The following is a 72,089-nucleotide window of genomic DNA, read 5'->3' as shown; positions in this document are numbered from 1 at the left end:
CAAATTGAAGAACTCATGCTCTTGCGATAATACCATACAACATCATGCTCTCATAACAATTTTGCTTAAGATCATGCTCTAGCAATGCCCAGATCAGCACTTAATGCCAAGAGAAATGACATGCTAAATTTTCAAACAAAAGCAACATACCAAGTGAAACTCATACACAAGCTTTTCAACCATTCTAGCTGAAACATCTAACCTTTAGAAAATCACTAGAAATCAAGCTTACAACCAACAAACCCCAAACTTTCCATATTAGAACTAGACATATCAAGCTTTATTTTTCCAAAATTTAGTTGCATTTAGAACTAGGGAAGCATGTAAAACAGATTCCTGAAACATGCTATGCAGTAGAAACTGCCCAATTCTAGCAGCTTAGCCCTTTGAAATTGCACCAAAAATTCATTTTTTTCTTCAAATGGCAAAAGACTAGTTCCAACACAACCATGGAGAAGTCTATTTTCATGCATCAAAATCTCAAACTCAGATTCCAAGAGAAACATTTCGAAAGTACAAAGAACAGCCCAGAAGCTATTGTGAGACATTTCCACAAACACTTGGCATGCATTACCCAAGTAAGCTTGTATGAGTCTTGTTTATCACCAAGCTAGAATCCTAAATCGAAAGCTCAACCTCAAAGTTCAGTACCTAACTCACCAGTTTTGAGAAGTGCAATGGAATTCAAGCTTCAAGCATAGAAAACAAGCATGCAACAAAAGCATCAACATTAACTCATGAACATGCTTCAGAAAAATGAAGGCAGATAGCAGTACAATGGGTGGATGATCCTCAATTTTGGAAATGTTATAAACAACATAATTTCAAGCAAATTTTGTGAGGCAAGGGCAATCATCAAAGAATCAGAAGTTAAAGACACATGAAGGAGCAGAATCTGCAGAAACTCACCAGCCATGGATGAACACAGAGGTTTCAGACCAGCTTTGAGGCATCAGAAAAATTCAAAGAATTCTACAAATTTTGCAGGCTATAGTACTCAAGCAGATGAACAACTTTTATCAAGGAAGTTTTCTTATCCGAGCTTCCAAAATATAACTTATGTACTGATACACAGTACCCACGTGTTTGAATCTTGAAGAGAGAAGAAAGAGTTGAATGAGGGTCATGCTATAGATACAATGCAAATTCAGTCCACAACCACACCAATGCCAAAACCCAAAACATTCAAGCACATCCACCATGCTAAATATCCCAAAAACTATATTAAACCATACTACCTTAGCCAAAATCAAGCGTACATGCTAATGCCAAGCATCCAAGCCAAATACTAAGCGTGCAAGTCAATACCAAGCATACAAGCCAAAATCAAGCGTACACGCCAATGCCAAGCATCCAAGCCAAATACCAAGCATACATGCCAACATCAAGCATACATGCCAATACTAAATATACACATCAAAACTGAGCGTTCGATCCAATATCAAGCATACAAAACTAATATTAGACACACAAGTCAATGCAACTCTTACAAACCACAATCATGCAAAATCAAGCATCTCTAGTCACTCAAGCAATAAATCATGCAAGCTAAGTTCTTTTGAGCTAATCCACCAAGCATTTTCTTCTATGTCATGCCACAAAATAGGTCAACTCTTGGTGTTTAAGAAGGATTGGGTTTTAAGCGGGACGCAACCCCTCCAACCTTCCGAAAAAAACCTGGCCATAATTTCAGAGACACTTAACTAGTCATCATTGAGTTGTTCCTAAACCCATGTCATGTCATGCCACTGCCATTTATTTTGGGTTGAAAATTGATTATTTGGACCATTTCAATATACATTCATGGCCCAAATAATCAAGGGGGCTAATATTGAGGCCCAAAAAATCCAAGGATGAGCCCAAATATATTTATAGCCCAGTACAACACCTAACTTGGGAAGAAACCCAATTGGGTATGCAAGAGTTCATCATATGCATTTACGCACGTGCCACCCCAAGTAAATAAGCAACACGCCACGCTACAAGCTTAAGTGGGCTCAAGCCACACAAATGCTCGAGGCTTGCTGAGTGGGTTGTAGTATGGATGGTAACGAGCATTCATGAGGCCTATTGATGAGTTGATAAATGAAAGTTTTGGGCTGCTTGTGAGCCCCAAAACTCAAGCCCATTTCTTGAGTCCAAATATGTGGGTAAGCATAAAGGAGAGAAAAATGGAGCCCACCACTTTAGAAATTGACCCATCACTTTAATAAAATAGTCCATCACTTTGTGAAGTTGGCTCATTCCCTATTAGACAAACCCATTACCGTAGGAAGGCCCAAATGACCAAGAAAAATATCTAAAAGTCTCCAGCACATGGCTGGAGACAAAACACGACAAAAGCTAAGGAATGACTCACATATGTAGGCTTTTGGGAGGCTCCAGCATGTGACCAAAGGCAAACCTCAAACAAACCATTCAAAAGACCAAAGGGTATTAGTGCACGCAGGTTACTAGGAGAAAATGCATCATTCAGACCAACACTGCTATCTATTTCCTTTCCTTACCAGCTCTTGCCATGAAATAGAGAAGGAAAGAAGAAGAAGTGATAACCAGAGATAGGAGGTTACCACGGGAATGGCTACGGAAAGGCTTTTAAGCTCCCAAAAATCTTGTCACTGTGTGTTTGGACAGAGGGTGATTTCACAAATTGGGATGAATCAAAGGAAGGGAAGAGAAATGAAAGCGAAGACTTGGCAAAATTGGAGAGAGCCCATTAAGGTTTCTTGGGAAGAAGGAGCTTACAACGGCTATAAAAGGGGGTATCCCCTACCCATTATCTCAACACACATCCAGAAAGACAAGCATCACCTCTCATCCTTGGAACCTTCAATTTCAAGCCTTATTCCTCCATCTCTTCCCATCTTCTCTTTGGCAAGCCATTCTAGAGCCTGACGAAGCTTTCGTCAAGCTGCCGGAAAATTACCCAAAGCGCCCATTCTTCCACCCTAATCTCTATCTCTCTCTCTTTAGAAAATTCCCACGAAATCCTTTGCTTTAAACCTCTGTTTCTTGTAGAAAATCTAGTCTCTCTCTCTCTCTCTCTCTCTCTCTCTCATGCTAAACTCATGAATGCTTAGCTTCCATGCCACAAGGTTCTCAAGCCAAGCCAAATATTTATTTGTAAGCAACTGTTGGTTTCATTGGTGAAGAAGACCAAGGTGCTTCCTAAGGCTCAGCTACCCTTTCGAAGCACTCTTGGAGTCTGATTATTGAACTCAGACCCAGGGGCAATTTCACACATTTGGCTCTTTACAGCAGCCCAAGCCCATCTGTAGCCGTCGGAACGAAAAAGCCCCACTATCCTCATTAGATGAATGCATAAATTGGCTACTGCATAGGCAATATCAGGACGTGTTAGTGATAAATAGATCAATCTCCCAACCAATTTCGGTATCTTTCTTTGTTAGTTGGGACCTAATCCATATAAACCTCAAGTTTATGATTATCAATAATAGGTGTATCAGCTGGTTTACAGGCAAGCATCCCAGTATTTGCTAGCAGGTCAATGACATACTTCCTTTGTGAAAGAAATAGGCCATGTTTAGATCGAGTGACTTCCACTCCTAGAAAATATTGGTTTGTGAATGTACTTGTTTCATTTGTGACGAAGGTTCGAAGCTAGATAATGCGCATCAAAGGTTTTATTTTTAACTTGTTCTTTTTTTGTTATGTAACCAAAAATAATAATATCATATTGTTTGAACTCTCATATGGCCATTTAGATTTATTTATTTATTTATTTTTCTTTTCTTTTTCTTTTAAGTCTTGGGATTTCTTTTTCTTTCTTAAAGTGATTATATAGAGAAGTGATTTTCCATAAAAGTGCTTGTTGGCCTATCCAGAATCACTCCCAAACAAGCCCTTAGTTGCCTAGCAAACTTCTTTTCTACATTTGTTGTATATATGAATAATCTAACAAAGGAGAGAGGGGACTTACGAAATATTTGTGCAAAATTGTTATAGCAAATCCGATTGTAAAGGTGATCCCCAATATGTGGTGTGTGTTGTGTTTGTTTACTTCAATTTTATACTCGTTAGGGCATGTTCAATGGTAGGCTTTAAATGAAGCTCTAAAAATGGTGGATGTAGCCTCATTTAGAGCTCCAGTGGAATCTTTCGAACTCTAAAAGAATATTTCTCACAATGAAGGTTCTATATTTTTCATGTTGTAATTTATGTGTTAAATTTTTTTATTGTGAACTTTGTTTGTTTGTTTGTTTGTTTTTTTTTGTTAATGTATATTTATGTTATATTAGTTTTTTTTTATATGAACATTTATAGACCTGGCATTTGTGCCGTGTTTGCAGTATTCGTGTCATGTTCGTGTCAACCCGTTTTTCTTAACTGGCTGGCACGACACGAAACAATAAGAAGATGGGTTGGAAATGTCAAACACAAACACGACCCGTTACAATTCGCGAATCACTAGACACGACACAATAACCAGTTAAGAATTAAAAAAATAAATAATAATAATAATAAATTTACAAAAAGACGAAAGAGAATAAAGAGAAGAAAGAGAAGAAAAAAAGAGAGAAATTTACAAAAAACTGCCCTTGAGCTTAACGGGTTAACGGGTATTCGCGATAGCTTAACAGGTCAACACGATATCAACACGACACGATAACTCAAACCCGAATACTGAATTTTTCGTGCGAATTCGTGTCGTGTTAATGGGTCGTGCACAATATTGCCATCTCTAAACATTTCAAGTAAAAAAAAATTAAAATTTGGATGAGATTATGAAAACAACAATTTATTTCATAAAAGTAGCCGTTGTTATTTATAAAAACTTGCCGTTGTTTAACATAAAAGTTGCCATTGTTACTTATTAAACAAATAATCAGACGGTTGAAAAAAAAAAAAACCGAATAGTATTGACATTGTTTGTGACTGTTACAACTTTTTATTGCATTCAAATTGAACCATTGATCAGCAATGGTAATAACAAGATGTGGTACGATGCAGAGAGTAAGAATTACCAGCGCGCTGGGCAAGTGGCTTCCTAGTTGCAAGTGGGCTGGGCCTTTTCCTCACGTGGGGCTCAATTGAGTTTCAGTGGCTTCAATCATGGCGCTCAGATTAGGTGAAACAACTATATGGGAACATTAAGTGCGAACTTGTATTTAGACCGTTGAATAATCTTGGACAGTTGAAATTAAAAGATGGTTTTAAAAGGTTTCACATAGAAACGGGTCAAACAAAACCCATGTATCTAACCGAGACCCCATCCTCTCCAACTTCTCTATCAGGACCCCACTGGAACAACTAGTTTTTTCTCAAACAAACAAGAGACTTTGAATCAGGAGTTAATCAAAACCCACCAACCCCATCCTATCATCATCCCTCTGTTTCTTCTCCCTCCACCCATCCTCCTCTTTCCATCTCCCTCTTTATCTTTGCCCATTCTCTGTTCGACATCCACCAAACCCAAGTTCCATATCTGAATTTCTTTTTGAAGCATATTGATTCTACAAATTTTTTTTTTTATAAAAAAATAAAGGACTTGAGATGGTTGTGGGATTCTTAGGAGAGATATGAGAGGTGAGCAGTGGAGGATGAGGGTTGGGTTTCGGTTGGGTGTTGGGTGGGTCTAGGTATGGTTTTGGGTGGGAAGGGGTGGACCATGTAGTTGTGATGGTTGGGGGGGGGGGGGGGTGGATGGGGAGGGCATCAGGTCTAGATCGATGCCCTTTGTTTTGATATTACTTACTGGAATGATTTATATAGCATCGGCTGCTCAACTCCATTTTTGCTTTTTTTTTTTTATATGGATTTCTTGGATTTTGGTATCTTATTTTGTATTTTGGGTTGTTGATTTGTATGCCGTCTTTCTCAACTTCCTTAACAAGTTGGGCATGCGTGACATCTTTGTTCCAACTTGAGGGGGAGTGTTGGCGAGATCCTAATTCTATTAGAAGATTTATTTCCTACTCTATTAGGATTTTATTTCTCTCTCCTTTGTAACAAATCAAGTGTAATTTGTTTTCTTGTATAACTTTACTAGAGTTTACACACTTGTATTATAAATACCTCTATGGGGGTCTTTCCCTTAATAAGGCTCGTCCGGACTTGTTGATTATTGGATCGCCATAGAGTGATGAATCAAGCATTCGTTGCCTCTTTTTATGAGTTAGCAAGAACTAGACCCAAAACATCCCGAGGGAGAAGCAAGTCCGAGGAGAGTACTTTTGTCTTCTTCCAAAGGCTGCGTGTTTTGTGCTGATATTTCCTGTAGCTAGACAAAGAGTTGGAGATGGTGCATTGATGTTGAACCGAGATTATGTGAGCTTGGAGTGTGGGAGCTAAAGACCCACAAGTTTAGCAAATGAGAATGCTCGTGCTTGGCTTGATGTTGGATATGCTTGAGGTTGAGTGTTGATAATTTGTTGTTTGTGGCTATAGCTATGTGGATTTAAGAGTTTCAAGAGAAGGAGGATGAAAGGAAAAGCTTGAGATTTGAAGGCTATAGTATTTACAGCTTGGAAGGAAGGAAAAGCTTGAAGTTATGCTTGGTAAGACTTTATGGATTTAAGAGTTTCAAGAGAAGGATGATGGGAAGAAAAGCTTGAGGCTTGAAGACTATGATGTTTATAGCTTGAACGGCATGAGGAGGAAAGAAAAGCTTGAAGTGCTTGGTGAGGCTTTATAGAGAGAATGGTTTCAAGGAGAGGAGGTTATGGCTGGGGTGCTTGCAACAGCTAGGAAGGAGGTGTGATGATTGAAGAAGAGGGTTGATGGCTGCTGAGATCCTTGTAGCAGCCAAAGCAAGAAGTTGTTGTGCTACTCCATCAGCTAAAGGAATGGCCTGATGGCTGAAGAAGGGGGTTGATGGCTGCTGCGTTGCTTGCAGCAGCCGAATGAAGGGGCTTGATGGCTGAAGAAAAATTGGTCCATTTGCCTGAGCCATGAATGCCAATTTATAGAGTGTGAGAGTTTTCCTTTATTTCTAATAGGTAAAGGGAGGTGCTTGAACCAGCCTATTTTCAATGGTTAAAAGGGAGCACTAGGGCATGCTATTTTCTAGTAGGTGAAGCTAGGTACCATAAACTGATTATTTCCTATGGGTAAAAAGAAGTGCTGGAAACGGCTTGTTTCCAGCAGGTAATAGGGAGTGCTGGAAAATGCTTGTTTCCAACGAGTAAAGCCATGCATTTGGAAAATGACTATTTCCCATGGGTAAAAGGAAGTGCTTGAAAAATATCTTATTTGCTCACCCACATTGGAGAACTCTAAGTAGTGGGCTTGGACTTTAGTGCTCCTAAGTAGCTAGCCCAAAGTCTCCATTATCCAAGAGCTTCCATAACCTTCCACACCACAATCCCTCGTGCAAACCCCGTAATCCACATGACTTGGGTTCATATAAGTTTGGTAGGTGATTGTCATATGAAAAATGTATTATTGGTGTGGCATGACATGTACAATATTTCTATATTTATTTAATAAATTAATTCCTAAAATTACAGTTTGGATTAACGCATAATCAACATTATATATTATATTGAGCTTTAAATGTCTTTGGATTTCCAATGACTTTTCTGGGCCTCAACAACCTCCTTTTGAAGAATGAAAATATATAAAAAATTATTTTACCCCATATTGTTTGACTGTTTGCACTCTGACTCACCCTTTTATTTCTTTTGTATGTTATTTTTTTAATTGAGGTGAGAATGCATGCTAAACTGGCAAAAGAGGATGAAATTGATATTGCCGAAATAGTCTTACATAAACATAAAGGAAAGTGTGTGTGAGTCATACTTCATCTCCAGTCCAGCTGTTCTTCATCTTGGGACCTGTAGGGCCTTCTTCCCCTAATACTTCATTTGGTAGACTCTTTACGAATTTATCAAAAGCGGATTTGAGCTTTCCAGGCAAAAGTTTCTCCACCGTTTTGATTTCGTCCGCAATGTCATAACTAATGTTTGGACCCCATTTCCTAGAGTAGTTAAGCCATGGTGGCTCAGTCACAGCTGACCCCAAATACTCAGCTGAGACTAACAAAAGGCTTCGTCCAGTGTCCAATACCTTCTTACTCTTGGCTGTATCATTCCTTATTCCTATTCCGCCACTCCCTTGCAAAACAAGCCCTGCCTTCGGATACAAGGCATGCCCATGCAATGACGCATAGCCCACTGCTTTGTTTCCATTTTCAAACTCAAGCTGGGAAGCGTCCACCCACGTGCCCCCGCTGTGCTGCGAGAAGAAGACCCTCCATAGTTCCCCTGTGAAATTGCTGACTCGTAAGGTCAAATGCTCCCAGTCACCAACATGCTCGCCTATCTTCCCTAATGAGATGTTGAAAAACTCAACTTTGGCCCTCGCCGGCCCATTGAAAGGGTAGAAGACCCATATGGCTATATCCGTAAAGGTTGAGCCCATCATGGGCTTTATGTGTAAATACACCTGACAGTCGGGTAGATCTCCCTTTTTCACTCTTTCACTGGCGCCTTTATCCACGGGTAGGTCCAGCCAATAGGAGCCATCATTTGAGCCACCTTGGGGAAGGTTGGAGCCCGTTGGTTCGATGGCAACTGCATCACCTTGTTTCTTGTATAGAAGGGCCCCATTGCTAAAAAACCAGCCCACCGAAGAAGGGAGGTATACTTCGTCAGGATGCAAGTATATGAGTGGCGAGTAAACTTCAAGTAATGCCTCAATTTGAGTCAGGTTGGGCATGTAAATATGAGAATTAGATAGAGATAGCGTGTTCTTCAAACAAGCCATCGCAATAGTAGACGAAGGAGTTCCATTTAGGGCTACGAATGTGCCAGCGGGTACGCCCATAGCTTGGGTCCCCCTATTGCTTGGTCTGAGGCTAAACACATTAAAACCATTGGCATCACCAGCGGTACCTGGTCCCCAAATCCACGAGTCAGCCTCGCAGTGGTCAGTGAGGTCAGATCGAACGCACCTGATTTGATCAAGAGATGGCTTCTCCGGAGAGCTGGTGACCACATGGCCGATGGCTTCATAACCATGTGGGGGAGTGGGTAACCAGACGTAGCCATCGCCATCTTTCTTTAGATTCTTCAAGGACTCGCTGTTCCACACGAGAGTGTAATCAAGTGGTTTCTTGAGTAAAGGGTGGTCATCTTCATCTTCGTCTTTATCTTTTGTTGACTTTGCAGCAAGGGCCCATCCCGAAAGAGGTTTGTTGTTGGGTTGGCTATAGCAACCAAGCATATAGAAACCTTTGGGTAAGGGAGAAGGTTCAAAGAAGCTTGCCCCAAGGTTGTCTGGTCCCCCCTCATGGGTAGACCAGACTTTGCTGAAAGATGATATCTGGTATACTTGTAATCCACCTAGATCGATGCTTTCACTTGCGAACCCATCACCTGAAACATGGATAAATCATATGATTAAGTTAATTGGCACATATAAACTATGTACCCAAAGAGAAAGTATATCATCGTCAAACACACACACACACACAAACATATATATATGGCTAGTGTGTGTCTAAATTAGAGACGGTAGTGCGTACCAGGTGGCCAGCTGGGTAATGGAGCCGGAAGCTTGAATGTGGTTTCGATAGGTAAAGCCTTGCTTTTCTTGAAAACACCCCTTGCTGAAGCTGAGAGGGCAGCGCAATTTCCCATTGTTGATGTCTTCAAATATTGAATTTCTATACAGAAATGATATGTAAAATCTATATGGAAGTTAGAAGCAGAATAAAGCAGACGGAACAAGAAGCATATTCTGTTTCAATTGAAGGGCTTGAAAAACAATGTAAAGGACGATTGGCATAAAAAGGACCGGCCCTTGGGTGTGTCGTGCAAGCAAGCCAATTTTGGCTATTTAATGCTTCCAAACATTGTTCAACTTGTCTTGAAAACCCAAATTGCTTTCTTAGGGGGAAATTGTGTGTTGTCCAACTTCTCATGACCGTTGGCCCTTTTTTTTTTTGTCGAACATGTCCGTTGGCATTATAAGTGGCAATCATACCATATATATATATATATATATATATATATATATATATATATATTGATACTCACCAAACAGGATAAACTATCCCGGCCGGAAATAAAAAAGAAGATAAACCCATGTGGTAAGGAAAGAATAGTGGCCATTGGCAAAATATAAAGCTTTAAACATTATGATTACTGAAGACCTTGATCATTGGTTTTAGTACTCTCCTTTTTTTCTACTGGTTTTTTTTTTCTTTTCAAATGAAAGTAATTTTTTTTTTTGGGGAAATAAATAGCTAGTATTAATAAGTTAACAAAATACAAAAATATCATATAAATCAAATTAGAGCCCCGAATATAGAGCATCCCATTATGAGAGAGATGCCTTCAAAGCCACAAAAATTTCATCGGAGCTCTAAATAGGGTTCTATCAACCTCTTTTAGAGCCCCAATCATTGAGGATGGCTTGAAAATAGTGGATAGAGCCTAATTTAGAGCCCATAAGAAATCTTCCGAGCTCTATGTTTCATACAATGGGGGCTCGAAATTTAGAGCTCTAATTTGTTTTATGATGTCATATAGGTAAGAGTTAATCTCAACTAGTTCGATTTAGGTGAAGTGATAGTTTGGCTTCTCAAACTGTGAATCGTCAACAGCATTTCAATCCAGTTTATAATATGAAAAAATTATAAATAAATAATAAAAAATGACCAATCAGTCAAGTTCGATCAGTTTGGCTGGTTTTTGGTCTCATTTGCCCAGCTATACTTGCAGTTACCCTCCTCAAGGCATGTTTGTCTTTAGTACACTTTCAGTTTTAACAATAAAGTACTCTATGTTTATAAATTTTTTGCAATATGACTGTCGTTAGACTAACTGTTAGAATCACTGTTAAGTGATGAAGTGGCATATATGAGACCTATTTTTCAAAAACATAAATGAATAAAAACCCAATTTAAAAATAATTGAGGTTCTTAAATATAGATCCATTTTAGTCGGTGAACATTCAATGCAGTCTACATCTTCCTTTGATTAGTTTTAGTCCAGTTGTGAGTCAGTTGCCTAGCCATATAGGCAAATATAGAATCCATCCCTTTAAAAAGATTTACAGTTCATGCCATTATCATAAAAGGCAAATAAACCAAGAATTCACTCTATTTATGTTTTATGAAGAAAATCTTGGCTAAATATACGTGTCATTCATCCAAAAATTTTGAACGTTGAAAGAGTTTGCAGGCTAAATATGTTATATTATTCTTATTTTACCTTGTTCATAGGTTTTTAGGGTTTTGTCTTTTTTTGGGTAGAATTATTATTGTTGTTAAGATATATTAGTGTGTGGGTTGTTTGTCTATCATGATTGTGGTTGGTCATTCGGTTTGCAGATGTGTATAAAAGCATTTTTTTTCGGTGAACTAATATAGCTTACGTGGGAAAATTAGTTTCTCTAATCAACTGAAAAAACAAAAGGGAAATAGCTCTAAATGACAATATTTTTATAATTTTTTTCTGAAAACATCACCTCTTCCTAATTTTTTTGCAACTATCACCTATAAATATATATTTGTTGTCCACTTATTGCACACATATCACTTTTCTCTGAAATTTAGTTCTCTCTCTCTCTCTCTCTCTCTCTCTCTCTCTCTCCATCTAGCTAACTACGCATCTTCTCACAGCTTTGCCCTAAACCCTGAAGAAGAAGATCAAGAACAACCTACAAAACCCACAGCTTTGCCCTCAAAACCCAGTTCTTCCTCTTCCTCTTTGTTTTCTTTTCTACCCAAATCCAAACCCCAATTTCGTCTCTCTTCGAATCCCTTTTGCAACCGAAACAAACCGAAACAAAACAAAACCAAACAAAACCATCTTTTCTGAATATGACAACATGTGTTGGCATTAGGTGGCCATTGTTTGAGCATTTTGGTCCAATTTTGGGGGGTTTTGAAGTCTGGGTTTACATACCCTCTTCAAGAACAACAATCATATTGTGATTTTATTGCGGTTGTATTGTAGTCGTATTGCTTTTGTATTGCCATGGTATTGTTGTTATATTGATTTTTTTTGGTGTTTTATTGATATGTTACTGTAGTTTAATAGGAATATATGTTGATATTATTTTTCTTTATCTGCTTGTGATTTGAGTAGGAGTTGAGATTATTCTTGGCTGAAGTATTATTTACGATCACTCTCTTTCTCTCTCTCTCTCTCTCTGCTGTTTGTATTTTTCTCAACATTTATGTGTTAATTTAATGTCTGGCATTGTTTTGGAACCATAATCATTGTCAATCTCATTGTTTCTTTAAAAGATTGCTGTGAAATTGTTACTTCATTTTCTTCTTTCCTTTGTTTTAAGATATTTTTGTTTGAAGAAAAAGAACTCTGTTTTTGTAATCTAAAAGACTAGGTACTCATGGTGAGGGTTTTCTGATCAACAAGATCCAGACTTTATGTATGTCAGTTTACTACTTTTGCACTTAAACTTTGGCTGTCTAAAATTTGAAAAGTCTTGTATGCCAGCAGTGCATCTATGTCACACATCTTGGGTAAGGGGTATTCTTCAATTGTGATAGTTTGCTCTGTTGTACGTATTCAAACTGCCTCAAAATGTTTTCATTGGTGTCTTGAGTTCAATACCAATAAAAGTTTTTAAATGACAAGAAATTATGAAGAGCTTATACATAACAGACATATAGTTGAACATAGCTAGAGTGTATATTTAGAAAATGTCATTGTGCTTCAAATTAGCAAATTTGTGGGGTGAAAACACAATGGTTGACATGTCATTCTGCATTTGATGAAAATAATTGATGACTTTGTATGGAAGTGTACTCATTAAATATCTTAGATTCTATCAATGAATGAAATATTTGCCTTCGAGAGCTTCATGTTTTTCGGTTTGTTTATCTTATATTCTATAAATGAATGAAATATTTTGGTAGATTGGAGAGACTAGTCAACTAGTGGATTTTGGATCATGACTTTTGAAGGGGGACTAGGCTTGAGCAGCTGCAAGAGTAAAAGGGATGATGCTTCATGTAAATTCAACAATTAAATAGGAGATTTTTGTTTTCAATTTGTTAACACTACTACAAAAAAGCAAAAAGACGACGGTAAATCACCGTCGTGTATTTGGTTTTTCAATGGTCGTGGAATCCACCGTCATCTTTTCCCTCATAAACCACGACGCTAAATAACCGTCGTTGTTAAACTATACAACGTCATCAAAAATACAAAACGACGTCTTTGTACTGCAAAAAGATCTAAAAAAAGCAATCGAGGATGATAATAGACGACCAATTCTCTAAAAAGACCGTCGTTAAAAAGGGAAAATATGACACATATTAAGAGAACAAGGCCGCAAGATAGACATACAACGACGACAATAAAAATACGCCGACGTTAAATATAATTTTCACGACAATAAAAAATATGACGTCTTTAAATACATTAGAAGACGACGTTATTGATACCTACTACGTCGCACATATAAACACAACCGTCGTACAATTAATTTTCCACTTCGATTTTTCGATAAAAGATGACGTGGAAATAGTTGTCAGTGTCATTATTTACGACGTATGTGTTTCTATAGTAGACGTTGAAAAACTAAACAACGTCAGTTACAAATATATGAGAGTCGTATTAAAAAATTTATACGTCCTATTTTCAGAAACAAACAACGACCATAAATATTAGACGTTGTTAAATACAACAACGTCGGAAAACAATAAAAACAGACGTGTTTAGTCTGCTAAAGTTCTACAACGTCTCTTATTTACAAAAAACCGTCGTGAAATAAATTTTCCACTTCGATTTTATCTAAAAAAGATGACGTGGAAATAGTTGTCAGTGTCATTATTTACGACGTATACATTTATATAGTCGACGTTGTATTTATATGTATTCATTACTCACGACGCACTTAATAATATAGACGACGTTGAACGTCTAAACAACGTCGGTTCCAAATAAATGAGAGCCGTATTACAGAACATATAGACGGCGTAGATTATGATGGGAGCCGTATTACAAATAACGTCGTTTAATTGTTATTAGACGGCGGTTATAATGAATTTCCGTCGGAATTAATTTCGTTCCTCTTCGTTTATAAAAGAACTTGCGACGTGGAAAATGTATGATGACGTCGTATTTTTTAACGTTCAGATTACATATCTCGTTTTTTAGACGTCGGTATTATGGGATTGGAGTCGTGTTATTTTGAATTACATGGCGGTTCTTTATCCTTCACCGACGTGATATCCTGAATAATTGCTTCACAATAGCGTCGTGGTTCTTCATTGTTACGTTGCTTTAAGACGTCGGTAAATATGCTGAATAACTGATTCACAATAACGTCGTGTTTTATTTGAACGTAGAAAGTGAAGAAATCACATTACAATATATTACAAAATTAATGTCATACACTGCCAATTACATAAGCATCATTCAATCCATATATCTTCACACCCATCTCGAATATTTTGACCGCCTAACTCACCTACCAGTTCATCAAATGTGTCAACATTTGGCATCCCTCTAGTAAATGGCTCACACTCAATTATCACATCACCTAATACTTCATCACCAATAACATCATTATATTCTCTACTAGGCATTGATAACACTACCGACCAACCACGATGCATCGGGTCGTCAACAAAAAATATTTGTTTGACTTGAGAAGCCAAAACAAATTGGTCATTCCTATGTCCAATTTTACTCAAATCTACAAGGGTAAATCCAAGTTCGTCGACTACAAGACCAGAACTATCTATCCAATCACACCTAAAGACTGGGATTGTAAACTTTTGGTAGTCAAGGTCCCAAATTTCTTGAATGACACCATAGAAACCCATATTTGAGAGAATTGGGTTTTTATCCTTGGCACTAGCAACTTGCATGGTATGTGCAAGTAAATAAACTCCACTATTTTGAGTTGTCCGCACATCATCTTGTGCCTTGATATTGAATTTAATACCTTTAATAAGATAGCTCCTATATAATGGCACTGACATGTTTGGACCAGCTGCTAGCCACCTTAAATTTTCTGATACGCCATGATTGTCTTCCTCAAGTTCACTTTGAACCTGCAAATTAATCATATCTTAATTCATCCTAACATATAAATAAGAAGAAAATTAAAAGAGAAATACGTTATTCAACAACATATACCTTGAAGCGTAGCCATTGAATGAAAGTGCTATTGTGCTTATCCTGCAGCCACTTTGTTCTCTTTCTAAATTTTGGATAAGCAGTCTTGATGTGGATCATATGTTGCCTACATGACACGAAAAATTCAAGCATTACGGTCCCAAATATATAAGATAAACATAAGAAATAATTTTAAATGGAAACTTAAAGAATAAAACTCATACGTACTCGATATAAGGTAGGACTTCCTCCGTATTCTCCAAGACATATAGATGTGCTTGATTCAACAGGTCCTGATCAACTACGCTCACTGTGCAACCTGATAATGGCTTTGAAACTCCCATCTTTTGGCTTGAAGGCACTCCAACTGTACTAACATCAGATAAATGCTGAGTACAAAACTCTACCGCTTCTTCAGCTATATACCGCTCAGCAATGCAACCTTCGGGACGAGTACGATTCTGAACATACCCCTTCAGCACTTTCATATATCTTTCAAACGGATACATCCACCTAAAATATACTGGCCCACATAGACGAACTTCTCTGACAAGATGTACTACTAGATGAACCATGATATCAAAGAATGAAGGGGGAAAGTACTTCTCAAGCAAACACAGAGTAACTACTACATCTTCTTCCAACTTATCTAGCTTGGAAACATCAACAGTCTTTGCACATATAGCATTGAAGAAGAAGCACAAACGAGTTATTGCATACCTTGCAGGCTTCTCCAAAACAGAACGAATTGCCACAGGGAGCAATTGTTGCATTAAGGTATGACAATCATGTGATTTAAGGCCAAGAAGTCTTGAATCTTGTACAGATACAAGATTTTTAATATTTGAAGAATAACCTTCAGGGACCTTCATACCATAGAAAGAATTGCAAACCTCTCTCTTCTCTGCTCTTGACAAATTCCAAGGCCCAGGAGGCAAACGAGTACGTCTTTCTCCATACTCGGGTTGCAAATCAGTTTTGACCCCCATGTTCAATAAATCTAATCGAGCAGCAATCCCATCTTTATTTTTTCCAGGGATCTCCAGCAATGTACCAATGATACTATCGCAAACATTCTTCTCAATGTGCATAACATCTAGGGCATGCCTCACAGGAAGGTATTTCCAATACTCGAGATCAAAGAATATTGATTTCTTCTTCCAACAAACTTTGTCACCATTTTCAACCATATGCAGCACTTCTTCTCCAGTTAATGGCTCTGGAGGTATGCCATATTCAGGTTTCCCATTAAAAGCTGCACGTTGCCTCCTATATGGATGATTGATTGGTAACCATTTTCTATGCCCAATGTAACAAATTTTGTGGCCATTTTTCAACCTGTGACTAGGTGTATCATCGCCGCATATTGGACAAGCTTTATATCCTTTAACAACACAACCAGATAAGTTTCCATAGGCGGGGAAATCATTAATTGTCCACATTAATGCAGCTCTGAGTGTAAAGTATTCTCCATTATGTGCATCATACACTCCTCTAATCCCAACCCACAAGGATTTTAAATCATCAATCAAAGGCTCCAAGTAGACGTCTATATCATTTCCGGGTTGTTTAGGACCGGAAATCAATAAGGTTAACATCATGAACTTTCGTTTCATGCACAGCCATGGAGGGAGATTATATGTAACTAAGATAACCGGCCAACAACTATATCTGCTACTTAGAGAACTGTGGGGATTGAATCCATCAGATGAAAGAGCCAATCTCAAGTTTCTCGGCTCATTACCAAACTCAGGCCATTTATCATCAAGAAGTTTCCAAGACGGGGAATCCGCCGGATGAGACATCTGACCGTCAATTGATTTTCTAGCAACATGCCACCAAGTCAAACTCTTAGCTGTCTCATGTGATTGAAACATCCTTTTAAACCTTGGAATTGGGGGAAAATACCACACCACCTTCGCTGGCACACCCTCTTTCAAGATTGCATCTTTGCCTTCCTTCCACCTTGAGATACCACAAGTAGGACAATTAGTTGAATCCTCATACTCCTTCCTATACAAGATGCAATCATTGGGGCATGCGTGCATTTTCTCATAACTCAGCCCCAATGCACACAAAGTCTTTTTAGCCTCATACATGGAGGTTGGTATTGTATTTCCTTCTGGAAGCAAATCGCCTTGAAGTATCAATAATTCTGTAAAACAGACATCACTCATCCCATGTTTTGCCTTCAAATTATACAACTTCACTAATGCCGATAACTTCGTGTACTTTCTACAACCAGGGTACACTGGTTGATCTCCATCCCCAATCACATTGGCAAACTCATACGGATCCGAACCAAAATCACCAAAATCATTATCATCCATATCAATTTCTTCAGACACAAAACTGTACCTACTATGGCCATCATCTTCTTCAACATTTCTGCTAGCATTAGTAGTTGCTTCCCAAGGTTCTCCGTGAAATGTCCAATTCTTATAGCTTTGGTCAATTCCATTAAAGTATAAGTGATCCCTTATAATTCCAACCCCAAACAACTTCAAATTAACACATTTAACACATGGACAACGGATATGTGTTGTAGTTAGAAGATTTTCTACAGCAAAGTTCAAAAATGCTTCCACCCCAAACTCATATGCCTTCGATCTTCTATCCGAGTGCATCCATGACTTATCCATCTCCGACACTATAACCTATTATCTATAATAAAGTGAAAATACAGGCAATGACCATCACTATAGCAGATTATACAATGATCTAATCGCAAGTAATAAACAACAGAGACGACGGGTTTTAATCAAAAACAGACGTATTTGGCATATATAGACGACGGATTTTCAACAGACGTCGTCTATTATAAGTAATACAAACGACGGTTTATGAAAAAACCGTCGTGTATAAGTAATACAACGACGGTAGTTTAAAAACACCGTCGTGTAATCGTCGTCGTACGCCTTAAAATTCGTCGTGTCTCAGTTTATTTACAAGAACACAAAACCCATTAAGAACACAACATATATATGAAACCAAGCAAGAAACCAACATATACATGAAACCAAGCATGAAAACAATAAATCCATTCCCAATTCAACATAACATAGGGTGATTAAAAGATACGACAAAATTAAATCCATTCCCAATTCAACATAACAGATAATGTAATCCATGAACCCATTAAACAGAAAATCCATGAACCCATATCTATAAGCATTGGTGTACTTTGCACCTTCTCTAGAGCGGAAAATGACAAGATCAAATAAAGGTGTCCTTTTGCTGGAAATCATTTGGAAGTTGGTGATCTGTGTCTTTTTGTGTTGATTTCCAGCAAAAGTACACCTTTATTTGATCTTGTCATGAACCCATTAAACAGAAAATCCATGAACCCATACCTATAAGCACATTATTAACAGATCGCAAAGCATATACCTAAAACCCTTTAACAAAACAACCTAATATCATTCAATGAATTTACAAGGGGAAGATAGGGTTTGTACTTACAGGTTGGACGAGCTCACAGATTCGACGAGCCTGGAGAGTGCAACTTTTAATTAGAGCAGAAGTGAGAGAGCGAAATGTTATGTCGCGTGAAATCTGAAATTTTAGGTTTCAGGGATCGAAGTATAAGACTAAGAGCCAAATCTAAAAAAATTTAGGTCGCGCGAAAATTTTTAGAGCGCGCGCGTTATAAAACGTCGAAAGAAAAACCAAGGCGAAAGTTCTACAAGTACCGACGTAAATTTAATATTCCACGACGGAAACTTCATTTTTCGGATTAAGAACGTAAGGCCGTTCATTTTTCGGATTAATTTTAAATTTATTTTGAATTTTTTATATAACGACGACTGAAAAACCACGTCGGTGTTAAGAAATTAAAGACGTTGTAAATTATATAAACCGACTTACATATTAAAATAACGTCGTTTAAAGCGTAAACCATGTCGTATGTTTTACTGTACGACGTAAAATATGTATTCCACGACTCAACCACCGTCGTTAAAAATTAATACACTAAACCCATAAAATTAAATTATACAATTTAAAAAATTAAGTTTATAAAAGGTTTTATGGTTTTAAAGCCTAACATATAACATAGACTACCCAAAAATTATACTTTAAAAATAAACCCCAATAAATAACAACACTAATCTCTAAACCCTAGACTCTAAACCCTAAACCATAAAAATAGAAGTGATTTTATGACTCATCAAAACAATTTTGTTTTGGATGGTCATTTTAAATTTTTGTTATTCAAAATGAATTTTTTTCAAGGTTTATGTGGAAGAAAATATATCAATGACTTCATAGGAGTTGACTTTTCAATTTTCTGATTTATTTTATATTTATTTTGAATATTTTGATATAAAAATAATAAAATATTCTTACCATACAACAAACCACGTCGGTGTTAAATAAATTGTAGACGTTGTAAATTGTAATAGACTACTAAGTCGTTAAAATGACGTCGTTAAAATGAGAAACCACGTCGGTGTTAAGAAATTAAAAACGTTGTAAATTATATAAACCGACTTACATATTAAAATGACGTCGTTTAAAGCGTAAACCATGTCGTATGTTTTACTGTACGACGTAAAATATGTATTCCACGACCCAAACACCGTCGTTAAAAATTAATACCCTAAACCCATAAAACTAAATTATACAATTTAAAAAATTAAGTTTATAAAAGGTTTTATGGTTTTAAAGCCTAACATATACCCTAGACTACCCAAAAATTATACTTTAAAAATAAACCCCAATAAATAACAACCCTAATCTCTAAACCCTAGACTCTAAACCCTAAACCATAAAACTAGAAGTGATTTTATGACTCATCAAAACAATTTTGTTTTGGATGGTCATTTTAAATTTTTATTATTCAAAATGAATTTTTTCAAGGTTTATGTGGAAGAAAATATATCAATGACTTCATAGGAGTTGACTTTTCAATTTTCTGATTTATTTTATATTTATTTTGAATATTTTGATATAAAAATAATAAAATATTCTTACCACAACAAGAAACCACGTCGTGGTTAATAAATTGTAGACGTTGTAAATTGTAATAGACTACTAAGTCGTTAAAATGACGTCGTTAAAATGAGAAACCATGGCGGCTATTTAACTATACGACGTAAAATATATATTTTACGACTTAACCGCAGTCGTTACATAAACGTCGTCGATTATACCCTGAACCCTTAAGAAATTGAAGATATTGTAAACCATTAACGACTCAATTGTTCAAAGAACGTCGTCTAACTATTTTTTTACGTCGTATTTGTTTAAAACACGCAACAACAAAATACGACGGTTATTGACTTTATTAGGTCGTTGGAAAAGTATTACACGTCGGTTAAGCAATTTGTATGTTTGTTTTTTTTTTAATTTAAGAAAACCTCAACAAATTTTTACATTACATATTATAGAGAAAATTGGTACATTATACATAAATATCAAGTGTTCAATAATTGCCCTGTTTAATAATTTGGAAAACAAACTCTGCCCATTCATTCCGGACTTCATCAATGGCTTCTTGGGGGTATGAAGCTTCCTGGTTTCCCTTGGCATACTGCATAAACAATGACTATTAGGGTTTATAAATAAAAAGAAATTCAATCACAGACGACGATATTTTTCATAACCGACGTAGTATATCCATTCAACGACGTTAATTTTACATGACCGTCGTTGATAATACAAAAAACGACGTGAAATGTATGAAGGTAATTTCTTCTTACCTTATTCTCAAACCCCAAGGAAGGATCCATGATGATGTCCCTCATGAAGCGCATTACATAATACCCGCATTCGACATTGCTGGGTTGCTTTGGTGTGCCTGAGAGAGTTTTCCAAATTACATTTTTACGTCCTGCTCGGGCTATGTGGGTATTATATATTTTTAAAGCACTGTTCACGATGTTTTTCGCCTCTTCGTCGACCACACGATTTCCTGGCAGAGGATCCAGAAAATAGACGGTTTCTCTCTTTGCTCTTACAATTAGCAAAATCCAATGACGGCTGCACAAAATTAATATAAAAACGACGGTTATTTACAAAAACGACGTATTATAGTATTTCACACGACGAAGTAAAGTAGCTAACGACGACATTATATATTTATCACGACGATAAATAAATACCGACGTGGTTAGTAGTTTCAAACGACTAAATAAAATAAAACACCGACGTGGTTAGTTTATAAGCTGTCATTTATTGAAAATCTTAAAAACAAAATCCTAAGGAGACTAACCCTGGATTGTAAGGCATCATGAAAATCTGTTCACCGTCTGTCTTCTGAAGTCGAGCTGCTACAAGTCGTGATCTTGCAGTTATTGTGCCAGAGTTGGCACTAACTGTAGCAGGGTCGATAAAGCCAACCATACTGCACATATTGGCTTTTTTCAAAACATCGTGTAAGTACCTAAACAAATAAAATAATATAAACAAGTCAGCACACAAAACACGACGGTTATGTATAAAAAAAACGACGTATTATAATATTTCAAACGACGTACTGAAATAGATGAGGACGTTATAATATATTTATCACGACGGTTGTTAGTTAAGACGACGTGGTTAGTTAGTTAAGACGACGCAATATATAAACCAACGAGTTATTATTTTAGAAGTACAAACCTCATATATACAGCCAATACAGTAGCTCCAATTTCTTCCATGCCTGCAAATTGTGTAATATCTTCAGGCAGGAGGAAGGTATCGCGCTCACCACCAAACACCTCCTTATCAATTGTAAATTGGACTGTCTTATCCTCAGGCAGGAGTGTCGTTTCCACAAAACGACAAAGGGTTTTTAAAGAAGATGGCGCCTCCATTTTTGAATAAGCACCAACTTCAATAACCTGTTTAAAGAAATAAAAAAAATGACGTGGTAATTCAATAAAGACGACGGTTTAAGGAATAAAACGTCGTTTTAAAAGTATTTAAACGACGGTGAAAAAATTGTCGTGGTAATTTAATAAAGACGACGGTTTTATGAATAAAGAGTCGTCTGAAACCATTTAAACGACGGTGAAAAAACCGTCGTTTAAATATTTTATTACGTCTTAAAAAAATTCCGCCGTCTAAGTTGTAAACAAACGACGGATTAAATAAAAATATCGACGTCTGAAATTTTGAAAAACAAATAAAAAAGTTATGTTAACATACCTTGTCGTCATGCTTTTCTTCATCTTCTTTCTCCTTTTCTTCTTCCTTCTCTTCATCTCTTTTTTCTTCTTCCTTCTCTTCATCTCTCTTTTCTTCTTCCTTCTCTTCATCTGGCTGATGTTTCCCCATTTTGGCAGTATCATCCTCCAAATGTAGGGATCTCACATCACCTCCAGAGCAGCTAGCTTTGTCAGACATTGGATTTTTGGGGCTTTGGCTAATTCTTGGTTTAAGCATGCTTGGATCAAAATTGGGAATTAATTGGGAAAGCTGACTCAGGAAATGCTCCCTCTCAGCCTCTACCAATTGTTTTGTCCTAGCCTCCATCCTTAAGGCCTCTTCCCTTGCCTTAGCCTCCATCTTTTTAGTCTCTTCTTGAAGGAGAACTCTTAAACTCTCCTTCAAACGGTCGTCAAAGCTCACCTTCTGTGGTTTGGGCAAATTGAAATATTGCCTTGGGGAAACACCAGCACCAACTCCCCTCACCCTGCCTGGATGCTCGGGGCCCAAAGCCATGGTCAGCACATCATTGCTGCCATCTACTCTGACTTTGCCTTCCGAGACTTGTTTCTGCAATTCATCCTAAAACAAAGATAAACAAAAAAACACACGACGGTTATTTATGTACAAACGACGTATTATATAATTTCACACGACGCAATAACGTATAAACCGACGTTATTATAACTTATCACGACGGTAGTTATACCGACGTGGTTATTTATTTAAAACGACGAAATGAATAAACAACCGACGTCTTATGCTATAATTAAAGATAACAGAGTAGTGATTCCTATTTAGACCGTTAACGACGTTTTTAAAAAATTTTCGACGTGGTAATATCCTTCACACGACGCGAAAATGAACCACCGACGTCTTATGCTATAATTACAGAAAACATAGTAGTGATTCCTATTTAGACCTTTAACGACGTTTTTAAAAACTTTTCGACGTGGTAATATCATTCACACGACGAAAAATATAACATACGACGTAATAAGAATAATTCACAGTTTAATAAAAATTTAAAACAGAGTGAGTAGGCTTACAATTAATTTTGCCTTCTCTGCCACCTTTGGATCAGGGATGTTACCATGTTTGTCCTGTCTAGCTCTCTTCCATAAGGTAGATCGATCAATTTCTACCCCAGGCATGGTTTCCTCCAATTGATCCTCCAATCTAGCATATCCTTTTCGAGACAATCGATGATTGTACTCGAGTTTCTCCCTAATCTGTGAATGTTGAGAATGCACAGACTGAAAATCTTTGGATAGCCTTGAAGCTACAAAGGCATCCCATTGTGCTTTCTCTATGAATTTATATGTTTCAGGGGGTTGGCTTAATTTCTCCCTCTCATTGGTGTATGGAAGGATATAATGCCTCGTTAGTGTAGACTTGAAATCCTTCCATTTTTTGGCAGCAGAAGATAAAACAGAGGTCTTGCCCCCTTGGCCTACGACAAAAGCCATGTCAACTGCTTCCCAAATCTGCTCCTTTATATCCTTTGGGATTTGGGACCATTTCTTGTCCACAAGTGGGATCCTGGAGCGTGCCAAGACACCAATATACGACTGCATCTCAATATGTGCTTGGCCAACACCTTTCCCCCTTTTATTGTACTCAACAATTGGCCTCAGTTTCTGAAGCTTTCTCTTCACAACACGAGGCATTGTGCTCATACCTCGACCAGTCTTTGAATCATCAGAGATTGTTGTCTGGCTGGTTGGTTCTGTCTCAGCAGATGATGAAGCAAACTTCATCTTCTTCGAAGACTTCATCTCCTTCGAAGACTTGTCTTGGGGAGCTACCACTCCAAGCTTCTTGGAGCCAGAATCCTTAGTTTGTTGTTGAGAAACCATTTTAACAGACAAAACTGCAAGTGAAAATATTTCAGGAAAACATTAAGAACACAAACGACGGTATTAAAAAAATACGACGTATGATATGATTTTAGACGACGCAATGAAATAATCTCAGACGTAATAAATGTTTAAAACCATTATTTATATAACGTCGTGGTATATATGTTCACACGACGTCAATAGTAATACACCGTCGTGGTAAACTATTATTTATATAACGTCGTGGTATTTATGTTCATACGACGTCAATAGTAATACACCGTCGTGGTATTAACATTCACACGACGTAAAACAATAAGATATTTTGTCGTCTATATTAGATACCAACCCTAGTTTCTTTTTCTTTATATTTTATCAAATAAGGGAAAAACAAAAACCATTGTTCAGCGAAATCAAACCTGCAATTAAACAAGCATATAAAAAAAGACTATTATTTTAAAAACAACTTTGTCAATTTTCAGACGACGCTAGAACAACTGACGAACCGTCGTGGTCTACCGTCGTCTTATTTAGTTGATGTAGTTGTCTTCAAAGTTGGAAACTTTCTCTCTTTGTCTGTATATTTTATCAAACTTGGAAAGAAGTAAAATGATTTTGGCCAGAAAAAAGGTAAAAAGATTTTTCAAACAAAAAACGTATGAGCATGCAAAACAATAACCAAAATAGTGAAAATGAAAGCTTACCTTTTGCGTGCAATGAAAGCAAGAGGAAGATGATCGATGTTTAAGTTCAGAGACGACGAAGAAGACGAGAGGAAGACGATGAGAAACTCTGACAATGCTCTGACAAGGAAAAAAGACTAAAAGGTTTCTCTGGGAGATTGAAATTTTTAATCGGGTTTGGAAACAGTGCATGTGTAAGTCGAAAAGTTGCTTACATATAAAACCATTTCAAAAAAATAATACGGCGGTTACATTTAACTACGTCGTTTTTAACTAAAACGACGCAATATTTTTCATTCGACGTGGAATCATTTAATTTAACGTCGCTAGGTTTAATATAACCGACGTGGATTTTAATTTTTAAATTATGAATAGAATTTTTTTTCCCGTGACCTTTCAGTTTATTTTTCAATTAGTGCGTTATAAATAGAGTTTTTTTTCCGGAGGAAATTTAAAACGAAGGAAATTAATATTCTGCAATATGTAAAGTTTCTTTTTTGGATGACAGATTTAAATAAAATAAGAATATAAAAATAACAAATGTGTAAGTCAAGTAGACGAAAAGTTGCTTACATATAAAACCATTTCAAAAAAATAATACGGCGTTACATATAACTACGACGTATAAATTACAAAATACGACGGTACATTTAACTTCGGACGTGGTAAATAAATACGACAGTAGTTTGTAGGTACCGTCGTAGTAAACTCAAAAATTAAAGTACATAAGTAATAACTCGCGTCATGGTATATTATTTAACACGTCGTTTTTATTAATTTACCGACGTGGATTTCTGTAATATACGTCGATCATACCGACGTTGATTTTACAATTTAAACGACGGTTTTTTTGTAAGGACCGCCGTTGGTTTTAAAAATTTATTCTATAAATTTGTCGCTTTCATTCATTTTCGGTTTACATTTAAGGTTCCAAGTTCTTCCTCTCTCAGTCTCTCATGTCTCAAAGACAATAATTTGGATGTTTTCTCAAAGAGAAATTGAGCTTACTCGCATCAAATATATGTCCACAAGAAGAAGCTTGTCAACTAGCCTTCTCACTTCCTTGATCAAGCCTGATAGGACACTTAGTGCTTCTGAATACTCCTTGCTTTCCATCAAAAGAGATGCAAGCCTGGCCTCCACTCGCTGTCGAAGGAAAGTTCGCTTCTCAGGGAAATCTGAAGATCAGATGTGCCTGATCCTCTGCTTGATTTTCTTGCCTAAGAAGATCGTCGGATTTATTGTGATAGCCTCTTCCTTTATCCGTAGAGCTTCAGAAGAAGAAGATGGGTTTCAAGAATGCGATAAAGAATAGAAATGGCTTCAGATGGCCTCTAAAGCATGAGCAATTGAATCAGTAGTTTCTGGGAGATATGATGAAGACATTGTCAATGCTTTGAACTACACAAGTCCTGCAGAAAGATATGTTAAAGAAACTGAAACAACGGCGGTTTTCTGTTCTACCGTCGTCTTTTCTCGTCGTCTATATTAAGTTAAGATGGCGGTAGATTTATAATTACCGACGTAGATTATTTTGTTAAACGTCGTTAAGTGTACTACAACCGACGTGGATTTTAATTTTAAATTATAAATAGAGTTTTTTTTCCCGTATTCTTTCAGTTTTAGTTTTCAATTCCAAAGCGTGATAAATAGATTTTTCTTTCCCGAGGAAATTTAAAATGAGGGAAATTAATGTTCTAGAATTTGTAAACTAACACGACGCAATATTTGCAAATCTGTGTCATCTGTTAAGATTATGATGTGGAACAGAGTTCCATCTAGTAAGATTTCGTAACCCTTGGGATCTCAGACAAAACTGATTATGTCGGCGGTGTTCTATTTAAACCGTCGTGGTTATTTCAATTCTTGTCATTAAGTAGATCCACCGACGTAGGATAAGAAAATCAAAGAAAAAAATTGTTAACAAAAATTCTTATTAAGACGACCGTTAAAATTAAAGGTACGACGTATAAAATGAATAAATACGACGATAAATTTTATTGTACGATTTAAAGATACCGTCGTAGAACTATACGAGAATGACGTCGATATATTTATATTTTCCGTCGTTGTAAATTAATTTAATACGGCGATATTTTGTATTTTAAAGCCGTGGATTTGTTTGTAATTATACGGCGTCTTATACGAAAACCTCGTCGTGTTATTTTATGAGTAAAAACGGCAGTTTTTATTGAAATCGTCGTCTTTACTTTCTACGTCGGTCGATTCATAACTTCTGCCGTTCTTTGTTGGCATTGATTTTACACTGCGGAAATCTGTTTCAAATAGACGTCGGTTGTTTAATTATGTACGTCGTTGTTTTTGAACAACCATTTGAAACTCCATTTTTTAGTTGTCTAAGGTTGTATTACACGACGGTGTTTTTAGAACCGTCGTCTTTTTATAAACCACGACGGTGTTCACTTAGACCGTCGTTGTTTTCTGGTCGTCTTTTTCACTTTTTGTAGTAGTGTAATTCTTGAGATACTTGGTCATTTTTTAAGATTACGTGAAATATTATTGTATAGGAGACCATGTAATTATTTTGATACCATTAAATGAAATTTTAATTCAATTTACTTGAAAACTTTGGGATCTTGAGCAAGATATGGCAGTGTTTGTCCTGTCTAGCTCTCTTCCATAAGGTAGATCGATCAATTTCTACCCCAGGCATGGTTTCCTCCAATTGATTATAATGTCATGTAGATTATAAAGTGGCAATATACATGCAATACAAAAGTAATATGAAAGCAATAAACAGTCAATAAAGCGGCAATAGACAACCAATGCAAAAGCAATAAAATGGCAATAAACAAGTACTGTATGGATGTCTTTGTACTCTCTTTCCCATATTATATATTGTTCTAATTGTTGAACTATTACAATATTCAGTTGCTACATATAATAAATAGTATATAAAAAATAATGACCATGTATGAAAATTTCATATCATTATAATAATGACCTCAAAAATAATATCAAGTATATTACACAAATATTAGAAACATACGGCTCCACAAGAAGAATACATTATATCTTATGTCCTTACTAATTATTGGGGCCTAATAACAAGTATAATCAATGATGTGTACAGTTTGCTGCAAGTTTGCTTAGCATTTTCATAATAGAAGCTTTGCTTTTCTCTTCAGAAAGCATCTCAAAGAACTCCTTGTCTACACATTACATTATGCACAAAATAGTCTCCAATGCTAGTGTATGACTTGCACATTAGTGTCTGCACAAACCAGCTAAAACACATTGTGTAATTGTTAACCTCAAATTTGTTCTTCTCAGGGAAACGAGTTGGGTGCAGCTTTTTCCTTGTGCTATTTGAAAAGAAAAAGAGAGAGAAACATAAATTGTCAAGACAAAACTGCAGCAAATTATAATTTGGTCAAGTACTCATCATCGGGAAACAATATGCTTTCAATGAATAAATAACATATTAATTTTCAACCAACACTACTGCACAACTCAGCTCAGAAACATGATTGAGATTTGACAAACATACAGGTAGAAGATCCAATCCATTAAAACACTCACATGCAAAAAACGAACCTAAATTATACGCCAACTCAAGCTACAAAATCCCAACTTGTTGAGCACTAGTCAACAAGTTTTATAGGCAAATTGAAATCAAATAGAAATTACTTCAGCAGTAACACCTTCATTTTTTCAACCAAAGATGCCAGCTTCCTTTCAATATCAACAAGAACATTCAATTAGTCCCAAGATGTGGGACATAGATACTTAGTCTTTTAGATTACAAAAACAGAGTTCTTTTTCTCCAAACAAAAATATCTTAAAATGAAGGAAAGAAGAAAATGAAGTGACAATTTCACAGCAATCTTTTAAAGAAACAATGAGATTGACAATGATTATGGTTCCAAAACAATGCCAGACATTAAATTAACACATAAATATTGAGAAAAATACAAAGAGCAGAGAGAGAGAGAGAAATAGAGAGATCGTAAATAACATTTCAGCCAAGAATAATCTCAACTCCTACTCAAATCACAAGCAGATAAAGAAAAATGATATCAACATATTACAGTAACATATCAATAAAACACCAAAAAAATCAATATAACAACAATACCATGGCAATACAAAAGCAATACGACTACAATACAACCGCAATAAAATCACAATACGATTGCTGTTCTTGAAGAGGGCATGTAAACCCAGACTTCAAAACCCCCCAAAATTGGACCAAAATGCTCAAACAATGGCCACCTAATGCCAACACATGCTGTCATATTCATAAAAGATAGTTTTGTATGGGTTTGTTTAGGTTGCAAAAGGAATTCGAAGAGAGACGAAATTGGGGTTTGGATTTGGGTAGAAAAGAAAACAAAGAGGAAGAGGAAGAACTGGGTTTTGAGGGCAAAGCTGTGGGTTTTGTAGGTTGCTCTTGATCTTCTTCTTCGTGAGAAGATGCGTAGTTAGTTTAATTTAACATCAAAACTTACATATTCCCAACAATTCATTTTTTGGAGAAGCTGTTCTTGAAGAGGGCATGTACACCCAGACTTCAAAACCCCCCAAAATTGGACCAAAATGCTCAAACAATGGCCACCTAATGCCAACACATGCTGTCATATTCATAAAAGATAGTTTTGTATGGGTTTGTTTAGGTTGCAAAAGGAATTCGAAGAGAGACGAAATTGGGGTTTGGATTTGGGTAGAAAAGAAAACAAAGAGGAAGAGGAAGAACTGGGTTTTGAGGGCAAAGCTGTGGGTTTTGTAGGTTGCTCTTGATCTTCTTCTTCGTGAGAAGATGCGTAGTTAGTTTAATTTAACATCAAAACTTACATATTCCCAACAATTCATTTTTTGGAGAAGCTGTTCTTGAAGAGGGCATGTACACCCAGACTTCAAAACCCCCCAAAATTGGACCAAAATGCTCAAACAATGGCCACCTAATGCCAACACATGCTGTCATATTCAGAAAAGATGGTTTTGTTTGGGTTTGTTTAGGTTCCAGAAGGGATTCGAAGAGAGAGACGAAATTGGGGTTTGGATTTGGGTAGAGAAGAAAACAGGGAGGAAGAGGAAGAACTGGGTTTTGAGGGTAAAGCTGTGGATTCTGTAGGTTGTTCTTGATCTTCTTCTTTGTGAGAAGATGCGTAGTTAGCTAGAGAGAGAGAGAGAGAGAGAGAGAGAGAGAGAACTAAATTTCAGAGAAAAGTGATATGTGTGCAATAAGTAGACAATAAATATATATTTATAGGTGATAGTTGAAATTTTTTTGGAAAGAGGTAGTATTTTCAGAAAACATTATAAAAAGAATAGCATTTAGAGCTATTTCCAAAAAAAAAAAAAAAAAAAAAAAAAAAAAAAAACTCAAAACTATTCACAAGGAAAGTGGTCCTCCATCGTGATTAATGGGATGAACAATCCCTTGTCGTCTAGTTACTCCTAGTTGTGAAAGAGGTCAACAAAAGCACTTTAGTATTCGTTTTGTAGATGGAGTGGAGAGGGCCTGGCCACCTTTCCCGTCTGTAATTTTCCAAGTAATACAGGTACTTCTTTTCCTCATTCATAAGGATTAAAAATGGTGGGGTGGCGTTCAACATCGTTTAAAATAGAATATTTAGGGGGAGTAAATAATACGTTGAGCTGCACATTCGTTGAATACAAATACTACAATATACCGACGGCAAGTTGACTACTACAAGCCACACTGGATTTAGAATATAATTTTGTCAAGGCCTGTCTGTAGACTCTAAGGAAAGGAAGGAACTTTTCTAACAACAAATACAAAGAGCATAACGCTAAACAGGAAGCTCCAAATCATTACCCCAACAAATTATTAATAATTAACAAGCAACGAAGAGAAGGACTGCAGTCGGCAGACTCGACTCCCTCGTATTTAAAGCGCTCTGGTCTTCCTCAGCTTACTGTGCCTGCCTGCCAACTGCACGGCTCCAAAAATAAGCACTGGTTGTTGATCCCTAAATTTAAATTAGCTATGTTTTCTGTCTTCAATACCTTCAATACTAGTGCCTTGCAGATTCTCATCATCCTAAGCTTGCTCTTGGCCTCTGCTGCGCAAATCTCATTCTCATCCTCCCAATCTAATTCCAATTCCGGAGTCAATGTGTGGCCGAAGCCAAGGAACTTTTCGTGGCCTCAGCCGCAGCAGGCCAACCTTCTCTCCCCTAACTTCTCCATCACTTTTCCAGACCACCACAAATACCTATCATCCTCCGTAAAACGGTACCTGCAGCTTATTCTAAGCGAGCACCACCTCCCCCTCGTCAACCCGTCCTCCTTCATCCACATCAACACCTCCGCCCCACCCTTGCTCACCCTCTCCGTCACCGTTGCTGATCTCAGCGCCCCTCTTCACCACGGTGTCGATGAGTCTTACACACTTACAATCCCAATCGCCGGAGGAGCCGCCGATCTGGCTGCCCAGACGGCGTGGGGAGCCATGAGGGGCCTCGAGACATTTTCACAGCTGGTGTGGGGCGATCCCTCGCTCGTGGCTGTGGGCGTCTACGTGTGGGACTCTCCACTCTTCGGGCACAGAGGAGTGATGCTGGACACCTCTAGAAACTTCTACGGAGTGCAGGACATGCTCAGGACCATTGAGGCAATGAGCGCCAATAAGCTCAATGTCTTCCATTGGCACATCACTGACTCTCATTCTTTCCCACTGATGGTGCCTTCCGAGCCTGAGTTGGCATCTAAGGGATCTTATGGGTCGAATATGCACTACTCTCCGGCTGATGTCACCAAGATTGTTGAGTTTGGTTTGGAGCATGGTGTCAGGGTTCTCCCGGAAATCGATTCGCCTGGTCAGTCTTTCCTTTTCTTATCAATTAATAAACTGCATCATTCATTAGTACTATAATAGTGGCGGCTCCGCATACCCTGGCATCAAATTTACGCTATTGTCTCCTAGCTTTGTTTGATGCTTTCCTTATGAGCCGACGGCAAAAACTGTTTGATAAAATGCCTCAAAGAGCCTGATAAGCAAAGGAAATGGATGCACCCGCACAAAGCAATTTGATTTGGTCACTATTTAAAAGCTTCTAATCACGCCCCCCCCGAACACAAATTCTTAGGTCTGCCACTCAAGATATCAATTCAAAATATGCCCAATATGTAAACTGTTTGATTCTTTCCACTAAGTTTTAGGGGAAACAACGAAACTAGCTCCTCTGCTCTGTATATGAATCGCTTAAATTACTCTCAGCCTCCTCTTCTATTCTTGAAATTGGCAATTTTTTTAAATAAAAACTGAAAAGGGACAATAAAAAGCCTTCTGGCCACTAGCCTTTTCCTTTTTTCTTGATACACATGAGGATCTTGGGTGCCTTAGCTCAAGTCCTTGCACCAAAAGCCTTCTTACAGCTTGCTAGATCAGTCAAAATTTCTCACCCAAAAGATCACTCCAAATTGGACCTATTTTTAATTTTATGTTTCTATAAGTTAATGCTAATTTGATTATTTAGGAGTTTTGGTCTTTGACTGATGTACTTCAAAAACTCACTAAGTACCGACTCATTAGAGGCTTTTTTTCAGAAAAGAGGCTTTGTTTTTGTCCAGCCACCTAGTGTTACAAATTCATTCTACTAACGACTCATTAGAGCCACTGTCTCGGTCAAGTTGGGACTTTTAGAAAACAAAATGCAACCCTTCTGGCTCTATTTGGCATGTGAGATTTCAAATTAGAAATTTAAGTTAATGTTAGTTATAAATAAAACTTGTATTCTTTACAATAACATAAAAGCTTATACTTCTTTGGAAGAAATAGGAAAGTCGAAGGGTTTTCAAATGAGTCGGAGTCTACCCGCCTTACTTTTTTCACTATTCACATGATGATAAAGTTTGATAGATACTCAAAAGACATTAGGCTATTTTATTTCTGTTTTTACACTTATCAATATCATAATTCTTACGCTCCTTCCTAATCTATATAACCTTCCACATTTTTTTGGGTCTACTAGCCTACTGTGATACACTATAGAATGTGAGCATCAAAACCAAAACCAATTGACAATCCAATATCATTTAAACTATACTTACATCTCCGACCTGGGATACTCAACGAAAGAAACATGTTTTCTTCTTCCAATAGAAAACCTCGGGAAATGGTATATCAATGATAGAAATAATATTGGGACAGGAATGGTTTTGGCCCAGATTGACAAACAAGACAAATATGAATACTGCATCAACTTTCAGTTTCAGGGAAAACTAGTTGTCTACATGCTATGGGTTCACGTGTAAAATTGTCTGGATTATGGGAATTTCAGAAGAGTGATGATATTGTCCCATATTATGGGAATAGGGATTATGATATTTGAAGAATAGTGTGGTAGATTATAATGTGGAATAAATTAGAAAGGAGCCTTCTCAGTGAGACTTAAGTTATAATGGTATAATGAAGGAGAGAGTGTGAGCCACCATCGCATGGGCTACTGCAGCAGCAAGAAATTCTATGTAGTTTATTTTATTTTACGCTCTTGCTACATACAAGATGGCCCTAATACCTTATTCAATTTTATAAGACATTCCTATTCCTAATCTCAATTGTGGTCGTATAATTACATCCTCTTTTATTTTAAATGTTTTTGCAGGCCACACAGGATCGTGGGCCGCAGCCTACCCAGATATTGTGACATGTGCAAATATGTTCTGGTGGCCAGATGGAGTTGATTGGGCTGACCGGCTTGCTGCTGAACCAGGAACCGGTCATCTGAATCCATTGAACCCCAAGACCTACCAAGTCCTCAAAAACATAATCCGTGATGTGGCAATACTATTCCCTGAACCATTTTACCACGCTGGAGCTGATGAGATCATACCTGGCTGCTGGAAAGCTGATCCGACCATTCAGTCATTCCTATCTGAGGGTGGAACTCTCAGTCAGCTCCTTGAGCTTTTTGTCAACTCCACTTTCCCTTACATTGTATCACTTAATAGGACAGTGGTGTATTGGGAAGACGTTTTACTGGATGATAATATCAAGGTGCAATCAACAGTTCTTCCCCAAGAGCATACCATCTTACAAACGTGGAACAATGGTCACAACAACACTAAACGAATTGTATCTTCTGGATACCGTGTCATCGTGTCATCTTCGGAATTCTATTACTTGGATTGTGGTCATGGTGACTTTCTAGGGAACAATAGCATCTATGATCAACAAACAGGCAGTGGCACAAAAAATGGGGGATCCTGGTGCGGTCCTTTCAAAACATGGCAAACCATGTATAATTATGATATAACGTATGGATTGACTGAAGAGGAGGTGAAGTTGGTGCTAGGTGGAGAGGTTGCATTGTGGTCTGAGCAAGCTGACCCGACAGTTTTGGATGCACGCATTTGGCCGCGAGCTTCAGCAGTGGCAGAGTCATTATGGTCAGGGAATAGGGACGAGAAAGGTATGAAGAGGTATGCAGAGGCAACTGATCGGTTGAATGAATGGAGGAGCAGAATTGTGGCTAGAGGTGTTGGGGCTGAACCCATTCAACCACTTTGGTGTGTCAGGAACCCAGGGATGTGCAACACATTTAACCCAGTTGCTTAAAATGCTCTGATTTTGTGTCTGAATGTGTGAATCTATTTTTAAGGGAATAAAAGTGCATCAGTCAACTCAAAACCACCTATATAACAACCACCAGTGCCTAATGAAATACTCAAACTCGGCAAACTCTATCAATTATACTTAATGTGAAACAATGATAGCCAGATCAAAGCAGACTTGCCCTCTATCAATTTCTAACTTAGAATCCCCTCTTAATTTTGAACTTCTGCTATGAATAATTGAAACTCATTAAGGCTGCTAGCATAGAGTCCACATATATTGAAAATCTTTTACCCCTGGATTTCTCTCTTTTGGTTAATATTTATTTTCTAAGCGCAAGGAAATTCATACTTTATTCTTGGTATATGAATATTTATTAAACAAAAAGGAGGGCAGAGCTCAGAACAAGAGAACAATGTACAAAGCAATACATATGGTTGATAGTATACGCTCAGCAGTTAATTAGTCAATAAAATATGCATGCTGGTTGCGGTATCCATTTGTGGGACCCGACATATGTTTAACTTGTGCTCATTTATATTTCTTTGAAGAAGCAATCCTTCCTTTCGTTGATTGGGCCAACTTGTCCAAACTTTTGCTTCATGTTAGGTTATTTATGTTCCATGAATTATCAACTAGTGAAGTAATTGTTGTTTGGTGTTGGAGTACGGTTAAGTTAACGTAATATAATTCGTCCACATGTTATAATATAAATAGATATTTATTAAAATTATATTTTATAAATAGGAAATTTTAACAATATCATTCATCTACATTTGAATACGTGGACAAATTATACCATGTTGTTTATTCTAATATCATACAATAATTTACCTCAAAGAGTTGAGACATGTGTATGTCGTTGTTTTGTTATTGCTAAAAAGATAATGGAAAATAGAGCATGGAGACAAGAACAAGTGCACCCACACCGTTGTGATTTAACGAATCTCATAGATGATATGAAGCAACTGAATTTGTGTTTGGAATAGCAATATAGAAAATTCATGAAAGTTGAAAACGTGTGAAATGAAATTAACCCAATATCTTTTCACCTAACCTAGATTTTTTAACACCTTGAGTAAGAAGAAGAAGTGAAGAAATCAAAATGAATCAATTCCCTCTTTCTTGCACTCATTGACACAAACAAACATGTCCAAAATATTTTTATAATATTTCTTGCGAAAATGAGCTTCCTAACAAATTTCCTTTAAGTAAGGAACAAAGACAGGGCAAACGCAAGGAAGTCTTATTGTCTCTCTAAACACCATGAAACTTTCCAGAACACCATGCCCAATTCCAACCACGGCTGCTCTCATTGGCTGCCTTCTCTTACTCGCTACAGTTTCAGAGGCCACATTATCTTGCAGCGATGTAACCAAGGACCTTAGACCGTGCCTGAGCTACCTAGTAAATGGTTCAGGGAAGCCACCTGCTGCATGTTGTGCTGGAGCCTCAGCCCTCGCATCTGCTGCATCAACCTCTGCCGATAAGAAAGCTGCATGCGGCTGTATTAAGTCAGCAGCCCAGAAAATAAATCTCAAAGTTCAATTGGCCCAAGCTCTTCCAGGGAACTGTGGAATCAACTTGCCTTTCACTATTTCACCAAATACTGACTGTTCAAAGTAATTATACCCTTTGATCCAGATATATTTCATTTTTCTCTCTCCCGATCCAACTACCTTTCGTTATGATTACCAATGTTTTACCATCAAAGTAATTTCCTATTGATTAAAGCTTTTTTCTGTTGTTGCTCCATCGGTTGCAGGGTTGGTTGAAGCTGTAGCAGCTTGAAGATCTACACCATTTGCATGGATATAGTACTATAATAATACCCAGTTCTGCACGTATCCTGAATATCTGTTGATGCACCTTTCGGATTCCTCTACCAAATTAAGTTAATATCGCCTACGTGTTTTAATTTCTTCTTCCAATATTTTGTTACTAGTGTTGTTCTGGATCAAATAAAGTGTTGTGCCCGCATCTATGCCGTAGCAGAATGACTTTTTTATGTGATTGTGATACAATAGCACTAATTAGTTACAAAATTAATACGGAATCACTCGTAAAGTCTATCTCACAATTATGACTGTCAATGAGCCGGATCTTAATCCGAATTCGATTTGAATCAGATACAATTAATAGAAAATGAATCTAATTGTAGGATCCGATGATCCGATTATGTCTCGAATCCGTTAACCCGATAAGTTAACGGGACGGATCTAAATCTTGTCCAATCCAATTCGATAATGATCTGATCCGATTTTATATAATATAATATAATATATTTTATTTTATTAATTTATTATTATTGTTTATTAGAAATGTTGCCAACAACATAAAACTAGGGGGCGCTCTATTCCCTTCCACGTGAATCCTGCCACTTCTCTCTCTCTCTCTCTCTCTCTCTCTGTCTCCCTTTTTGTTTTATATTTTCCTTAGGCTTGTTGCTCCTCTCTCTCTTTTATATATTTTTTTTTCTCCTTCCCTTCTCTTTTCCTTGGTCTTGTTGCTTCCTTTCACGCGTGAATCACTCTCGCTCTTTTCTCCTCCCAATTTCTTTCCTTCTCTTTTCTCTTTGTTACTCTGTTTTTTCTCATTCTGAGTTTCACTGTCATTCTTAAGCCTAACTGCACTAACAAATTCATTTTTAATTAGCAGCGGCCGCACTTTTTTTTTTCTCTCTCTCCTCCATGGCTCATGTCTCTTCTTCCTCCTCTCTGCGTCCATGAGACTTCATTTCTTCCTCTCTCTCTCTCTCTCACTCCTGGGTAGCCCAAACTTTACTGAAAGATGATATCTGGGATACTTGTAATCCACCTAGATCGAACCCATCACCTGAAACATGGTATATATTATTTATGTGGTTTATATAAGGATTAGCGCATATAAACTAATATCATGTATCCAAAGAGAAGATCATCATCAAAACACATATGGCTACTCTAATAGCTGTGTCTAAATTAGAGACGGTAAGTACCAGGTGGCCAGCTGGGTAATGGAGCCTGAAGCTTGAATGTGGTTTCGATAGGAGAAGGTGAAGCCTTGCTTTTATTGAAAACACCCCTTGCCGAATTTGAGAGGGCAGCGCAATTTCCCATCGTTGATGTCTTCTTTGAATTTCTATACAGAAATAATATGTAAAATCTTTATGGAAGTTAGAAGCAGAATAAAGCAGACGGAACAAGAAGCATATTCTGTTTCAATTGAAGGGCTGAAAAAACAATGTAAGGGACAATTGGCATAAAAGGACCGGCCCTTGCATGTGTCGTGCAAGCAAGCCAATTTATGCTATTTAATGCTTCCAAACATTGTTCAACTTGTCTTGAAAACCCAAATTGCGTTCTTAGGCGGAAATTGTCGTGTATTGTTCAACTTCTCATGTCCGTTGGCATTATAAGTGGAAATATGTATATTCATACTCCAAACAGAATAAACTATCCTCAGGGACAGATACATGAAATTTTCCTTGCACGGTTTAAAAGGGTAAAAAATTTCTATACAAAAATAAATTCATAAAAATGAAATGATAATTTATAATTTATAATTAATACTTAATAGAAAAAAAATCACATTACAATTGTTTACGACAAGAAAAAACTACATCATAATTAAAGAATTTGTAAATGTTTCAAACAATGTATATGTGAATACAAATTCAATTTTTACGTCTAGGGAGTTAGTAAGTATTCTGGACAGGTTAATCTGTATTTGTGCATGAGTTGCTGCATATGGATAGTGGCACGAGTTTTTATTAAAAATATTCAAAATTTATCCTCCACTTTCATAAATGTCAATTTTTATAAAACTTTCAAAAATAGCCAAAAACTCACTTAAATAAACTTAAATGCCCTCTAAATTAAAATCCACATAAATAAATATAAGAAAGTTAATAAAGAAAATAGGAGAGTGATATCCTGTAGGCACTGTGAAGCGGGACTGCCGATAGGAAAATGACCTTTAAATTGATCCATCAACCAATTCAGTAACCTGTTTTGACTTTCCTTGTAATGTGCAGTTATATGCACCGGAACCACTAATGCATTTGCAATTGACTTTCTGGTCAGAATCCTGAGGCAATCCATCAGAATGCTTGATGCCTGCCTAATAAGCATTGGATATCTTTTTGAGTCATGTTTTCTATCTTGTTTGTATTGAATTCCTCTTTCCTTTTATTTTAGTGCCACTTTGAACTACCTTTCTCTATATTTTGGCTGATATCATGTAAGGCTGCGGAACTCGTGAAATTGGATTCATTAATTCTCAAGGTCTCTCAAAGATCGATACAGCTTCAACTTGAACTAGATTGCCTTCCCAATGCACCAATTATAGGGGAAGAACTTGGTAGATAAAGATGAGAAATCATCTTAAGGAGAACCAAACCAATTTTTGTCAAGTCCACATCAGACACAAAAGAAAGACATGCTAATTAATTTGCTGCAATTAGTAAGAAAAAGGAGCAGAAGTAATACAACAGCATTAAACAAGCAAATCTCAATATGAAAAAATCAATAGACATAGAACAAACCCGTTGGCTGTTTCAAACAAAGAATCATCAGAATCAGACAATATAAATCTACAACATCAAATGGAAAATCCCAAGTTTCAAGATTTACATATCCAGAGTCTAAATCCATTTGGTAAAAACTCAGATAGATGAGCATGAAGATTCAAAACACATAACCTAGAGCAATCAAAATAAAACTAATTTCAAATAAACCCATAGACATTAAGAAAATGACCATCAAGACTACCTATTGAAGGTCAGCGATGGAGTTGAGCTTCAAGGTTGTAAGCAGCTGTGACCTTAGGCGATTCAGAATACAAACCTAGAAGATGAGGTTGAGGTTGATGTGTCAAAAAGGTCGTGTCGGACAGGCCCGTCCTATTTAAACTCATGATTTTAACGTTTTCGTGTCGTGCCCGGCTAGCCCATTTAATTTATCGGGCCATGTCGTGCCCTATTTAGTAAAATCATTGATCCCGGCTCGGCCCAAAGCCCATGTCCACATTGAAGCGGGCTAGGCCGGGCTCGTGTCGTGCCATACTTTGGCCCAAAAACCAACCCATTTAATTTAAACTTTTTCCACTTGATTTTTTTTTTCCACTAGATAATTCGAATTATAAACATTATAAGTATAATTAGAGGCAATACATGATGAACTATTTGAAAACATTAATCAATCAAGCATCCAAACAATATGAAAGGGCGGAGGGCAAAAAGTGTCCAACTCCACTAAGTCCACTTCAACTTTTCATCTTTAAACAACTTATTATTTTATATATGAAGAAATGTCTTGTTTTAATTATAAGAGAAGCGTATATGTCATATGTATTGATTAGATATCAAGTCCAATGTTATTTAATTAATTTGTAGTTGATATGTTTAATTAATTAAGAACCCAAGTAATTTCCTTAAAATGAATATGATTATAAATAAATAAAAAAACATATAAACAAGGGAAATAGCCCTAAATGCCACCATTTTTATAATTGTAATTAAAAATACCACCCCTTCCCAATTTTTGTACAACTATCACCTATAAATATAAAATTATTGTCCACTGATTGCAGTTTTTTCACAAGTCCAGAAATTTTGTTCTCTCTTAGCTCACACAGCTCTCTCTCTCTGTGGCACAGCTCTCTTTCTCTTTGGTATCTGTCTATCACAGCTCTCTGCGTCTCTCTTGGCTCTCTATCTCTTGGCTCTCTCTCTCTCTCTCTAGCACAACTCTCTGTCTCTCTCTTTGCTCTCTTTCTCATAGCGCAGCTCTTTCTCTCTCTAGCTTCGTTATGTCTGTTTCTCCCCTATTCGATCTCTTGCTCTCTGTTTGGAATCGCGAACCCCTCCCTTTAGCTATATCTTCTGAATAGCTGCTTGCAACCTTGAAGCTCTAGTGGATTGCCGACCTCGAAAAGGTAGTGTTGATGGTTATTTTGTTAATATCAGTGGGATTATGTGAAATGGGTTATAGTTTGATTGTTTGGGTTTGTGTTAAATTCGTTTTGGCTTTAATTTCATTGGGTTTTTGTTAATATCAGTGGGATTATGTGAAATGGGTTATAGTTTGATTGTTTGGGTTTGTGTTAAATTCGTTTTGGCTTTAATTTCTTTGGGTTAGGTTTTGTTGAATATTCATGCTCATTCATCTGGGTTTGTACCAATTGCATTTAGATTGGTCTGGATATGTGAATCTTGAAACTTGGGATTTTTCATTTGATGTAGTAGATCTGTATAGTGTGATTCTAATGTGTTACTGGTGTAGTGCTGTTGTGTTCCTCTTATTTTACTGTCGTATTGCTGTTATATTGACATTATATTGCTTCTATATTGCTGTTATATTGTGTTTATATTCTATTGTATTGTATGGTTATTGTGGTTATATTGGGTTAATGAAATGTTGTTTTGTCATGGTTAGAAATGGAGACAATTGTTATTCTCGTGTGCTATAATGGAAAATGGGTCACCTCGAAGAAGATGTGCAAATACGAAGGGGGTGACTCAAAAGGCTTAATAGTTCCACGGACTATCAAATTTGCTGAACTGTTGGACCGTGTGCATCAGATTGGTAATACAAACAGCAGGGAAGACAAGGTTTGCTTAAAATTCTCAATTTTGGTGGCCTCGAATGAGTGGAAGCACATAAAGATTGAGGACGATGATGATGTCAATTTTTTTATGAAGTACAATTCTGAGGTAACACCTTCAAAACTAGCTCCCTTACTCGTGAGTATAGAAGATAAAGGACTGACAAATGATGTAGTTCATAGTACGCATATCACGACAGATAGTAGTCGGATGGGTCATTCTTCAGTTGCCATTGTTGAAAGCAATGAAGTAACTTGGAATAATAAAAATGTTACTGACGTGGGAGGTGACGTAGGGACAGATTTTATGGATATGATTGATTTTAGCTAGGTGGAGGAGATGCATGGTGGTGATAATGGTACTGAAAGAAATGAAGTGTCAGTGTACTCTGCTCCTCCTAATTTGGGCTGCTTGAACACAGCTACCCAGTTGCCAATAATGCGTTTAGGAGGAGAATCTGAACCCACTCGTCAACATTATTGGAGTCAAATGGGTGAACAAAACCGGTACAATGAAGCCGGTGTAAATGATGAAGAAGCATATTTGGACAACGGGTTTTCACGAAGTGATTGGAATCCGAAAATTACAGTTGGGCAAATTTTCTCTAGTAAGAAAGCATTGTTGACGGAGTTACGGTTCACGGCATTAAGAGGCCACTTTGAACTTAAGGTGCAATTCTCTTGCACTAAGAGGTTGCTTGTGGTTTGTTGTCAACGTCCATGCCCATGGCGGGTCCGAGCATCGAAAATTGGAGAATACAGCTTCATGATTGTGAGGTGTACAACTGTCTATGAATGTGATTTGAGGTTCGTAAGTGACAAGCATCGTCAAGCAACCGTAGCACTTGTAGCCACTTCACTTAAAAGGAAGTTGAAGGATTCTCGGACAATATACACACCAAGTGACATTATGAGAGATGTGAAACACAGCTTTGGTTGCACCATCCATTATTCGAAAGCTTGGAAAGCAAGGGAGTTAGCTCTATTGTCCATTAGAGGATCAGAGGAGGAGGCATATTATATCCTTCCAGCTTATTGCTATGAATTGGAGCGTATGAATCCCAGCACAAAAACACACATCCAAACTGATGAGAACAACCACTTTGTGTATTTATTTATGGCGGTTGGCGCATGTATTAGAGGGTTCCGTTCTTCCATGCGCCCAGTGATAGCCGTGGATGCCACTCATTTAAAATCCAAGTACAAGGGTGTTATGTTTGTAGCAAATGCATTCGATGATAATCGAAATATATATCCTCTTGCTTTTGGGATCGGGGATTTGGAGACGGATGCATCATGGCATTGGTTTTTCACTAAACTTCATGAAGCCATTGGTGAGTGTCCCAATCTTGTTATTATTTCTGATCGCAATGTTAGCATAGAGAATGTGTGGAACAAAATTTTTCCAACTGCACAACATGGCATATGCTTTTATCATATGAAGGGGAACATGAAACGCACTTGCAAGTTGAAAAAGCGTGATCACATACTTATGCACTTTGAGCAGGCTGCGAAATCTTATTCCATTGCTGAATTTGATTGTCATTTTCACAACATCAAGCGAAAGGAACATGTTGCTCAATATCTTGAAGAGGCAGGGTTACATAAGTGGTCTAGAGCTCACATGGATGGACGCCGCTACAATGTAATGACAACAAATATTGCGGAGTCAATCAACTCAGTCCTTAGGTTTGCAAGGATGCTGCCAGTGGTTCATTTGATAGGGGAAATTGTTAATCTCCTTGTGAAATGGTTCACCGAACGTCGTGAGTTGGCTTTGAATTGCACAACAACATTGTGCCCCAATTTCGGAGAGAAGAAGTTGAGGAACAGGTTGGAGGATGCTACAAGGATGAATGTGGTTAAATTAAATCATGCACAGTTTAATGTTTTGGACGGTGATAAGGACGGCCTCGTAGATTTGACGAACAACAGTTGTAGTTGTAGAAAGTTTCAGCTTGAGCAGCTACCTTGCAAGCATGTAGTTGCAGTTTGCCGCTTCTTGAAAGTAAATGTATACTCAAAAGCTTCTCGGTATTACACTCGGAAAACCTAGATGGATGCTTATTCGGATAGCATCTACCTGGTACAACCTCACGGAATGTGGGATATTCCTGAAGATGTTCGAAGTCGAGTTGTGCTGCCTCCCATGGCAAGGGTCATGTCAGGCAGACGAAAGAAGATAAGAATTCCCTCGCAAGGAGAGGGCACCATTAGAAGAAAGTGCTCAAGGTGCGGTTCCGCAGGCCACAATAAAAGCACCTATAAAAACAATATTCCATTGCGCAATGTATCTTAGACAATATGATTTGTGTTGCTTTGGTAGGTCATGTAAACTCTACTTTTATTCGTGGTGGGTTTCGTGTTATGTTGAATGAGAATTCTTTTAAATTTGCATAATTTCGGTTGCATTGCTACAGCATGTTGTATTGCTGACAGATTGCTATTATATTGTACGTTTATTGCACTGGTATTGCTTCCAGATTGCTATTATAATTTGAGTGCGAAATTAAAGGGACTGGAATGTAATTCCAAATGGATCCAAAACATTAAAGTTCTTAGAATTCCTTTATTACACAGTTACTGTGATACTCCTACTATACCTTCTTTTCTGATTACAAATTCGGCCGATGCATCGGCCAGATGTGGGGCAAATACAAGGTGAAATGTCTTGTGTGTTTGACTACATATACTTGTTGAAGGAGTATTACGAATGTCAACCTCAATAGATTGCTCATGTATTGCCAAGAACACTCTTGAATTTATGCAATGTGCCCAAGCCAGTCCCAAAGCTGGAGTCACCCGTCTGCCTGATGTGTCCAGGGACTCCAAGTTTCCCAACCTCACCCTATTCACTCCATCATGTGGCCCAATAAAATCCACCACTTGGTTGGTGACAACCACCGCCAACCCAAACTTATTTGCTGAACCCTTCAATGTCCCAAATATGTTGAAGAACATTTCAGACCGCCGTTTCAAATCTGCCGGTGTTGTCTGATACTGTGATCGGAACAATGCAGCAATGGAATCAATGATAATGAGTTTCACAGGTAGGCGGGTGTGATCAATGGCAATAAATGCTTCTATGTTTCCAAGGACATGGATGAGTTGTTGAGCATCATGAACACCATGAACATATATGTCTTCCAATGGCTCCAACCTTATTAAGTTGGGGTATGATGCATGATAAAGGTTGCCTAGTTGTCGCAATCGACGAAATGGGAAGCTGAATTCTGTGAATATGTAGACGGAGGAGCCCCCTAGTCCGCCATTTGAGGGTGGGAGCTGAGCTCGTACCGTAAGTTGGAGACAAAGCTGCGTCTTCCCAGAACCACTCTCCCCTACTAATTCTGTTATGGAGTTGCAGGGTATCCCACCCCCCAAGCAGTGATCTAGTATTGGGCATCCAATGGATAATTTAGGATTTGAAAGAGGAAGGAGCATGAGGTTTTGGGGTGTCATGTTTGTGTAATTTAGGGGGGGATGTGATGGTGCTACAAGGCATGCATTATATATATATATAGAGTTCATTTTGAAGGTCTGTACTGTAGGCCATATGTCTTTTAAGGGATGTATAATTCATCCTTTTTCCAAGTTGTAATTACTTTTTTGTTTATTTATTAGTATTTTTTTGGACCAATTAATTTAAAAAATATTCTGATGCAGTACGTACTGTAATAGGATCATATTGTAACTCTATCATCACTCTATTGTACTCTTATTGACATAATATTGCCATTATACGCATGTTTATTGTATAGTTATTGTTGCTATATCGCCACTGAATTGGACACCGATAAACTGTATACGCACAAATACAAAAAGAGGCTTCATCATTCCATAAAATCCTAATTCCAAACTTACATAATACAACAACAGGCCACCCCATCATTACATAATACAAAAATAGGCCACCTCATAGTTTCATTTCCCTGGTGTTGACAAATTCGAAGTTGCATAGTCTTCAAGTGCGGTGACCGCGACCCATGAAATTCATGACCCCGGCCACAGTGATGTTGGCCCAGGGTCCTGCCGGATCCACTATTTTTGCAAACTTACGAAAAAGTTCAAATCTGCTTTCCACTTCTTCTTTCTTCAACTTGGCCATTGCTTCTGATTCCTTGAATACCATAATTGCAGTAGCAGGGGCAATTTCAATTTTTCCTTTCATTGCCTTTATATGTAGGAGATGCATGCGAGCATGATAACGAGAGAGAATTGTGCGGTTTTTTATGACACCCCATCTACCTTGGCCCTCCACAATTTTTGAAACTATGTCTGCATGAAGATTTTTTCAAAACATCGTATTGCCTCGACATTGCTGCATGCCATGGACCAAGTTGCAGGGAGTGAATTAGGTGACTTGGCTTGTGTTTCAGTCTCCCCTCCTTCAGTAATTGAAAGCGTTGGGTTTGGTGTGAGGTTATGGTCCATGGTCTTCGATATTTATTGTAGCCTGGTGTACAACTTAATTGGAAAAAAGGGGGACTAAATGCGATGTGAGTGAAATCAGTGGGGAAGATAATGGCTGCAAGCAGGAGTTAATGTGATGGAAGTTTTCATTTCAAATAGCTGGGTTGATTAATATAGGCAGGTTTTAATGACCTGGAGTAACTCAGAGAGTTATTGGCGGGAGGATTAGGGGGAGTAATTGGCTGGAGGGATTGGCGGGAGTCTTAGGCGGGATAGTATTGGGCGGGAGTTATTAGCCAGTTCACTGTATGCCTTTTTGTAATATAGTTGTATGTTGGACCTTCCGAACTTGGTCATTTTCCCATTATTTAATTCAAATAAGGGATTTGCCTATTTGCCTAATTGACCAACTCATTCAAATTGACCAATATGGTTATTGTCTTATTTCTCATTTCAGCAATCTCAATTCGTTTCCATTTTTCCATTATTCATATTTTCCTATTTTCCATGTGTCATCCAATTTTCCAATTTTCCAATTTCTCATTATTTTTGCCTATTTTTGCCTATTCCCTATTTTCCTATTGTGCAATTTTCCAAGTTTCCTTTTGTTATATTTCCAGTTTTCCAATTTTTCAATGTTCCCATTTTCCCATTATGTAATTAAAAAAAGTTGCCTACTTTGCCTAATTCAGAAAGTAAATAAAATTGTCAAATATGGTAATTGTCTTATTTCCCATTTCCACAATTTCAATTCAGTTCCAATTTTCTTATTTTCCATGTGTCCCTGTTTCCTATTTCCATTTTTCAAATTCAGTTTTTGTCCAATTATCCAATTTTCTTTTTTCCAATTGGACTATTTTCTAAGTTTCTTTCTTTTTCCTTTTTCCAATTTTCCAAATTTTCAATTTGCTAACTTTCCTTTTGTTCTATTTCCAATTTTGCTATTTTCCAAGTTGCCTTATTTCCTAGTTTGCAATTATCCAGTTATCCAATATTCCAAATTTTCAATTATCCAATTTGCGAATTTGCCTATTTTTCAAGTGTCCTTTTTTCCTATTTCCTATTTAGAATTTTCCAATTTTCTTCTTTTCAGAGTTCCCATTTCTTCCTTTTTCCTATTTTCCTATTTTCCAAGTTTCCTTTTGTCCAATTTCCAATTTTCCAATTTTCCAAGTTGCTTTATTTTCCAATTACCCAAATTTACAATTTTCCAAGTGTCCTTCTTTCCTTTTTCCTATTTTCCAATTTTCCAATTTTCTCCAATTTTCCAACTGTCATTTTATCCTATTTCCTAGTTTCCTCTTTCCAATTTTTCCTTTTTTCCTATGTCCAATTTTTCAAATTTCCAAATTTCCAAGTTTCCATTTTTTCGTATTTCCGATTTTCCAATTTTCCTTTTGTTCTATTTCCAGTTTTCCAAGTTTCCTTATTTCCCATTTTCCAAGTTTTCACTTTTCCAATTGTCCAATTTTCCAATTTTCCAATTTCGTTAATTTCCAATATTCTTCTCTGAAATTCGCAATAAATGCTTAGTGACATAGTCCTATTTTGGGTTGAAATCCACAATTTACAATGTCCCATTAAGGTTTGCTTTTTTGTCGTTTGGAAGCCATTTTTGTTGTTGTTAATGTAATGTTGTACTACTATAAATTGCAGCCAAGGAGTTAATGGTGTAGTTTGCAATCTCATCAATTGAATGCACCAACTAAACACGCAATATACTTCATAGTAGTTCGTACATATAACTGAACCTTCCTATATAGAACTGCAACAGAGGCACCTTCTTAACGGGAAAGGTAATTAGTCTTAGTGCAACACAAATATTCTCCACTAAAGCTAACCATGTTGTCGTTTACAACTGGAGACTGAATGTAGCTTTATTTGTTTTGTTGCAGGCAACAGCTGTGAATTGTCCCCAGCAATACTTAAAGATGTCGGATGTACGCCCTCCAATTGAGCATGTCAGTTACCCGGGGGACCAACCGTGGCATGTGCCATTCCCATCTCCACCTCGGACTCCCAATCATGATCCCACTTCATCTGGAAGTGAGGCTGAGATCAATGATCCGCTTGATCAAATCTCTCCCGTCAAGCACCACCTCCAATATATGTCAAAGGCAACGGATTGATGGGAGAGTAAGTGCGATATTCATGGCCAAGTTATGGGAAACTTGGCGAACAAGTTGAAAAAAGCATACGCAGGAGAGGTGAAGCAAACTCTAAAAGCAAAAAGTCGGAGCAAAGAGTTAGAGTCGTTGAAGTTGAAATTGGAAGAGAGAAAGAAAAATGCCGTCGAAAAATTCACACAATCTGAAGAATATAACCATGAAATGGTTGAATGTTTCAACAACGGCTTCGAAATGTTCCGAGATTATGCTTCGGTCATCTCACCAGACTACAATTGGAGTGAAATTGATGTAGCTGGTGTCTGGCAGGTGCTGAATATGGGTGCTGAGGGAGTGGCTCATCATGGCCTCGTGCATGCAGCGAGGAGAAATGACAAAGACATGGATCTTTTGATGGACTTGTAGTAACGGTGAGTGCTGCTTCAGTTCATGTCACCTGAGTACATGGATCTTTTGTTGCCTTCATTTTCCCTTCGCGGGATAGTATTGTTAAGGTTCGGTGGCGATTTCTTTTGCATGGGTGAAATGTTGTCTGTAATGTGTATGTATTGTATGTAGATTGACTTAATATTGTAGTTCTATTGCATGTATATTGCCTTCATATTGCCTGTATATTGTGTAGATAGTGATGCATATTGCCACCCTATTGTATCTATAGTGGAATACTATTGCTATCGTATTGCCCTTATATTGCTCTAATATTGCCTCTATAGTGCACTTATATTGACCTAATATTGCTGTTATATCGTATGTCAATGGCATGTGGTCTAATAAGTCTCCACTTCGTTCAAAGTAATCCTGAATTCAACTATGACGGACAGGACAATTGTTATCCATCCTTATATTACCATGAATTGATGTGGACCTTTCAAATGATAGCTGGAGTTGCACATGGAATCATATTCAAAAGGAAAGTAATTCTCTCCCTCAATTAATTGTCCTTCAAAAGAAGGCAGCTATCAAATATTAGGTACAAAAATGCAACATCCACGGTAAATGAATTGGCCACAAACCACATATTACGAAACCAGGATGATTTTTGGCATGCTTCAAAAGAGAAGGGCTAAATACAACAGAAAATAAAATCCATTCAAGCTTGTACAATGGAATGCACAATAACCGTGGACAATTGGAGAAGTCCACTTGAGGTCCTCAATCCGTAGGAGATGACCAAAACAACTCTGTTCAAACATTTGCAGCTGCTGTTCAGTGAATTTCTCCTTTATCGTAGTGATTGCGGTCTTCGTATAGGATAGCGACAATGCTTTCCCTTGGAACTTTTGTTCCTCTGCAATCATCAACTTCATTTGACCAACCATATTTCCCTGCATGCCAATATTATAAACAAAATTTCAGTCGGTTGCAATCTAGACAATAACAAGCAATAAACAATCACCACTTATCAACAGCCTATTATAGGATATGAAGTGAAAAAAAAAACAAAAAAAACATATCATAAACAAAACCCCAGCTATTTACAACTGACCTCCTAATTTAATGGCTCAAAGCCAAGTTTCAAGACACCCAGTACTCTACCACTCCTGCATAATATAATATCTAAACACACATCTCAACACACCATATAATCACACCATCTAATCATGAGACAGCTTCAGCTAGAATGGGAATGTGCAGTAGCACAAGCCTAATTGAGAACAATTCAAGACTAACGATACAAATCTATCTGACTAGAAAGAGTTTTAAAAAACAACAAGACATCGGGAAACAATTGATTCACTTCAAGGTATAATGTAATGGAACATCCTATGAATTAGTGGCAACCACAATACTGACTCTACTATGGCCCTCCTTTCAAATGTAAGAAAATGAAAGAAATTGGCACCATCCCTTCAGTTTTTTCTTAACAAAATATCAAAGATAAATTCATAAATAAACCATCAAAACTGTATAAAATGTTTGTAAGACATGTACAATTACAAAATTATAAGTTCTCCTCAGAAACAGAGTTCTCTAAGTATCCATACACAAACAAGAAAACCAAAAGCTTAAACAGTTAGCTTATAGCAAAATCAATGTCCCCATTTCTCTAAACCACACCTGCTGGTGGTAGGTTCCCATCTTCACTCATTTCCCGCTTTCTTTTAAGCACACAATGATCAAGCACAAAACAGCAAACTTTTAAAGAACTCATATTACACCACATATGGTTCTACAGAAAACTCATCCATATCCAATATGCAAGCCCTAAACTTACTAAACAGAGTTATAAAAAAATATGTCAAATTAACAAGCATTATTCTGAAACAAAAAGTATGATATGGTTGGGAGTTTACAAGTTCAAAATGATATACACAGGTTAATTGTCTTACACTTTAGATATCATCTTCAACAAACAAAATAGATACCAATTAGACTTGTAAGAAGGTTAAATGCAATGGTCATAAAGACTCATACTAAGCCACCAAATACCAATCAATAACTGCTACAAAAACCATAATAAAACCATAATAAAACTAAAAATACAACAACACTAAAATGCCAACACAACATCACTACATTAGCAATACACTAGCAAAAAAACACAATACGACAGCAATAGCAACAGCAACACAACAGCAGTGCAAGCATCAGTCCACAAAGAACAAACCCATTCACTGTTTGAAACAAGGAATCATCATACTAAGATCATTTCAGAGAAACCCCAAAACCAATTCCGATGAAACCCCTAAACCAATTTCAGAGAAACCCCTAAACCTTCAACCAATTTCGAACAAACCCCTAAACTAATTTCAGAGAAACCCCTAAACCTTCAACCAATTTCGAACAAACCCCTCAACCAATTTCAGAGAAATGCATAAACCCTAAACCAACTTCAGAGAAACCCTTAAACTGTAAGAAAATGCCGATGAACAGTACCTGTCGCTGGGAGAGGAAGAGAGAAGAGAGAGTCGGAGCTGACGACGAGAGATTGAGAGCTGTGCGACCAGAGATTCAGAGCTGAGTGACGAGAGATGAGAGAGTCAGAGCAAAGCCACGGGAGAGTGAAGAGAAACAGAGTGGAGCCAAGAGAGAGAGCCGAGAGAGAACTTCAGCAAAACAGAGAGAATAAAATTTCAGCAAAAGTAATATGTGTGCAATAAGGGGACAATAAATATATATTTATAGGTTATAGTTCAAAATTTTTTAAAAAAGGGTGGTATTTTCAGTTACAATTATAAAAATGGTGGCATTTAGGGCTATTTCCTTATAAACAATGACATTAGATGTCAAATTATTGCATTTTGACTTTTGAGAAAGAAAAAAATGTTAAGTGGGTTGGGCTTGGGCCGTGCTTTAAGCGGGCTCGGGCCATGGGCCGGCCCGGTCCATTGGACGGCCCAGTCCATTGGACCTTATTTTTTCATCCTGGCCCGGCTTAAATTTTTGTGTTGTGCCCAGCATGGCCCATTAATATTAGTGCTCATGCCATGTCGTGCCTCATTTAAACAGGCTGGGCTCATGCTATGTTGGGCCGGCCTGTCCCATTTGACACCTGTTGAGACCCAAAAAATCCAAGACTAGGCCCAAATATATTCCTAGCCCAATGCATACCTTACCGGGAAGAAACCCGATTTGGGGACGCGGAAGTTCGTTATACACGCTGGCGCGAGTCATGATCCACGTGCCACACCAAGCAAATATGTAACCTGTCATGTTAAGAGTTGTAGCAAGTCTATAAAATACACAGGCTTTATGAACCCATGCTAATTATCTCGCCAAGCATTGTTTTGACTCGACCATAGCCCTTTACAATACGATGAAATTCGACCACGAGCATGCCAATTGACATACCGGGCCAAGCGGAAAACCCTTTATTTTACACCTAGCCACGCTACAAACTTAAGTGGGCCCAAGCCACACAAATGCCTGGGGCTTCCTGAGAAAGAGGTAACCCATTACCTTAGAAAATTGGCCCATCACCTTAGTGAAAATAGTCCACCACTTTAGAAAGTTGGCCCATCTTCTTAGTAGACTAGCTCATCACTTTAGGGAGTGGCCCAAGTGACTTAGAAAATATATGAAAGTCTCCAGCACATGGCTGGAGACAAAACCATGATGGACCACTTAAAAAACCAAAAGGTATTTGCGTGTACAGGCTGCTGGGAGTCTCCAACATATGGCCAAAGACAAACCCAACATAAGCCATCTGAAAAACCAAAGGATACTTGAGCAAAACGCCCTTTAGACCAACACCATTACCCACTCCTTTCTCCCACCAACTATTGTCATAAAATGAAGGCGAAAAGAAGGAGAAATGGTAGCCCAAAATAGGAGATGGTCACAGGGACAGCTACGGGAATGCTTTAGAGCCTCTAAAAATGTTGTCCTTATGTGTTTGGACCGAGGAGGATTTCCCTAAATGGGGATGAGTCAAAGGAAGAGAAGAGAAATGAAGGGGGACTTGGCTGATTATAGAGAAACCAGCTAGGGTTTCTTGGGAAGAAGCAGCTTCCAGAGCCTATAAAAAGGGGTATCTCTTACCCATCATCTAACCCACATCCAGAGAGAGCAAGCATCACCTCTCATCCCTGGAACCTTTCAATTTCGAGCCCTATTCCTCCATCTCTTCACATTTTCTCTTCTGGCAAGCCATTCCAGAGTCTAACGAAGCTTTCGTCAAGCTGCCGGAAAATTGCCACCCACTTCTCATCCTTTCTCTCTCTCTCTCTCTCTCTTTCTCTCCTCAACAAATTCTCTTGAAATTCCTTCTTCCTTTACATTGAACCCCTGTTTCTCATAAGAAATCTAAGCCATCTTTCTCTTTGATGAAAAACTCATGAATACTGAGCTTCCATGCCACAAGATTCTCAAGCCAAGCCATATATTTATCTGTAAGCAACTGTTGGTTTTGTTGTGAATGCGACCAAGGTGTTTCCTAAGTCTCCACAACCCTTTCGACGCATTCTTGGGGTCTGATTCTTGAACTCAAACATGGGGACAGATCCATCCATTTGCTCTTTATAGCAGCCCATGCCCATCTGTAGCTGCCGGAACGAAAAAGCCCCCGCATAAATTGGTAACTCTGCTAGGGATCAGACCGTTATCTTCACCAATGCCCCAAGGAAGAATGCTAAAAGCAATACCATGACTTCCTAATATGAGTTGGACAACGGAGACTCGGAGTCAAGATAAAATCCCTCCCGTAGAGAAGAAAAACATGCAAGTGAGGGAGCTTTCACCCTCACAAACCTCGTTGTAGCCATCCATGTTATGGGAGAAACTTAGAGGGAGATTGTGGACACTATCAAAGAGCTAAAAATTTCAGTTTCCAAGCCAAGCGACCCTCAAGAGGAGTTTATTGCTGTCGGAAAGGGGTCTGAACAAAAAGGGCCATCCTTTATCACTCATGAAGATGTCACTGCCATGCTGGAGAAGAAGCTAAGTTGAAGCCAAGAGGATTGGAAGTATGTTCCTCAGCCACTGTATCCGTTAAACTTACTTCAACAGCCGTATCCTAAAGGCTATGAGGCACCATGATTCGTTCTTTTCGACATGAAAGAAAGGGAGCCCGAAAAAGCATGTCAACCGCTTCATTGACGCTTTGGGACCACACACTAGTGAGCATAATCTCCTTCTCCGAGAGTTTTCAAAAAGACTTACCGATCGTGCTTATACGTGATACACAATATTGGCACCAGGCTCTATTCGCTTATGGGAATATTTGGTAGGCAGGTTCTATAAGAAGTACTTCCAACATGAGGAAAAAGTCACTACGACTCAACTCAACAACATCTACCAAAAGCATGGGGAAGACCCTGTGGACTTCGTGTGCCGATTCCGGGACCTGGCTCTAAACTGTTATGATGAGAAGGATGACGAAGCGCTTGTAGAGATATGCATAAGCGACATTCTAGCAGACTACAGAGTTTATCTAGAGAATATTGGCATTAGCCAATTTTCCCGACTGCTGGAAGTAGTGAGAAAAACAAGCATGTCGGTCAAGTTAACTTGGCAGGAAGCTTGGAGGGGTGAAGAGACAGAAGCACACCAGACATTAGATAAGGATGCCAAATCATCCAGTGACTACAATTCATGCAAAAGAAAAGACAGGGAGACGTATTTGACACTTCCGTGCAAAGATGATGAATTCTATACCATTCTTGATACAATGTTTGTTCATAGTGCAATCAAACCCCTCATGCCCTACAAAGTCCCTACTAGAGAGGAAAAATGTGATCCTAGGTACCACCGTTATCATAAGTTTGTGGGTCATCCAACCACCGCTTGTCAAACTTTAAGGAAGATCTTGCATGCCGAAATACATGATAGAACTCTTGAGCTACCCTTTAAGAGGCAAGCTATTAACGAAGACCCCTTCCCAAAACAAAGGGGGAAGGAGATCGCTGCTGTCATTACATGCTTTGATGACTTGCTTGACGACGTTGTATTGAGCCACCCATTGAAGAAGGACCCAAAGCCATCGGAGGCTATTTGGGAGCCTTGCAGAAACATGGAGAAAGCTTATTGGCGTAAATATTCAAAACCCTCAAGCTATAACACCCCATGGTCACTTGCTAATGGATGGGAGGATGGTTCTAGTAGCAAAGTATTCACATTGGGCATGCCAGAAGAATGTCACTCGAAGGCTTCCAACACATGCCAAATACATGCCAACCTAAGCCACAAGCTTTCAAGCTATTACAAGTCATGCACACTCATTGGCCCTTTCATACTTGGGGGGTTGATTTGGTTGGAGTATTCATCAATGCAAAGTGGCTCAAAGCCTTACTATTGCTGAGTTGCTTTTGCATCTATCCTTTTGTTTTTGGCGTTTCAAATTTATTTCAAAGATGAACTCCTGCTGTGTTTTCACCATATGCTTTCACAACTTTTGTAGAGTGCACCACCATTATAGCATGCCAAGGTGTAAGATGATATTTGCAATGAGAATGGAGTATTTTGGAAAAAGAAAAAAGCCTCTAGAATTCGAGTCCTTGCAATATTTGAAGAAAGTGCATGTGTTGGGGTGATGTGAAAGAAAAATCAAATCACATAAGGAAGGCCCTGTAAAAACAAACATAGAGGCAATGGGGCAAACACTTTTGTGATCCTATAAAAAAATTGGCAACATGTAACGCCCCTAGCATAACCCAACCTGTTAAAATCTAAAGCAATTTATGCATTGCATCAATTACAACCAGGTGAAGTGTACAAGACAAGCTGGAAATTATTATCTCAACGCATTCCAAATCCCAACAATTCATGCATTCCATCATTTCCAACCAAGCAAAGCGTACAAAATAGTCTGAGACGTAATATCTCAAGCATTCTAAATCTAAAGTCCTGGCAGAAAGTATATAGCAATGCTGTGTTTCAAGGTTCCAACAACATGAGCTTTAGACTCTCCAAAAAAAAAAAAGGGTTACAACATAAGCCCAAATGCAGCCAACTGTGCTAAAGATTGACACACCCTGCGGTTTCAAAAGGAAAAGCTATTAAGCATCGAGCCAGGCTACCCCCCACAACAAAGAAATGCGACCTGCAAGGCGAAATAAGGATAGGTATTCGAGAAAGATGGTGCTGGAAGATATAGCCTTACTTTAAAAAAAAAAAAAATTATAGATATCACGGTGCAGACAAGGAGAATTAGGTACCTCAACTATATCACGGTGCATGACTAAAAGAAGTGCAGAGAGATGATCCTTTCGATATTTTCACCAAGCACCCAGGACCATTATCAGTAGCTCATTTGTCAAGGAGAATGTCTCATAGTTTATTGCACTGGCTCTCCAATTCGTGTTCCTTAAGGCTCAATGCATTAACAGCAACTCTTGCTTAAGGGGATCAGGCATGCATCTTTATGCTATAAGCAACTCGTGCTCTAAAAACAGTACGTGCTATAACTTCTTCTAAGTATCAAGTAGGAAGTAGAAAAGAGGTCCTAATAAGACAAATGCTCAAACCTTTTCAGCACACTAATGTAAGGTCTTTGCAACCTTCAATCATTCGTAAAACATCTTCGGTAGTTAGGTATGTCAATTCACAATCGAACCACTCTGGACAGCCATTAATGATGCTGCAAGGTATTGAAAGAATGAAGAGGCCACCGAAAACATGCCTTTTTCTGTATAACACCTGGAAATGAGAGTAGCCTCCAAAGCTTACCGAGTGCCTCTGATAGAGTCTTGGCAAGTGTTTCTAAGCGATAAAGGTAGCCGTCCCTTCTTCAACCCATCATGCAAGGGAAAATAGGTCATTACACATACAGAGGTCATTGTGACTTATTACGTTAATCCCTGCAAGAATTGCCAACAAAGAATATACTGCAAAAAGGCAAAGCATAAAGCTAGTTCTCTATGTTAAAGACAAGTAATCTCCTACAAAGTCAAAAAAAAAAAAAAAAAAAAAAACTCACAACTCCAACAAGTAGAGAAAACTGCTTACCAAAAGAAGAGCTCAAATGCCCAAGTTACAGAGCTGGGTTCCAGCAGCAAGAAATGCACCACAAGGTTTTAGCACCTTCACCCTTCCTGTTCCAAAGAATTACAAGCCTACAATTACGGGAAAGGCACATCGTGTAAAGTTTAGCCTTTTTTGCAAGCGTAAGGAGGCCCATTGCACAATGAAGGAAATGAAAAAGGAGCAATCTATACTGGCAACTCTTCCGCACGATTTCGGCAAAGGCACCCTTCCAGCAGCTTGTGCGAAAACTGACCTAAACCATGCCTTTTTCAGCAACTATGTCATGGGTACGCTTGTTGCGGCGGCAACAAAGAGTGGGTATGTAAGGAAGTTTGGTGTTTGGTTGCCAAAACAAGAAAAGAAAAACCTCATGAGGATGAAGAACCTAACAAACCCCTCAAATGAGCAGGAAATACCTTGTTTCACGAAGGAATCCCCTTCAAATGATGGCCTCAGATGCACCAAGAAAGAAGGAATTGGGAATTTTGGAAGAAAGTCCGAACAGAGATAATCTCTTCCAGCAAGGGCAAGTGGGTTTTTTCATGTGGGGAATAAAGAAGTCGAGTTTGGCTTGAGCTCCCCTCCAGCGGCTGTAGACAGGTGGTTCTTCCTGATCTCACACTCTCTCTCTCACTCTGAGTTTGGTGGAGGAAGAAAAGGAAAAAGAGGATGAAGGGTGATGAGGAGAGGTTTACTCTGGTGCCGTGGTAAGGAGGGAGGAGAAGAATGAGGGAAATAATAAATGAAAAGGAAGAATGAGGAAGTGGTATATGGGAAACCGCAAATAACTGTTGGAGCTTATGAATTTGATTTTTGGGTCGAGTTTAATTATTCAGTCTATTCCAGCACTTATCCATGACCCTAATAATTAAGGGAGCTAATGTTGAGGCCCAAAAAATTCAAGGCTAGGCCCAAATTTATTCTTGGCCCAATGCGATACCTTACTGAGAAGAAACCCGATTTGGGCAAGCGAAAGTTTGTTATACACGCTCGCACGAGTCACGATGCATGTGTCAAGCTAAATAAATATGTAACATGTTACGCTAAGAGTTGTAGCAAGCCTATAAAATGCACAGGCTCTATGAACCCATGCTAATTGTCTGGCCAAGCGCCGTTTTGACTCGACCAGAGCCCTTTACAATACGATGAAATTCGAGCACGAGCATGCTAATCGACATGCCATGCCAAGTGGGAAACCCTTTATTTTACACCTAGCCACAATACTTGCTTAAGTGGGCCCAAGCCACGCAAATGCCTGGGGCTTATTGAGCGGGTTATGGTATGGATGGTTACGAGTATTCATGAGACCCATTGATGAGCCAAGAAGTGAAAGTTTTGGGCTGCTTGGGAGCCCAAAAACTCGAGCCCATTTCTTGAGCCCAAATATGTGGGTAAGCATGAAAGAGAGAAAATGGTAACCCATTACCTTAGAAAATTGGCCCATCACCTTAGTAAAAATAGTCTACCACTTTAGAAAGTTAGCCCATCCTCTTAGTAGACTAGCTCATCACTTTAAGGAATGGCCCAACTGACTTAGAAAATATGCTAAAGTCTCCACCATATGGCTGAGACAAAACCACGATGGACCACTTAAAAAATCAAAAGGTATTTGCATGTACAGGCTGCTGGGAGTCTCCAGCACATGGCCAAAGACAAACCCAACATAAGCCATCTGAAAAACCAAAGGATACTTAAGTAAAACGCCATTCAGACCAACACCATTACCTACTCATTTCTCCCACCAGCTATTATCATAAAATTAAGGAGAAAAGAAAGAGAAAGGGCATCCCAAAATAAGAGATGTCACAGGGAAAATTGCTGGAAGGCTCTAGAGCCTCCAAAAATCTTGTTCCTGTGTGTTTGGGCTAAGGAAGATTTCACCAAATGGGGATGAGTCAAAGGAAGAGAAGAGAAATTAAGGGGGAGACTTGGCTAATTGGGGAGAAACTTGCTAGGGTTTCTTGGGAAGAATGAGCTTCCAGCGCCTATAAAAATGGGCATCTTTTACCCGTCATCTAACCCACATCCAGATAAAGCAAGCATCATCTCTCATCCCTGGAACTCTTCAATTTTGAGCCATATTCCTCCATCTCTTCCCATCTTCTCTTCTGGCAAGCCATTCCAGAGCCTAACGAAGTTTTCGTCAAGCTGCCAGAAAATTACTCAAACCACCCACTTCTCCTCCCTTATCTCTTCCTCTCTCTCTCTCTCTCTCTCTCTCTCTCTCTCTCTCTCTCTCCTCAACAAATTCTCTTGAAATTCCTTCTTCCTTTACTTTGAACCCTTGTTTCTTATAGGAAATCCAAGCCCTCTCTATCTTTGATGCTAAACTCATGAATGCTTAGCTTCCATGCTACAAGCTTCTGAAGCCAAGCAATATATTTATTTGTAAGCAACTGTTGATTTCGTTGGTGAAGAAGACCAAGGTGTTTCCTAAGGCTCTACAACCTTTCGAAGCACTCTTAAGGTCTGTTTTTGAACTTAGACATTGGGGCAAATCCATCAATTTTCTCTTTACAGCAGCCCATGCCCATTAGTAGCTGCCGGAACGAAAAAGCCCCCACAAAACCTCTAGATCGAGGGAGGTTTCGCTATTCAGAAGAGATAGATGAGAGGATGAAATGGGTTTCGAGGAGCGATCGAAAAGCGTTGGGAGAGGAAGAGAACTGCGCTAGAGAGAGAGAGAGAGCTGAGAGAGAAAACAAAAAGTGAGAAAACAAAAAAAAGTTATGTGGCCAATAAGTGGGCAATAAGTAGGTATCTATAGGTTGTATTTACAAAATGTGTAGGTAAAGGTCGTATTTGCATATTAAGGGGGGTGCATTCAATTAAGATTTTAAAAGAGTTAAACGGAGTTATAAACTTTATAGAGTTCAGTAAATTTCAATTGATTTTTAAAAACTCCACATAAAGTTTGATTGAATTCCTAGATTGATTTTAATGGTGTTCGTTAGAGTTTTATCATAGATTTTAAAAGAGTTTATTAGAGTTCTAAAATATTTTTTTTTTGGGGGGCTGTTTATCGTTTTTCTAGATTTTCAAAAGAGAAAAGTACCTTTACAAAAATATTTTGTAAAGAACGTCCAAACCATATACATCCAAAGAAAATAAAAGAAGGGCATCTATTTTGTCCAAATGTGCAACCAAATAAGGATTTATGTCTGCATAGCCCTTATGCATCCAGTCGCTTCACTAATGTGAATAGGTTATACACAAGGGTGGGTTGGTTATATACTCTTATGTGCGTTCCTTCTTCAAACCTTTTGGTATGTATTGCCCCCTAACTATAGATCAGATCCACTATTTATGAAAAATACGCAAAACTAAAAACATAAAAGTAATTTCATGACCAAAAAAATGATAAGTAAACTATAATTTCATGACCTAATAATTCTAAATGCATGTAGAATTATAGTTTACTTATCATTTTTTTGGTCATGAAATTACTTTTATGTTTTTAGTTTCGCGTATTTTTCATAAATATGCATATATAAATCCTTATTTGGTTGCACATTTGAACAAAATAGATACCCTTCTTTTATTTTCTTCGGATGTATATGGTTTGGACGTTCTTTACAAAATGTTTTTGTAAAGGTACTTTTCTCTTTTGAAAATCTAGAAAAAAGATAAACAGCCCTAAAAAAAAAGAAAAAAAAAGAAAAAAATATTTTAGAACTCTAATAAACTCTTTTAAAATCTATGATAAAACTCTAACGAACACCATTAAAATCAATCTAGGAATTCAATCAAACTCTATGTAGAGTTTATAGAAATCAATTGAAATATATTGAACTCTATAAAGTTTATAACTCTGTTTAACTCTTTTAAAATCTTAATTGAATACACCCTCCCTTGTCAGAGCCTTTTGTATTTATACTTATCACTTTAATTTCTAATTTCTAACGAAATCGGGCAACTTATTAATTCCTTCAATAAATTACTTTTTGAATACACCTAAATTTTGTTTGATTTTTAAAAAGTTATAATTACATACACATAGATTTCGATGTATATTTTTAATATCAATCGAAATATGAATTGAATATACCCAAATTTTTACAAACTCTTTTAAAATATAAATTGAATACACTCAAACTTTTAAACTCTTTTAAAATCTTAATTGAATACACCCCTCTATTGGATTGCAGTGGCATTGAGCGGTATTTTCCTAAATTTTTTACCCTTTCTTTTATTTTGCCTCTAGCCCATTCGCATTGTACCTAAAATCCAAGCAATGGCTATTTGTGTAGAGTCTATTAGGTCCTTTCAACTGGGCAATGGCCGAACTTGGATCCAACCCACCACATGGGCTTCTTAAACCCTAATTGGCCTGCATATATAAACCCTAGTTAGAAAACCTGAACTGAGCCTGAACTTGGGGCAGAGGAAACCATTTGTGGCTCGTCTCAGGGACCCTAAGGACAGAGGCAACCTCCACGTCCTTCTCGCCCGTCATGGGTCGTATGCACAGTCATGGAAAGGGCATGTCCGCCTCAGCTTTGCCTTACAAGAGAAGTTCTCCTAGCTGGTTAAAGGTCACTGCTCCAGGTGTAAGTAAACGAAAAGCCCGAGATTTAATATTGAAGTATGTAATTGTCGATGTTAATTTGAGTGGGTTATGTCTGTGATTAAGGTTGAAGAGAACATCTGCAAGTTTGCAAAGAAGGGTATGACTCCATCTCAGATCGGTGTGATTCTTCGTGACTCTCATGGTATTGCTCAGGTCAAGAGCGTTACTGGAAGCAAGATCTTGCGTGTTCTTAAAGCTCATGGTATGCCTTTTAACTTGTAATTTTAATATTTTTCTGTATGAGTTTTGTTGCACTGTTACTCTGAAAATTATGTTAGAAGGTTTGGATGTGTAGTGGAACTTGTGGAATTGAAACCCATTTCTTCACTGAGCCCGATTACATAGGTGAAGATAAAGGAATAAGCACTAATTGATTGCTTACACTATTTTTCTGGATTTTAGCATGTGGTTTGGTCGTATGATTAGGCTAGCTGGATAAGACCGTCTCCAACCCAAGGGGTGGAAACTCAAATTTTGAGTTTTGAGTCCAAAAATCTTCTCCAACCCATATATTTTGGGGGGTGAAAATTTGAGAAATCTCGAATTTGGGGTGGAATTCCAATCCCATTAGGCCTTCTCCAACCCATGAGGGGCTAAACCTAAATTTCCCCCCTCCAAAAAGTGACTATTTGGGATTTGCCCGGACTCAAATTGTTTTTTCTTCCAACCCTATGGACTCAAATTTTAGGTTTGCAACTTTATTAAATTCTTTAAGAATGGTATAAGTCTAATTTTTTTATGGATAAATTTTCATCATTTAATCTTTTTAAATAACATTATAATGTAATTTTTTGAACAATTTGACCTAAAAGAAATTGAAATTCCATAAATTTAATTTTATTCCAAAAGTAAACACACAACATAAAAAAACACACAACATAATTGAAACACAAAATGATTATTGAAACAATTGTCGACCTCATTCACCATCTCCAAAGCTCCTCCAAAGGTGATTGATCAAATCATTTCGGGGACTCTGATGCATATGTGGAGGTCGAACTCTATTATGACGAATCATGTAATTAGAGAGAGTCTGCCTATCTTGGTGGTACTCATATGTAATGCTTGGCTCCATCATCAAATATAAAGGAAAAGATGGCCTTGCCATGGTTATCCATTGAAAACTTCAAATGATATGAAAAGTATGATAATGAAGAAGATGATGTGCTTGAAATGATATCAAAAGTATGAGAATGAAAGAGATTGATGAAATTGACAAAGGAAAAATAAATTGAGAAATAGAACAAATGTTTCTGGTAGATTAATTGAGAAATGAGCGAGTATTTATAGAGTTTGGAGTGAGTTTTGGGGTTGGATCTGATTTGGATTAATTTAAAATATTATTTTGACCGTTGGATTTAAATTTCAACCGTTGGATCTTTTTTTTTTACCGTTAAAATAGCTTAGATTTAATCTAGATTATTAATTTAAAGTTACTATTAGATTTTAAAAAAAAAAAAAAAATAGATTCTTCTTTTCCAACAGCTTTTTGAGCTAGAAATAGCCTATATGTGGGCCCAATTGATACTATTTGATTTTTTTTTTTTTAAAGGAGACAGCCAAAGCCCAACGGCTCTCTCCCCTAGTGTTGACATGTGGCCAATGCCACAGACAAGCCCATCAGAACATGTAACCGGCGTGGGTCCCACCATTTTTCAGAAGCACATGGGCTCTGCCACTTCAGCGTGGGGTTCAGTGAATAGTATTGGGTCCAGGCAATGCTTGGACTCATATTTGGGTCAGAATTTGGGTTTTCCCAATTCTTGGGTCATTTCTTTTTCTTGGGTTGGAAGAGGTTTGGGGGGATATTTTGGGTTTGAGTCCAAGGGTTGAAGATGGCCTTAGACCATCTTCAACCATGTTGGGGCTAAACTCAAATTTGCACCCTCCAAAATACAACTATTCATGTATTTTCAGGACTCAACTTTTTTTTCCCCGCCAACCTTGCAGACTCATAATTTTGAGTCCGCAATTTTATTAAATTGTTTAAGAATGATTAACCCCTAATTTTTTTTTTCTTGACATTATTTTTGTTTCAACATGCGTGAATTAATTTTCTAAACATTTTAAACTAAAAAAATTAAAATTCGAAAATATAATAGAATTTCACTTAAAAATAAAAACAAGTACAACACCATACGTATACTCGGAATAATTCGAACCCTTCATTGAAGTCATTGCCATAATTTTCTTCCATTTTTACTTTGACTTCATTGGATTCCTTTACCTTCATTCAATAAAAATAATTAAAAATAAAGATAAACAACAATTAGAAATAAAGATAAACGACAATTATAAATAAAAATAAAGAACAATTACAAATGAACATAAATTAATAGCCACTGTGGAGGGCTTGGATAATAGTCTATAGAGTTGTCTTCTGGATTGTAAGAGGAACTTGTATTCATCTAAGCCTCAATAATTTCATCTTGCTTATTCCCCTAATACTTCTTTTTTTGAGTAAATTTGGATAGGTCTATGGACATTATCCTCTGTTCATTAGCCTCCTTATCTTGTTGAATTTGATAGGCATGTTGCTCTTGTAGGAGCTTTAACTTTCACCTCCTATCCTTTTTTTGCCTCATTTCCTTGTTGAACCAATTTAAACAAGAACTTACCACTTTGGTTGAGATAACCTTCAACACCTTTCCCTTTCTTTCTTTCATCCTTCTGTTTATCTCTTCCCAACGGCCTTGGCGTGGGCATGACCACATCATCTTCATCTTCCTTCAAATTGACTGTATTGCCACTATGAGAAGAATCTTTGAATGTTTGTGGGAGATTCACATAGGTCGTTTCATTTTGGGCTATCTTTTAAGATTTGCCAAGCATGGTACATTGTTGGTTGATGATCTTGAACTGAGAAGCAATAGTTTGCGGTGATCGTACCCTGGCTCCACTCATGCCCGGATCATTTTCCAAAAAATTTGGTACACACGCAATCAGAATGAGTCATTTGACTGATTCGTGCCAATAGCCCCATCTTCAGAGATGGAAACCCACCCTTTGCACAATGCCTCATCTTCTTGTGGTTTTCAATTCACACCTCTTTGGGGTTTTGAGGCCATTCTCAACAAGAATGAAAATGTAGAATGAAAAATATGACAAAGGGAGAAAGGAAAAAAAAAGATTTTTGGTGGGTTATTTACCAAATTAATGTTTATTTATAGAGTGTGGAATAAAGTTTTTGGGGTTGGATTTGATTTAGATTAATTATAAATATTATTTTGACCGTTTGGTTTAAATTTGAGTCGTTGGATGTGAAATTTTACCGTTGAGATTGCCTGAAATGAATCATAATCGTTGATTTTATAGCTGTTGGAATATATATATATATATAAAGCATATCAGATTTTTTGAAAAAGTAGTCGTTGACGATCAATTAATGAAATGGGAATATGCTTTTTCGCACAAATTGGCTGCCAAAACAGAAACTGTCAGCGAGCCCAGCAAATTTGGTCATCACGTGGGCTTTTAGCCGTAATATAAAAAAAATTTAAAAAAAAGCTGATTTTGGGCCCACAATAATTGGTCCATGCAATAAGACCATCTCAAACCTAAGGGTGGAAACTCAAATTTTGAGTTTTGAGTCAAAAAATCTTCTCAAACCCATGTATTTTTGGGTGGTGAAAATTTGAGAAATCTCAAATTTGGGGTGGAATTCTAGTCCCATTATTGCTTGGACTGATAATTTTGTGCGCCCACAATTTGCATTTTTTTTTTGTTGTTTTTAATTTTGAATGGAAGCCCACATGATGACCAAATTTGCTAGGTCCGCTGAAAGTTTCTGTTTGGGCTGCCACTTTGCGAAAAAACATATTCCCATTTCATTAATTGATGGCCAACGGCTATTTTTTCAAAAAATATGATATGCTTTATATATATATTCCAACAGCTATAAAATCAACGATTATGATTCATTTTAGGCAATCTCAACGGTAAAATTTCACATCCAACGGTCGAAATAATATTTATAATTAATCTAAATCAGATCCAACCCCAAAACTTATTTCAAACTCTATAAATAGCCATTCATTTGGTAAACAATCCACTGAAAATTATTTTTTTCATTTCTCCTTTTGTTATAATTTTTCATTCTTGTTGAGAATGGCCCCAAAGAGGCATTGTGCAGAGGGTGGGTTTCCATCTCTGAAGATGGGGCTATTGGCATGAATCAGTCAAATGACTCGTTTTGGTTGTGTGTGTACCAAATTTTTTTGGAAAATGATCTGGTCATGAGCGGGGTACAATCACCGCAAGCTATTGCTTCTCGGTTCAAGATCATCAACCAACCATGTTCTCTTTGGAAGGCATGTATATGACAAAGGCTAATGCAAGGCATGTGAGTGGCTCCAATAGATGTGGTGAGTACTCATTTTTTTCAATACTTAAATTTATAGTTTTAATTGTTTTCAATTATTAACTTGATTTTTCTTTTATTTCATGGGTAGGATATGAATGCAAAAACATTTTTCTTGAATGATAATAAACTTCCGAATAGGCCTTTCAAGTTGTATCATGCTTGGCAAATCGTATGGTGTTGTACTTATTTTCAAGTGAAATTCTATTATGTTTTGAAATTTTAATTTTTTTTAGGTTAAAATGTTTAGAAAATTAAATCATGAGTGTTGAAACAAAAAAATAAAATTAGGGGTTAATTATTCTTAAACAATTTAATAAAGTTGCGGACTCAAATTATAAGTCTGCAAGGTTGGAGGAAAAAAAAAATTTGAGTAACGAAAATACATGAATAGTTGTATTTTGGAGGGTGGAAATTTGAGTTGCCTCAACATGGTTGGAGATGGTCTAAGGCTAGCTCCAACCCTTGGACTCAAATCCAAAATATCCCCCCAACCCAAGAAAATAAAGGACCCAAAATTTGGGTTCAAGTATTGCCTGGACTCAATACTATTCACTGGATCCCACGTTGAGGTGGTAGAGCCCATGTGCTTCTAAAAAATGGTGGGATCCGCGCTGGTTACATGTTCTGATGGGCTTGTCTGTGGCATGGGCCACGTGTCAACATTAGGGTTGAGAGCTGTTGGGCTTTGGTCGTCTCCTTTTTATTTTATTTTTATAATTCAAATAGTATCGATTGGGCCCACATGTTGGCTGTCTCCAGCTCAAAGAGTTGTTGGAAAAGAAGAATCAGTTTTTTTTAAATTAAAAAAAAAATCTAGTAGTAACTTTAAATTAACGATCTAGATTAAATCTAAGCTATTTTAACAGTAAAAAAAAAGATCAAATGGCTAAAATTTAAAGCCAACAGTCAAAATAATATTTTAAATTAATTCAAATTAGATTCAACTCCAAACTCTATAAATACTCACTTATATCTCAATTAATCTACCAAAAACATTTGTTCTATTTCTCAATTTATTTTTCCTTTGTCAATTTCATCAATCTCTTTCATTCTCATGCTTTTGATATCATTTCAAGCACATCATCTTCTTCATTCTCATACTTTTCATATGATTTGAAGTTTTCAATGGATAATCGTGGCAATGCCATCTTTTCCTTTATGTTTGGTGATGGAGTCAAGCATTACATATGAGTACCACAAAGATAGGCAGACTCTCTCTGATTACATGATTCGTCATAATAAAGTTCAATCTCCACATGTGCATCAGAGTCTCCGAAATGATTTGATCAACCACCTTTGGAGGAGCTTTGGAGTGGTGAATGTGGTCAACAATTGTTTCAATCCTCATTTTGTGTATTTTTTTAATGTTGTGTGTTTACTTTTGGAATAAAATTAAATTTATGAAATTTCAATTTTTTTAAGGTCAAATTGTTCAAAAAAATAAATTATGATGTTATTTAAAAAGATTAAATGAAGAAAAGTTATCCATAAAAAAAAAAAAAATTAGACTTAAACAATTTAATTAAGTTGCGGACCTAAAATTTGAGTCCGTAGGGTTGGGAGAAAAAACAATTTGAGTCCGGGCAAAACCCAAATAGTCACTCTTTGAAGAGGAAAAATTTAGGTTTATAGCCCCTCATGGGTCGGAGAAGGCCTAAGATGACCTTTCGGTCTTCATTTTGTATGTTTCATGTTCTCTCAAAACTTAAAGGAGTGTGTTTTTGTTCTCAAACAAGTCTCTCGAGCTGTCCTTTCTAGTTTCTTCCGTACTACCCAAATGACAGCCTACGTTTTTGTTTTTTTATAAATAAAATATTTATATATTAAAAGAAAAAACATAATTTCCTTTTGTTGTTGGCTGGTAGGTCTTGCTCCTGAAATTCCTGAGGATCTATACCATCTTATCAAGAAGGCAGTGTCAATTAGGAAGCATTTGGAGAGGAATAGGAAGGATAAGGATTCAAAGTTTCGGTTGATTTTGGTTGAGAGCAGGATTCACAGGCTTTCTCGTTACTACAAGAAAACGAAAAAGCTTCCTCCTGTCTGGAAATAGTAAGAATTCTTTATCATTTTTTTTGCGTCTTCATTTTTATGGTTCTGGAAATACTAACCATTCTTTATCTAGTTACTATATTATTATATTGCTTGCCTTCGTCCTCTTCAAAAAAAAAAAAAAAAAATTATTGCTTGCCTTGTTGCTTTGCATATGTAAGGAAGTAGAACAAATAGGGTTCTTTGTTTATCAACTGCCGAGTTGTATCTGAATCTGATGGGGCAAAATATACCATTCTAACTTGTTTTGGGGCTTACTTAGTAAAATACGGAATGAGAAAAGTACGAATATAACACGTACATGTTTTATTCGGCAAAATTTTGGCAAGATACAATTGAAAAGTTCGCCCACTATATAATATTATTTCTATTCAATAATGTGTGAAAAATAAGTGAATTTTGTCTGTATTATTTAAAATTTTGTAAAAAAAATGTGAAAAATATGTACGTACGTGTATAATAGTATATTGTACGTTTGTTTTTAAAAAAACGTGTATTTTACCGATTCTTTAAGACGTGTATAATACGAGTATTAAATGGGAAAATGCTAGCTGAAATCGGTATATCACACAAGCATAAGCCTGAGTATTCTCAGTTTGTATATTTTTGGTCAGAACATATGTGAGAGCCCCACAATTGAAAAAGGGCTTCAACTTAATGTTGTAGAGCATCTAATTAAGCAGATGTTTTGTCTCATTTATGTGTATGTGCCGCCGATGTTTAGATTCATTCCTGACATATTTGTTCTCTGTTTCTGTACGATAATGCTGTGAACCCTGTTCTGTTTTACAGCGAGTTATAATACGAGTATTAAATGGGAAAATGCTAGCTGAAATCGGTATATCACACAAGCATAAGCCTGAGTATTCTCAGTTTGTATATTTTTGGTCAGAACATATGTGAGAGCCCCACAATTGAAAAAGGGCTTCAACTTAATGTTGTAGAGCATCTAATTAAGCAGATGTTTTGTCTCATTTATGTGTATGTGCCGCCGATGTTTAGATTCATTCCTGACATATTTGTTCTCTGTTTCTGTACGATAATGCTGTGAACCCTGTTCTGTTTTACAGCGAGTCAACCACTGCCAGCACTTTGGTTGCTTAGGTTGGGCAAGCAAGACGGAAGTTTTTGGTATTCTTTACATGGAAGGACAGAGAAACCTAGATATTGTAGTTTGCTTTTGTGCTCTTTGGATTTTGTATCAGCTTTTGCATTTTTATCCCTCATTTCTATATCACATGATGCAATTGGTTGTTGTGTTCTCTAAAAATAGGACTACTTATTTTGGTTTGAGTAATGCTACACTTATCACATTTTCATCCCACATTTCTAGACCACATGATGTATCATGTCCATATCATATACCACATTAATTAAATCAATGAAGTGTATTTTAAAAAAGAAAGTTTAATTAATGGTTTTTTTAGAAGTGTTAATAAATTATAAAAGAAAAGAAAATGTTACATAATTTTAATTGATGTGATTGTCCGTTGCGTTATACAAATGTTGTGAGTAGCATTATTCTTCTCGTTTTAATTTTAAAGAAATTCAATATGAAAAATTGTTAGATTAATGAAAAGTTTCAATTCTTAATAAATTCAACATATGTTGTGAGAGTAGCAGTAGTTAACAAATCCAGTTAAATGCCCCAATTTTGTCAGTTTAATTAAAAAAATATTTAACTTAAATAAAAATGTAATATTTTAATATTTTTTAAATTTAAAAAAAAAAAAAAACCTCTAACAAAGGGAAAAGCCTTGAATTTGGCATGTATGTGAACCCAAGAACCTTCTTGTTTTAGCCATTGTTGTTATTACGGATCAGAGGTTCAAAATTGTAGAGTTCAACTTCTCCAAATTCTATGGTAAGAATGCCGAGATATGAATATATGATTCAAATGCTTATTCTACCTGAAACGCCATTGGACGAAGGCAATGACAGCTGTGGATGAGTTCCAAGATTTTGTGAATAAATCAATGAAAATATTAGGAGTGGGCATTTAAACTGGAAAATCGTAAAATTGAGTTGATTGGGTCGAACAAAAAAATTCAGGAAACCCAAAAATAGGATTGGACTAGTTTGGTTTGGTTTCAGTTTCGGTTCTTGTAGTGAAAAAATCAGACCAGGGCAAACCAGGGGGCAGATGTGTATTTTTTTAAATTTTTAAATAAAATATTGGCTTATTTAGTGTTTCACATCCTAAAACTCGAGCTCGCTCTCACTTAACCACCCGGAACTCAAATTTCTTCATTTCACCCCCTCATTCTCCCACTCTGTCTCAAATGTTAACACCTCCCTTCAATGCCGTCTCATTTTCCTATTAAATGACCTCTCTCTCTCTCTCTCTCTCTCTCTGCCTCTTTCTTCTCTCTTATCCCCTTCCCAGACTAGCGCACCTCCGTCGCACCCACCCCTTCCCTCCCTCTGCCTCTCTCTATATCTCTCTTTATCTCTCTCACTCTCTATGCCTCTCTCTTCTCTCCTCTCCCCTCCCCAAACCCAACCCTCACCCTAAACCCAACCCTCCATGGAATTACTCAACACAACCAAACCACCACAATTCAAATTTAAAAAAAAAAAAACAATTATCTTCAACAACAACTCCTTATCTTCTCTCTCGACAGAGATAGTGAGAGTGAGAGTGAGAGAAAGAGGCACAAAGGAGAAAGAAGATGGGAGGGGGTGGGGTGTGATAGGGGTTGTGGAGGGGAGAGAAGAGAGAGGTAGAGAAAGCGGGAGAGAGAGGGAGAAGAGTGGTAGAGGGAGAGGTGGGGTGAGGTGCGATGGATGAGCGTTGGGAATAAGGTTTGAGGATGGGATGAGAGAGAGAGAGATAGAGAGAGAGAGAGAAAGGCAATAGAAGATAGAAGATAGATGGGCTAAAATTACTAGAATGCCCGTGCCACCCCAGGACACTTAACAGTTTTATGGATGGAAATGGACAGAAATGTTAAAGTGAGAAAATTTCAGCAATTTTTAGAGATTCAAGGGGTAAGTGAGGAAATTTGAGTTCCAGGTGGTTAAGTGAAAGCAAGATTGAGCTCCAGATGGTGAATAATAAATCAGCCAAAAATATTTAGGAAAATAGCTCTAAATGCCACCCTTTTTATAATTTTAACTGAAAATACCACCCTTTTTATAATTTTAACTGAAAATACCACCCCTCCCCAATTTTTTTGCAACTATCACCTATAAATATGTATATTTATTGTCCACTTATTGCACACATATCACATTTGCTAAATTTTGTTCTCTCTCAGCTCCCTATTCTCTCTCTCTCTCTCTCTCTCTCTCTCTCTCTCTCTCTCTCTCTCTCTCTCTCTCTCTCTCTCTCTCTCTCTCTCTCTCCTTATTTGCTCTCTCGCGCAGCTCTTTCTCGCTCTCTCTTCTGAATTGCGAAACCCTCTTTCAACCCTTTCTTTTAGGTATGTCTTCTGAATAGCTGCTTGCAACCTTGAAGATCTGCTGGATCGCGGACCTCAAATAGGTAGTATTGATGGTTATTTTCTTAATATCTGTGGGATTCTATGAAATTGATTTTATTTTGATTGCTTGGGTTTCTGTTAATTTGGTTTTGGCTTTAATTGCTTTCAGTTGGATTTTTTGAATCTTCATGCTCATCCATCTGGGTTTTTACCAATTGCATTTAGATTGCTCTGGATATGTGAATCTTGAAACTTGATATTTTTCATTTGATGTAGTAGATTTGTATAGTGTGATTGTGATGAATCCTTGTTCACTGCTGTGTTAGTGTTGTATGGTTGTTGTGTTCCTGTTATTTTGTTGTCGTATTGTTGTTAAGTTGTTGTTAGGTTGCTATTACATTGTTGTTATGTTGCCTTCTAAATACGCTTGGGCTGCGTCGTGAATTGTGTTAATGAAATGTTGTTTTGTCATGGTCAGAAATGGAGACAATTGTTATTCTGGTTTGCTACAATGAAAAATGGGTAACCTCAAAGAAGATGTGCAAATACGAAGGGAGTGACTCAAAAGGCTTAATAGTTCCACGGACCATCACATTTGCTGAACTGTTGGATCGTGTGCATCAGATTGGTAATAGAAACAATAGGGAAGACAAAGTTTGCTTAAAGATCTCAGTTTTGGTGGCCTCGAATGAGTGGAAGCACATAAAGATTGAGGACAATGATGATGTCAAATTATTTACAAAAATTATTTACAAAAAAAGAATGGTATGAATAAATATGCAAATGCTTGGGGATGGGTTGGAGAAAGGCATGATTATATTTGGTGGTGTGGTTATGTTTGGTGATATGATATGTTTGGAGATGCATATTCCTACTCCAAATTGAGTACAATTGATCTGCCATGTGTACAAAATGGAAACAGTTCATGTGCCATGTAAGGTAATTAGCCACCGCCACCGACATTATGGATCACCATATTAAGCACCTCCAGCATAGCTTTCATGTGTGCATATTCATATAAAGAATTTCTTGAAATAATTAAGGAGCATAGTGAATTCCTAAATGATAAGTAATAAGTGAATTCGCAAGTGGATGCCATAAAACAGGTAATGTAGAGACTATAAATGACACATACAATTTCCCTTCTTTGGATGAAAAAAAAAAACAATAGGAAACACAGACTTCAATTGCAAAAATTGCCAAAACCATTAAAACAATAATGGAACGAGAATAAAATCATAATAAACTAGCAATACAACAGCACTAAAATGCCAATACACAACCACTAAATTGGCAATACGATAGCAAAAAACAGCACTAAAACATCAATAACAACAACAAAACAACAGCAAAACAGCAGCAAAATAACATAATTCCAAATCAAACACAAGAATCAATCCACAAAGAATAAACCCATTCAACGTTTCAAACACGGAATCATCAGAATCAGAGAATTTCAAAAGAACCCCTAAACCAATTTCAGAGAAACTCCTAATCCAATTACCCCTAAACCAATTTCAGAGAACCAATTTCGAAGAAACCCCTAAACCAATTTCATAGAAACCCATAAACCCTAAACCAACTTTAGAGAAACCCATAGAAACCCATAAACCCTAAACCAACTTTAGAGAAACCCATAAACCAATTCAAATTGACGATGAACAGTACCTTTTGCAGGTGAACGATGGAAGAGGAAGACCACTGCGTCACAGAGAGAGAGAGAGAGAGAGAGAGAGAGAGAGAGAGAAAGAGAAAGAGAAAGAGAGAGAGAGAGAGTTGTGCAAGAGAGGCCGAGAGCTTCCCGCGACAATAAAAGACAGAAGAAAGTGTGAGAGCTGATCGAACAGAGAGTGAGACCTGAAAAACAGAGACAGAGAGAGAACAAAAT

At 37.4% G+C, this 72,089-nt stretch overlaps 6 protein-coding genes and 2 long non-coding RNA genes across 8 annotated transcripts in view; 4 read left to right on the top strand and 4 right to left on the bottom strand.

Moving 5' to 3' along the window:
* The window catches only part of LOC109947643, a 1,973-nt gene extending 739 nt beyond the window's left edge, over nucleotides 1-1,234 (bottom strand). Inside the window, exon 1 of the long non-coding RNA XR_002270417.1 lies at nucleotides 910-1,234. This is a non-coding gene — a long non-coding RNA (uncharacterized LOC109947643). The remainder of the gene's footprint in view (nucleotides 1-909) is intronic.
* LOC18786561 lies at nucleotides 7,411-9,746 on the bottom strand. Its single transcript, XM_007218897.2, has 2 exons — nucleotides 9,488-9,746; nucleotides 7,411-9,338 (listed from the first exon to the last, which is right to left on the bottom strand). Exons 1-2 carry the CDS (start codon nucleotides 9,600-9,602, stop codon nucleotides 7,756-7,758), a joined length of 1,698 nt encoding a protein of 565 aa, XP_007218959.1. The 5' UTR covers nucleotides 9,603-9,746; the 3' UTR covers nucleotides 7,411-7,755.
* Nucleotides 30,431-34,373, top strand: LOC18786523 (beta-hexosaminidase 2). The gene is made up of 2 exons (XM_020557698.1): nucleotides 30,431-31,526; nucleotides 33,315-34,373. The coding sequence occupies exons 1-2, from the start codon at nucleotides 30,695-30,697 to the stop codon at nucleotides 34,265-34,267; spliced, it is 1,785 nt and encodes a 594-aa protein (XP_020413287.1). The 5' UTR covers nucleotides 30,431-30,694; the 3' UTR covers nucleotides 34,268-34,373.
* On the top strand, nucleotides 35,491-36,272 carry LOC18785412 (non-specific lipid-transfer protein 8). The gene is made up of 2 exons (XM_007218549.2): nucleotides 35,491-35,886; nucleotides 36,030-36,272. The coding sequence occupies exons 1-2, from the start codon at nucleotides 35,531-35,533 to the stop codon at nucleotides 36,037-36,039; spliced, it is 366 nt and encodes a 121-aa protein (XP_007218611.1). The 5' UTR covers nucleotides 35,491-35,530; the 3' UTR covers nucleotides 36,040-36,272.
* LOC109947010 lies at nucleotides 36,540-37,629 on the bottom strand. The gene is made up of 2 exons (XR_002270018.1): nucleotides 37,242-37,629; nucleotides 36,540-37,099 (listed from the first exon to the last, which is right to left on the bottom strand). It is a non-coding gene; the product is annotated as an uncharacterized LOC109947010 (long non-coding RNA).
* On the top strand, nucleotides 41,289-42,905 carry LOC109947064. The gene has a single exon (XM_020556453.1). It carries the CDS (start codon nucleotides 41,289-41,291, stop codon nucleotides 42,903-42,905), a length of 1,617 nt encoding a protein of 538 aa, XP_020412042.1.
* Nucleotides 43,430-44,311, bottom strand: LOC109947062 (DNA repair protein XRCC3 homolog). Its single transcript, XM_020556450.1, has one exon. The coding sequence runs from the start codon at nucleotides 44,309-44,311 to the stop codon at nucleotides 43,430-43,432; it is 882 nt and encodes a 293-aa protein (XP_020412039.1).
* LOC18785184 (40S ribosomal protein S13-2) lies at nucleotides 60,146-68,102 on the top strand. The gene is made up of 4 exons (XM_020558520.1): nucleotides 60,146-60,341; nucleotides 60,425-60,563; nucleotides 66,590-66,776; nucleotides 67,847-68,102. Exons 1-4 carry the CDS (start codon nucleotides 60,246-60,248, stop codon nucleotides 67,878-67,880), a joined length of 456 nt encoding a protein of 151 aa, XP_020414109.1. The 5' UTR covers nucleotides 60,146-60,245; the 3' UTR covers nucleotides 67,881-68,102.

This window comes from Prunus persica, chromosome G2, assembly GCF_000346465.2.
Source record: "Prunus persica cultivar Lovell chromosome G2, Prunus_persica_NCBIv2, whole genome shotgun sequence".
Classification (NCBI taxonomy): Eukaryota; Viridiplantae; Streptophyta; class Magnoliopsida; order Rosales; family Rosaceae; genus Prunus; species Prunus persica.
Note: the sequence above shows the minus strand (reverse complement) of the source record. Positions and strands in the feature narration are given on the sequence as shown.

What these genes read in the sequence shown, in the direction of transcription:
- LOC18786561 (XM_007218897.2), bottom strand. Translation starts at nt 9,602, where the DNA reads ATGGGAAATTGCGCTGCCCTCTCAGCTTCAGCAAGGGGTGTTTTCAAG. An exon ending in ATTACCCAGCTGGCCACCTG is followed by an intron (nt 9,339 to 9,487) that starts GTACGCACTACC and finishes TCCATGTTTCAG; the next exon opens with GTGATGGGTTCGCAAGTGAA.
- LOC18786523 (XM_020557698.1), top strand. Translation starts at nt 30,695, where the DNA reads ATGTTTTCTGTCTTCAATACCTTCAATACTAGTGCCTTGCAGATTCTC. An exon ending in CCCGGAAATCGATTCGCCTG is followed by an intron (nt 31,527 to 33,314) that starts GTCAGTCTTTCC and finishes ATGTTTTTGCAG; the next exon opens with GCCACACAGGATCGTGGGCC.
- LOC18785412 (XM_007218549.2), top strand. Translation starts at nt 35,531, where the DNA reads ATGAAACTTTCCAGAACACCATGCCCAATTCCAACCACGGCTGCTCTC.
- LOC109947064 (XM_020556453.1), top strand. Translation starts at nt 41,289, where the DNA reads ATGCGTTTAGGAGGAGAATCTGAACCCACTCGTCAACATTATTGGAGT.
- LOC109947062 (XM_020556450.1), bottom strand. Translation starts at nt 44,311, where the DNA reads ATGACACCCCAAAACCTCATGCTCCTTCCTCTTTCAAATCCTAAATTA.
- LOC18785184 (XM_020558520.1), top strand. Translation starts at nt 60,246, where the DNA reads ATGGGTCGTATGCACAGTCATGGAAAGGGCATGTCCGCCTCAGCTTTG. An exon ending in TAAAGGTCACTGCTCCAGGT is followed by an intron (nt 60,342 to 60,424) that starts GTAAGTAAACGA and finishes TCTGTGATTAAG; the next exon opens with GTTGAAGAGAACATCTGCAA. An exon ending in GCGTGTTCTTAAAGCTCATG is followed by an intron (nt 60,564 to 66,589) that starts GTATGCCTTTTA and finishes GTTGGCTGGTAG; the next exon opens with GTCTTGCTCCTGAAATTCCT.